The following is a 72089-nucleotide window of genomic DNA, read 5'->3' as shown; positions in this document are numbered from 1 at the left end:
CTAACAGACTGACCACGTGCATTGACCTGACAGACTGACCACGTGCACCATGTGCATTGACCTGACAAACTGACCACGTGCATTGACCTGACAGACTGACCACGTACATTGACCTGACAGGCTGACCATGTGCATTGACCTGACAGACTGGACACGTGCACCACGTGCATTGACCTGACAGACTGACCACGTGCATTGACCTGACAGACTGACTGACCACGTGCATTGACCTGACAGACTGACCACGTGCACCATGTGCATTGACCTGACAGACTGACCACGTACATTGACCTGACAGACTGGACACGTGCATCGACCTGAGAGACTGACCACGTTCACCATGTGCATTGACCCGACAGAGTGACCACGTGCATGGACCTGACAGACTGACCATCACGTGCACCACGTGCATTGACCCGACAGACTGACCACGTGCACCATGTTCATTGACCTGACAGACTAACCACGTGCATTGACCTGATAGACTGACCACGTGCACCACGTGCATTGACCTGACAGACTGACCACGTGCATTGACTTGACAGACTGACCACGTGCACCACGTGCATTGACCTGACAGACTGACCACGTGCATCACGTGCACTGACCTGACAGACTGACCACGTGCACCACGTGCATTGTCCTGACAGACTGACCACCACGTGCATTGACCTGACAGACTGACCACGTGTATTGACCTGACAGACTTACCACGTGCATTGACCTGACAGACTGACCACGTGCACTGACCTGACAGACTGACTACGTGCACCACGTGCATTGACCTGACAGACTGACCACGTGCATTGACCTGACAGACTGACCACGTTCACCACGTGCATTGACCTGACAGACTGACCACGTGCATTGACCTGACAGACTGACCACGTGCACCTCGTGCATTGACCTGACAGACTGACAGAAGAAATGTATAAACACAAGTGAGCTTTTATTCAAGATTGGCATAGCCTTTTAGTTTTAAATATGCTACACGGAATATACAGACAATACAGTACAAATGCATGCCTCAGTGGACTTTTTCGAAATGAAAAAGAACAATGAGGCCATGAAACTAAAGTATTAAACGACAATAAAGAGAAGCAATTATCTCCATTTAAAGGGTACGCAACTTTATTGTCTGTATGTTCTGTGTAGACCTATGATCTGAACACACTCATAATTCAAGAACAATCTGGCCAGTGTGTAGAAATAGGAGACAATTTGAAACCAGACTCAATAGCGAGTACTGATACAAGCACAGACTTGGGGACTGGTGGATGCATAGATCTGTTTGGTGGATTCTGTCTGGGGGATGCACAACACTGGTGGATTCTGTCTGGGGGATGCACAATTCTGTCTGGTGGATGCACAACACTGTCTGGTGGATGCACAACACTGTCTGGTGGATGCACAATACTGTCTGGTGGATGCACAACACTGGTGGATGCACAATACTGTCTGGTGGATGCACAACACTGTCTGGTGGATGCACAATACTGTCTGGTGGATGCACAACACTGTCTGGTGGATGCACAACACTGTCTGGTGGATGCACAACACTGTCTGGGGGATGCACAACACTGTCTGGTGGATGCACAACACTGTCTGGTGGATGCACAACACTGTCTGGTGGATGCACAATACTGTCTGGTGGATGCACAATACTGTCTGGGGGATGCACAATTCTGTCTGGTGGATGCACAACACTGGTGGATGCACAATACTGCCTGGTGGATTATGTCTGGTGGATGCACAATTCTGTCTGGTGGATGCACAATACTGCCTGGTGGATTCTGTCTGGGGGATGCACAATACTGCCTGGTGCATGCACAATACTCTCTGGTGGATGCACAATTCTGTCTGGTGGATGCACAATTCTTTTTCTTTCTTTTTTTTTTTTTTGGCTGCCCCGTCATCTGCACAGTGGCATTGCTCTCACGCCGCTCATTCCGAGTCCCCCAAACACAGCCACACCCGGTTTCGTCTGTCACACTCCCAACGTCGGCAGTCCGCAGGGAACTATCGATGTTAGGTCGCCAGGAGGCCACACACCAGAGGAGACCCTGCACCGCTGCTGAGTCACTCTTGTGGTTTTCAATGGTGCCTGTTCTGATTTAACGTACTTGGGACACCACCTACTAAGCCCCCTACTGACGACAATAATAGCTTAGTCGCGGAGCCACATTGAGTGAGCGTCCCCCACAGGGTTGAGACCTCCACCACGTCCCTCCAACAACAGCCCCCCATGAATCTGCCGACACTGAAGGCATTGACAGGACTCACCCCAAGCACAGAAGTGGAGGGGTATCAAAACTGAGGTCACAATGACATCAGGGCATGATAGACCACAGACTTTGGGACATTTTTGTTTATATTGGTAATGATGAAGAAGGAGGAGGAGGATGACGTTGATGATGACGATGTTGCTATGGAGGTCCATTTTGGTTTGGGACTTCGTGACAAGGCTGTACTCTACGCTTACTTTCATAATGATATCCCGACGTCAACCAGGCCCGAGAGATACAGACACTTGAAGTGTTGGTCAGGTAATTGGAGCAACACACCCAAAGACGCATCCGTGAAGTGGATGACACTCGACTGTGTGGTCCTAGTCTCCCCATTTAAGCCCACAGCACACTCAGCTCTGAGTAGGAGCTGACCGCGGGCCGTAAAAACCCACCTCCGCTGAGATTCGAACCCGCGTCCTCCCAGCCGTCAGTCCGCGACGCTAACCACTTCGCCACGGCGGCTGGTCGGATGGATGAACAATTCTGTCTGGCGGATGGCCTCTGGGTGCACAATACTCTCTGGTGGATGCACAATACTGCTAGGTGGATGCACAATGCACAATACTGTCTGGTGGATGCACAATACTGCTAGGTGGATGCACAATGCACAATACTGTCTGGTGGATGCACAATGCACAATACTGTCTGGTGGATGCACAATACTGTCTGGTGGATGTCTGGTGGATGCACAATACTGTCTGGTGGATGTACAATACTGTCTAGTGGATGTCTGGTGGATGCACAATACTGTCTGGTGGAATCACAATACTGTCTGGTGGATATACGACAGTGTCTGGTGGATGTCTGGTGGATTGACAATACTGTCTAGTGGATGTCTAGTGGATACACAATACCGTCTAGTGGATGTCTGGTGGATGCACAATACTGTAGTGGATGCACAATACTGTCTGGTGGATGCACACTACTGTGGTGGATGCACAATGTTGTCTGGTGGATGCACAATACTGTCTGGTGGATGCACAACACTTTGGTGGATGCACAATACTGTGGTGGATGCACAATACTGTGGTGGATGCACAATACTGTCTGGTGGATGCACAACACTTTGGTGGATGCACAATACTGTGGTGGATGCACAATACTGTCTGGTGGATGCACAATACTGTGGTGGATGCACAATACTGGTGGATGCACAATACTGTCTAGTGGATGCACAATACTGTCTGGGGGATGCACAATACTGTCTAGTGGATGCACAATACTGTCTGGTGTATGTCTGGTGGATGCACAATACTGTCTGGTGGATGCACAATACTGTCTGGTGGATGTCTGGTGGATGCACAATACTGTCTGGTGGATGTCTGGTGGATGCACAATACTGTCTGGTGTATGTCTGGTGGATGCAGAATACTGTCTGGTGGATGCACAATTCTGGTGGATGCACAATACTGTGGTGGATGCACAATTCTGGTGGATGTACAATACTGTGGTGGATGCACAATTCTGGTGGATGCACAATACTGTGGTGGATGCATAATACTGTGGTGGATGCACAATTCTGGTGGATGCACAATACTGTGGTGGATGCACAATTCTGGTGTTTGCACAATACTGTGGTGGATGCACAATTCTGGTGGATGCACAATACTGTGGTGGATGCACAATTCTGGTGGATGCACAATACTGAGCAATACAATTGAGCACTTCTTCTATAACGGTCCAGTCGCATATGATTTTGGGGAACACATTGAAAATGTAATCTATCGAAATACAGATATCAGACTGAAATTATCAGCCATAGATATACTGTTTGGCGTCCAAACTTGTCCACAGCTGAAGGGCTTGTATCAACAGATCAGTTTCATCATATTAATTAGGAAAATGTGTATAAGTATCTACAAAAATCCTCAACTAAATCTGTTTCACCATTACAGTTTATTTTTGAGAGGGAAATTAAAGTCAGAAGTTGGGGTGGCAGAGGGCTTGGTTAACTTAACACGTCATACAGTATGATTACGTTCACATAGGACGAAATAAGTCAATGCTGCAGTAGTATCGGACACAACTTAGTGCGCTTGCACACACACACGCACACACTTGCATGCTCGTAACGGTAATGCGCGTGTGAGCGTGTGTGTGAGGGGGGGAGGGGACAAAGGTGTCCTGGTGTGGGTTGGGCGTTTGTCTCGTGTATTAGTTTTCATTCTTCGTGTGTGTGTGTGTGTGTGTGTGTGTGTGTGTGGAGGGGGTGGGGGGGAGGGGTGCCTATGTGTGTGTGTGTGTGTGTAGTGCGTGTGTGTTTCCGGATGAGTATGCTGTGTGTAAATTCTGTTTTGTTTTTGTTTAAAATTTCTTTTATTTTTGACTCACTTGTGTAAACAAAGTGAGTCTATGTTTTAACCCGGTGTTCGGTTGTCTCTCTCTCTCTCTCTCTCTCTCTCTCTCTCTCTGTGTGTGTGTGTGTGTGTGTGTGTGTGTGTGTGTGTGTGTGTGTGTGGTAAACTTTAACATTGCCATTTTCTCTGCAAATACTTTGTCAGTTGACACCAAATTAGGCATAAAAATAGGAAAAATTCAGTTCTTTCCAGTCATCTTGTTTAAAACAATATTGCACCTCGGGGATGGGCACAAAAAATAAAAAAGAAGCCAAATTATATGCAAACTGCATTTACTGTTATATTTATATATTTTTTATTCTCTAAACTTGGCACTTTGATCTGATATTCTGACACAACAACAAGAGCAGTCATTATTATCATTTTTTGTTCAAACAGGAACTTCTTTTGCTAAGCATGGAAGTTATATTTATTTTGCAAACGTTTTGGTGCAGATGGTTAAAAAAGGGAAATTAATCGGTAATTAATGCTAGGGGACTTAATTTGCTTTTAAACTGATCTTTCTCATCTTAAACATTACATTTTAAAATCATACTCAATACATAAAAAGCTTGTGTGTTTTTTACTCTCAGTGTACAGGGCTTTCACTGTATTCATTCGCCCAAGTGGTCTTTTTCGGAAAATACTAAAATCAATACGACGAGTGGACTTTATAGATCTATTGGCTGAGCCCTGAAGGTCATGGGCAAAAATCAATTGCGTACACATATTTATACACATTTAAAGCGCTTGCTCATAAAATTATTCTTCGCGAACGCGAACGACGCCATTTTGTTTCAAGTTGTTGATGTGCCCCTTCAATCCTATATTCAATCGACAATACACGATAACATGTGATGGAAAGTTGGAGAAGGAGACCGTTAAATATCTATTCAGAGGAAGATCTGTGAACGCCTCATCACTTACTGGATTATGCCTCAAACTGCCATAAAAATATCCACAGAATCAGTCGGAATTCACAGTTAAAAATAATAAACCATGTTAGTTAATACTCTTGAATTGATGACACGTAAAAATTTCTAGTCTTCACTTTTCTCAAAATGAAGTCCTTTTCACTTCATAAGACGTTTAGAAGTACCTGTACTTGGTTCTACGTGTTATTTGTTTAACAAAATACTCAATTTTCATATCAACTTTAAAACTATAAAACTAGAATGAACATAAAAGAGAAATTGAATCGACCGTTCTGCTAAGATCTCCCCTCTAGGGTGCCTCAGTGCGTCCCTAGCAAGGGAGTGAACTCTGTAGCCGCACCTCCTCGCCACGTTAATGTGGGTGTTCCTGCGGGGACATGGGGCAGAATGGGCATGACCTAGTCATGGCGAACGCGGCACGGGTGCGGACGATCGGCGCAATAGCAAGACTAGCTCTCGGCAACTCACTCAAGAGAGGTCGCAGACTAGACTGGTCAGGGTAGATGGAGCTCATTAGCCTTGGCAGGCAGTCCATCTAGGAGAAGGGAAACTCTGATTTCAAACCAACGGGTGGGATACCCAGCAAACAATCCCCCCCTGTGCTCACAGGGCAGGTCTTTGGACCATGAGCCCCGGGTAGATGGAGCTCGTTAACCTTGACAGGCAGTCCATCTAGGGGAGGGATCCCCAATCTCTCACATCCCCCTGTGCTCACAGGGCAGGACTCTTTAGACCTGAGCTAAGGGAGAAGCCCCCTGACAGAAAACTTGATCCGGCCTGCCGAAGACGGAGTGTGTCAGCTACGGCGCAGGTTTCTGGTTAAAAATTCAGGACACACACGCATCAACGATCATGGTTATGCGTCAGACCACTTTGTCGTCATGGCGTCGTCCCTATCAGCGACAACCGGGGAGGGACGGAGCCGGGCCTCCTGCCTCAAAGGGGCCCACCAAAGCGACCGGTGCCTCTGTCAACCTGAAGGTCAGGGGAAGGCAGAGTAGAGCGACTGACCAGACAAATTCACCACCTGTCAACCTCACAGTAGCTCAGTGGAATGCAGAAGGGCTGAGAAACAAGAAACCAGAACTCCAGGAGTTTCTCCGAAATAACAACATTGATGTCATCTGCATTCAGGAGACCCATTTGAAAGATCCCCAAAGATTTTTTATTAGAGGCTACGAAGCCTTCCGCCAAGATCGAGAGGACAGACACAAGGGAGGAATCCTCACCCTCATCAAAATCTCCATCCCTGCAGTAGAAACAAGCAGATCGGGAAAAGAGGAGCTAGAGCATCACACAGTCAAGCTGCTACTGCCCAGCGGAGAACTACTGATCACCAACTGCTACAGCCCTCCAAGCTCAGCTCTAGCGCTACACAAAGTGAGACTTGAAGCTTCCAGACACCTTGTGGTTGGAGACTTCAACAGCCACTCGCCAAGCTGGGGCTATGAGGAAATGGACTCACGTGGTGAGGAAGTAGAGGACTGGATGATGGACAACAAGCTCATCCTCATCAACCATCCAGAGGACAAACCCACCTGCTACTCCAGAGCATGGAAGACCTGCTCAACACCAGATCTGGCCATCGCCACAGAAGAGGTTCAGCGACTCACCTCCAGAACAGTCAACACACAGCTAGGGGGAAGCGACCATCTGCCAGTCATCCTCAGCATTTCCAGCATAGGATGCACCCAGCACAGAATGGAACCCAGCTGGAACTTCAAACGAGCTAACTGGACTCTCTTCAAAGGAAAAACAGACAACCTCTGCCAAGACATCAGTACCTCCAACAACCTCAACAACAATGTCAACCTTTTCAGCGATGCACTGCTGCGAGCAGCAAAGCAGTCCATCCCAAGAGGGAAACGCAGAAACTACAAGCCCTACTGGAGTGACACTCTGAAACAGCTCCATGCAGACCTAGACTCCGCCAGAGAAACCATGGAGCAGAGCCCCACTCCTGACAACATCCGGGAATACAACACCATCAAAGAAACCTTCCAACAGCAGAAGAGAACAGAGATACAGAGGAGCTGGAATGAGAAGACCAGCAGTCTCAACATGGAGAAGGACACCGGCAAGTTGTGGAACCTGACCAAGCTTCTGAACGAAGACACGGGCACCAGACACAGCAGAACTGTCATTGAGGAAAATGGCAAGCACCACGCGGGCAAGCAGGCAGCCAACATCCTTGCAGATTTTTACAGAGAGGGCAGCACCACAACATTCCCTGAAGCCCGAGTGCAGGAAGTCCAGAGGGAGATCAAGGAGAAGCTGAAACAGCAGAACCCGAGTCAGTCCATGATGACAGCCTTCTCCATGGCCGAACTCAGTGCAGCCATCAGGAAACTGAAGAAAAAGAAAGCCCCTGGGAAAGACGGCATCCCGAATGACATGATCAAGAACCTGGGACCTGTAGCCAGACAGAAGCTTCTCTTGATCATCAACCAGTCCTGGGACACAGGGAAACTTCCAGACCAGTGGAGAGAAGCCATCATCGTCCCCATCAGAAAGAAGCAGAAGGATAAGACTAAGAAGTCCAGCTATCGACCAATCAGCCTCCTGAGTTGTCTGGGCAAGGTGATGGAAAGGATGGTGAACACTCGACTCCTGAAACACCTTGAAGAAAACCACCTGCTCAGCAATACCCAATCAGCCTACAGGAAAAACCGCAGCACCGAAGACCAGCTGGTGTACCTTGCACAGGAGATAGAGACTGCCTTTCAAGAAAAGAAGAAGGTGCTTGCAGTCTTCGTGGACCTAACCAAGGCCTTCGACAAGGTCTGGAAGGCAGGACTTCTCCTGAAGCTCCTCAACAAGAAAGTGGAAGGGAAGATGTACCGCTGGATCCAGGATTTCCTCCAACACCGCAGGGCAAGGGTAAAACTCGACGGAAAAACCAGCCATCGGGTCACTCTACAGCAAGGTGTGCCGCAAGGAGGAGTCATTTCCCCTACACTTTTCCTCATCTTCATCGACGACATCGCTGAGAAGATCTCCAAGCATGTCTCCAGAGCCCTCCACGCTGATGACTTTGCTGCCTGGAGTGCTGCGGAATACCTCACGTCCGCCAGCCACAGAATGCAGGAAGCACTCAACCACGTGGGAACATGGGTTCTGCCTGGGGAGTAGACATCAACACCACCAAGACAGTCTCAGCAATCTTCTCGCTGTCACCGATGTCAGAAACCTCCCACCTCAAACTGAACGGAAAGCAGTTGAAACAGGATGACACGCCAATGTACCTGGGTGTGAAGCTCGACAAGCGATTGACATGGAACCCCCATCTCAAGGACATCGAGAGACGAGCAACCAGAAAACTGGCCATCCTGAAAAAACTCGCCGGGACCTCTTGGGGTGCCAACAGCAGCATACTGCAGAGGGTGTACACTGGAACTGTCAGGCCAACCCTGGAGTATGGCAGCACTGCCTGGGCCACGGCATCAGCAACCAACACAAGCCGCCTGAGCAAAGTTCAGAACGCAGGGCTACGGCTGATCACTGGCGGGATAAAGACGACTCCAGTTCAGGCGATGGAGAAACACACAGGCCTCCACCCACTCGAAGATAGACGAGAGGAAAAAGTCTTCATCCACAGCGAGAAGCTCCTGCGCATGCCAACTCACCCAATGCACGAAAAACTGAAGCACCCAACAAAGAACAGACTGAAGCGGACCAGCTTCAACCACCTCTCCAAGGCCCTGCACCGCCAACATGAAGACCTGCTGCCCTCGTCCCCTGCCGAGATGGAAACACTCCCCGACTTCGAGGAACCGGCCGACCAACTGGAAGGAGTCTCAATCATCACAAAAGTCCCTGGCATCGACCAAAAGGACTGCCAAGCCCCTCCCCTGCTGAAAGCTCTGACATTGGAGATGATTGAGACTCGGTACAACCCCAGCGAATGGACGCACGTCTTCACAGATGGATCCTCGGAGGGAGCGGTGAAGAATGGAGGAGCAGGCATCTTCATCAGGCACACAGATGGAAGACTGACCCCTGGAGCCTTCCCCACAGGAAGAATCTCCTCGAACTACAGAGCGGAGACAGCAGCACTACTCCATGCTGCACAAGGCCTCAGGACGTCAGTCAACCCGCCACCAAAGATAGCCTTCTTCACTGACTGCAGATCTCTCCTGCAGGGACTCCAGTCAACCAGAAACGAACAGCAGCTGACAAACATCAAAGCAGCCCTTCATGACCTTTCAAAACGGTCGACTGTCACTGTTCAGTGGGTTCCTTCTCACTGTGGGGTCATGGGGAACGAAAAGGCCGATGCTCTCTCCAAGGCAGGCAGCAAAATGAAGCAGTTCAGCCACCCCGTGACCTACAGAGAGGCCAGAACCATCATCCACAACCGTTACCAGAACCAGTGGAAGAGAAGGCTGGGTGCAAACAGTGGTGTCGATCCAATCCACCAGCTCCAGAGACACCAGCAGACAGTCCTCTTCAGACTGAGAACCGGCCACTGCCGACTACTGAGTCACCTTCACCGTATGAAGATCGCCCACACTGATGAGTGTCCATGTGGCACTGGACCCCAGACCCCTGAACACATCCTCCAACACTGCCCAACCCATGAAGCTCTACGGCGTCAAACCTGGCCAGGGGGCACAGAGCTACAGGCGCAGCTTTGGGGAGACCGCCACGACCTGGAGAAGACCGTGGGTTACATCGTGGCGACGGGGGTGACCGTCTGACGCAGCCAAAACATCGAACGCAGAAGAAGAAGAAGAAGAAGAATCGACCGTGTCAACCGGGTGTAACTAACTGAAACTTGTACATCTATCTAGATCCAGAGAAAACGGCTAAATGTTGCAGTGTGATTGCGGCGATAGCCACGTCTCCTTTACCGCGGACTTAAAAAGAATTTTTAATTGCCCTTAAAGATTTTTTGAGCGCCCAAGATACACCAGAATAATATGATTTAAACAGCGTTCCCACTGCGAATACCGCAATCGATTTATCGCCCTAAAAGCATGTTTAAATATATTTTTGAACGTCAGTTAAGGAGACACGATAGTGTAATGGGTAAGACAGTTTCTTCTCACCCGAACACGCGGAGTTCGAATCTGCCGTTAGGACATTTTTTTCTTTTTTTAACCCGAAGCTTTATAATAACAAATACAGAACACATGTTAACGATTAATTTTTTTTTTTTTAAAGTGTATCACAAGTGAGTCTTGAAGGCTTTGCCTCTCTTGTTTCTTTTGTTTTTGTTTTTTGGTGTGTTTTTTCTCTCCGCCAATGAAGAGCACTAAGAGAGAAAGAGAGAGAGAGAGAACACGTGCTTCACGGACTTTCAACTGAGGCGAAAAAAATGAGCTACAAACAGTGGTCAATGTCAAGGCCATTTCCCCAATGCCCTGTCAAGTGCCAGACTGTCGCTCTCAGAGAATCAACAGCGTTCTTGCACACTGATGAGTTTCTTTTCTGTTGTTGTTTTTCAAACACGAACTTTGAACAAACAACTTGAAGGGAACAGTGACGAAATGCACAGCCAACAAAATAGGACACGCGTCGGAAACGCGTGACGCAATGACTGAACTGAGTAGGAAAAAAACGTATCATTGCCGACAGAAATATATGGACACCCCTCTCTCTCTCTCTCTCTCAAGTTTCTTTGGGTCGTTTCATCACAAGCTGTCCAGTCTCCCTCCTTTTTATCACCCAAATAATGTGCCCCCCTCCTCCCCCTGTGCTAGAAACAGTTTTGTTACGTCGAGTCATTCAGAAAGAGTTATGACGCTCCAGGCTGGGAAGTTGGTTAACAGAACGCATTCATTGTGCGGCGTTGTGTGAGAAAGGGTTAACTGCTGTTGACTCAAAACACCACTGAGCTTAAGGCTTTTAGCATTGAGCACACCTCTCAGAGCTGCAATGACCAGCAAATCGATCAGTCATTAATCCACGTTTGAGCTTCGTGGGATCGATACCAGGGGCAGTGCGCGTGGTTTGAGACAACAGTTAATATCCTGCGTCAAGTACAGAACGATGTAGCCCAGTCAGGACTGAATGAGGTTTTGCTGTGTGCATGAAGTGTCCACTGACATGACAAGTCACTTTATTTGCTGTGTCAAGGAGGGGGAGGTGAGGAGGTGGAACGGTTTGTCAAAATGACAACTCAAACCCTGTTTTCGATTTAGCAAAACGAACCTACATTAAATGCGACACGGACTTTACATTGCCGTGATAAAACAAGTGGAATAATAATTCAATAATGAATGTAGAAGCCTCGTTACAACAATTATAACAACAAGACACATAGGCATATCCCCTACCAAAGGATAAAGTTCATATCAATATGAATATATATTATATTATATACAGTGGCACTGTCTCCTCTATAAAAAGCCCCACATGTCCTGCGACGGAAACATCCAGGCGGACATTGGTCGCCTCAAAAAGCTCAGCCCGGGTAGATAGAGCTCGTTAGCCTAGGGAAGCAGTTCATCTAGAAGGAAACTCCGATTTCAAACCCGAGCAGATGAAGCTCGTTAGAACGGAAGGCTGTTCGTCTAGGAGAAGGACAACTCCAAGCTCAAACCTCCGCTGCCTTGCGGCTACATCTTCTTCAGGAAAAGGCTAAGGGAGTAAACCCTGACAGAAAATCCGGAGTCAGAGTCCCTGAGGCGGTCTTGAGTTCTGACCAACTCCTTTCCGGTAGCTCCTGCGTCGTCCCTGGTGCCAGGCGTATTGGCTTCTGGTTTCCCCCTGGAGTCAACTGGAGACGAGGAGGGTGGGGACTTGCAGCATGGGCAAACAGCTTGTGCTCCATATCAATCTGACCAGGTCTGCACCTGGAGAAGTCACTCTAGCTTCGCTAAGTCAGCGCCGACACAAAGAGCAGCAGTTACCGGTTATAAACTTGGGCTCGTTTGGCGTAGAGTCGGGCGCCAGGGGTTGCTCTCGTCTGTGAGAGGAATTCTCGGATTCCATCAGGTAGTTATCGCCCGCCTCAAGCTGGGCAGCCCCCAGCCAATAAGGTACTACCCACCACAACCTGCTTGCTTCATTGGGTGCTTGGAGCTTAGAGAAATCAACAGGCAGGTTGTAAATTCTAGCACCAGACAAAAGAAAAACCAAGTGGAAGATGCCAGCTCTTCAGACTGCAAGCTGGAATGTAAGGACAATGTGTCCAGGTTTCAACAGCGATCCGCAGTCTAGTCAGTGGACGACCTACGAAAGACTGCCGTAAGTGACAGAGAACTAAGCCGTCTTAAGCCGTTTACTTAGAATGAAAAGATTATCACCACTTCCCCCAACTGTTCCACTAACTGAACTTCCAAACCGTTTCCCTCAGTACTTTAAAGACAAAGTCAGGACGATAAGAAACAACTTTGACTCATCCTTCGCTAAGTTTCCTCCTTTCAGTGAACCCTGTTTCCATGGTCGACCTCTCATCCAGTTCACTCCTGTGACTCAAGATGTAGCCAAACGCACAGTTCTCTCTTCTCTACTTAAAACATGTTAACTTGATCCCTTCCCTTCAAATCTATTTGAATACTTAATACAAAAACTTCAGAAAGTTCAAAACGCAGCAGCAAGATTCATCTTTAGAACCAAAATGACTGACGATATCACTCATATTCTGCATTTGCTTCACTGGTTACCAATTTGTACAAAGTTGCAATTCTCACCTTCAGCTCTATTTTGTGTGCTACTCCTCAGTATTTGTGAGAATTGATTCAAACCTACACACCCCCACGACAACTCAGATCATCTTCCAATTCACAGCGGCTAATTGCTCCCCATGTTAAAACCCGATCCTTCGGTGATTCCTCCTTTTCTTATTCCCTTCAGTATGGACAAGTTTTGCCCTTCGGTGTGGACACCATGTTTTGCCCTTCAGTGAGGACACCATGTTTTGCCCTTCAGTGTGGACACCATGTTTTGCTCTTTAGTGAGGACACCATGTTTTACCCTTCAGTGAGGACACCATGTTTTGCTCTGCAGTGAGGACATCATGTTTTGCCCTCAGTGTGGACACCATGTTTTGCCCTGCAGTGAAGACACCATGTTTTGCCCTAAGTGTGGACACCATGTTTTGCCCTTCAGTGAGGACACCCTGTTTTGCCCTTCAGGGTGAACACAATGTGGACACCATGTTTTGCCCTTCAGTGTGGACATTATGTTTTGCCCTTCAGTGAGGACACCCTGTTTTGCCCTTCAGGGTGAACACAATGTGGACACCATGTTTTGCCCTTCAGTGTGGACATTATGTTTTGCCCTGCAGTGTAGACACCATGTTTTGCCTGCTTCAGTGAGGACAACATGTTTTGCCCTGCAGTGTGGACACCATGTTTTGCTGTTTAGTGAGGACACCATGTTTTACCCTTCAGTGTGGACATCATGTTTTGCCCTTCAGTGAGGACACCATGTTTTGCCCTTCAGTGAGGACACCATGTTTTGCCGTTTAGTGAGGACACCATGTTTTACCCTTCAGTGTGGACATCATGTTTTGCCCTTCAGTGTGGACACCATGTTTTGCTGTTTAGTGAGGACACCATGTTTTACCCTTCAGTGAGGCCACCATGTTTTGCCCTTCAGTGAGGACACCATGTTTTGCCCTTCAGTGAGGACACCATGTTTCGTCCTCAGTGAGGACATCATGTTTTGCCCTCAGTGAGGACACCATGTTTCGTCCTCAGTGAGGACACCATGTTTTGCCCTTCAGTGTGGACATCATGTTTTGCCCTCAGTGAGGACACCATGTTTTGTCCTCAGTGAGGACACCATGTTTTGTCCTCAGTGAGGACACCATGTTTTGCCATTCAGTGAGGACACCATGTTTTGCTCTGCATTGTGGTTACGAATGAACCAAACTGGGGAGGACTGGTTTTCTGTTGACCTCCACCTTTAACCTGGTCTGACCCTGCAAAGTTTTCTGTTGACCTCATTGTCAGGACCTCCAACTTTAACCTTGTCTGACATTGCAAGGTTTTCTGTTGACCTAATCTTTATGACCTCCACCTTTAACCTGGTTTGATCCTGCAAGGTTGTCGGCTGACCTCATTGTTATGACCTCCACCTTTAACCCGGTGATGGTATCACAACACTGCATCAATGGACCATTCCCTTGTCGTTGCCTTTGCTCTCCTGAAATCTTGCCAAACGATACCATTCGTTTGTATGTCTGTTTTCCATTTTGTGGCTGTAAACTTCCAATGAAATGCAGCAGATCAAATTCAGATCACGTTTGTGGAAGAATACTGGAAATGTTTATGACAAGACAAAACGTACAATGCACGCCCAATATTTCTAACCGCTCAAAACAATGCATTCACAGCATGTAGACTGACATGTCATTTGGTGCTGACTGGCTGGTCACAGACACTAACACAGTAACAATGGCCTGTTGGTGTCTGACAACACTGGTACTGACTGGCTGATCACAGACACTAACTCCGTAACAATGGCCTGTTGGTGGCTGACAACACTGGTACTGACTGGCTGGTCACAGACACTAACTCAGTAACAATGGCCTGTTGTTGCTGATGATCTTTTCACACAACGCATTAACCGTAGTCAACACCGACTACTTTATCTTTACAACCACCCATGTTTTTTCAGGCAGAATATTAGTGGTTTTTGGGAGGTAATGACGGAGAGGGTTGGGGAGGGGAGGTAATGATGGAGAGGGTTTTGGGGAGGGGAGGTAATGATGGAGAGGGGATGTAATGATGGAGAGGGGAGGTAAGGATGGAGAGGGTTGGGGAGGGGAGGTAATGATGGAGAGGGTTGGGGAGGCGGGGTAATGATGGAGAGGGCTGGGGAGGGGAGGTAATGATGGAGAGGGTTGGGGAGGGGGGTAATGATGAAGAGGGGAGGTAGTGATGGAAAGTGTTGAGGAGTGAGGTACTGATGGGGAGGGGAGGTAATGGTGGAGAGGGGAGGTAATTATGGAGAGGGGAGTTAATGATGGGGAGGGGAGGTAATGATGGGGCGGGTTGGGAGAGGGGAGGTAATGATGGAGAGGGGGGTAATGATAGAGAGGGTTGGGGGAGGGGAGGTAATTATGGAGAGGGGAGGTAATGATTGAGAGGGGAGGTAATAATGGAGAGGGTTGTGGGAGGTAAGGTGATGGAGAGAGAGGGGAGGGGAGAGAGAGAGAGAGAGAGAGAATAACCCTAGGAGGAGGGGAGGTAATGATGGAGGGGTGAGGTAATGATGGAGAGGGTTGGGGGAGGGGAGGTAATGATGGAGAGGGTTGTGGGAGGTAAGGTGATGGAGAGAGAGAGAAAGAGAGAGAGAGAGAGAATGTGTGTGTGTGTGTGTGTGTGTGTGTGTGTGTGTGTGTGTGTGTGTGTGTGTGTGCACTTGGTTAGCAAGCTTATGACGGAACACGCATGATCAGCTTGGCTGGAAGTGGGGAGGTAGGGAGAGGACGGAGCGATGGAGTACCCAGAGGAGTGCTCGAAGTAATACAACCTTACATGTTTTCTTTCATCTTTCCAAACACTTATCTTTGTATCTTTTTATGTACACCCCCCCTCCCTGATCTTCCTTATGACCCAGGTACGCTTGGTAATAAAGACATGTTTTATTTTATTCTATTCAGTGCTAGTCAGTTAGCATGGGCTGTGTTCAGCAGTTTGGAAGAACTGGGTGACAGACAAGCAGACAGACAGACAGACAGACAGATGCACAGACTATAATAAATAAACGACAACGAAACGAGGCGAACCAAGCAGAAAAACAAAGGCGTCCAATGGGATCGAAACACCTCAAACACAGTCTGCGTTTCGGTCAATATCCAACTACAAGAGGCCCCGGCTTCCAGGTGAATATGTAATGCCCTTTCCGCGATCCACCTGAATGCCAATGGGCCAGGGCGAGAAAAGCAATCAGTGAACCAAGAGACAAAAAGCTGAAAGGCTGTGTAAACAAAACCGGGCCACTGTTTTTTTTGCTGTCCTAACGACCGCGCCGTTTCACTTTCTTCACTTTCGATCCGCTGAACCGGGAAGTGCATTCAGCAGGCAGCCGCTCAGCCGGAACGTGCATTCAAGATGGGGTGGATGGAAAGTATCAACAGGGTGGATGGAAAGTGATGGAAAGTGTCTTCAACAGGGTGGATGGAAAGTATCAACAGAGTGGATGGAAAGTGATAGAAAGTATCAACAGGATGCATGGAAAGTATCAACAGGGTGGACGGAAAGTATCTTCAACAGGGTGGATGGAAAGGATCAACAAGGTGGATGGAACGTGATGGAAAGTATCAACATCAGGTTGGAAAGCATCAACATCAGGATGGAAAGTATCAACAGGCAGGATGGAAAGTAACAGGGTGGATGGAAAACAGCAACAGGATGGATGAAAAGTATCAACAGGGTGGATGGAAAAGATCAATAGGGTGGATGGAAAGTATCTTCAACAGGGTGGATGGAAAGTACCAACTGCCTGGATGGAAAAGTTCAATAGGGTGGATGGAAAGTGTCTTCAACAGGCTGGATGAAAAGTATCTTCAACAGGCTGGATCGAAAGTATCAACTGGGTGGATGGAAAGTATCAACTGGCTGGATGGAAAAGATCAATAGGGTGGATGGAAAGTATCTTCAACAGGCTGAATGGAAAGTATTTTCAACAGGCTGGATGGAAAGTATCAACAGGCAGGATGGAAAATACCAACTGGCTGGATGGAAAGTATCTTCAACAGGATGGATGGAAAGTGATGGAAAGTATCTTCAACAGGGTGGATGGAAAGTATCAACAAGCAAGATGGAAAATACCTACTGGCTGGAGGGAAAGGATCAATAGGGTTGATGGAAAGTATCAACAGGGTGGATGGAAAGTATCAACTGGCTGGATGGAAAGGATCAATAGAGTGGATGAAAAAAGTATCCTCAACAGGGTGGATGGAAAGTATCTACAGGGTGGATGGAAAGGATCAACAGGGTGGATGGAAAGGATCAACAGGCAGGATGGAAAGTACCAACTGGCTGGATGGGAAGGATCAATAGGGTGGATGGAAAGTATCAACAGGGTGGATGGAAAGTATCTTCAACAAGGTGGATGGAAAGTATCAACTGGCTGGATGGAAAGGGTCAATAGGGTGGATGGAAAATATCTTCAACAGGGTGGATGGAAAGAATCAACTGGCTGGATGGAAAGTAACAACAGGGTGGATGGAAAGTAACAACAGGGTGGATGGAAAGAGGGTGGATGGAAAGTAACAACAGGATGGATGGAAAGTATCTTCAACAGGGTGGATGGAAAGTATCAACAGGGTGGATGGAAAGTAACAACAGGGTGGATGGAAAGAGGGTGGATGGAAAGTAATAACAGGGCAGATGGAAAGTATCTTCAACAGGTTGGATGGAAAGTATCAACAGGTTGGATGGAAAGTAACAATATGGTGGATGGAAAGCATCTTCAACAGGGTGGATGGAAAGTATCTTCAACAGGGTGGATGGAAAGTAACAATACTGTGGATGGAAAGTAACAACAGGGTGGATGGAAAATATCTTCAACAGGCTGGATGGAAAGTATCAACAGGGTGGATTGAAAGTATCTTCAACAGGCTGGGTATCTTCAACGGTGTGGATGGAAAGTGTCAACAGGGTGGATGGAAAGTAAGAACAGGGTGGATGGAAAGTATCTTCAACAGGTTGGATGGAAAGTATCAACAGAGTGGATGGAGAGTATCTTGAACAGGGTGGATGGAAAGTAATAACAGGGTAGATGGAATGTATCAACAGGGTGAATGCCTTCAACAACAGGCTGGATGGAAAGTATTTTCAACAGGCTGGATGGAAAGTATAACCAGGCTGGATGGAAAGTGACTTCAACAGGCTGGATGGGAATAATCTTCAACAGGCTGGATGGAAAGTGTCTTCAACAGGCTGGATGGAAAGTGCCTCCAACACGAGGCTGGATGGAAAGTATCAAAAGAGTGGATGGAAAGTGCCTTCAACAACAGGCTGGATGGAAAGTGTCTTCAACAACAGGCTGGATGGAAAGTGCCTTCAACAACAGTCTGGATAGAAAGTGCCTTCAACAACAGGCTGGATGGAAAGTGTCTTCAACAACAGGCTGGATGGAAAGTGCCTTCAACAACAGTCTGGATAGAAAGTGCCTTCAACAACAGGCTGAGTGGAAAGTGCCTTCAACAACAGGCTGGATAGAAAGTATCAACAGGGTGGATGGAAAGTGTCTTCAAGAACAGGCTGGATGGAAAGTAACAACAGGCTGGATGGAAAGCACCTTCAACAACAGGCTGCATGGAAAGTGCCTTCAACAGGCTGGATGAAAAGTGCCTTCAACAACAGGCTGGATGGAAAGTGCCTTCAACAACAGTCTGGATGGAAAGTGCCTTCAACAACAGTCTGGGTGGAAAGTGCCTTCAACAACAGACTGGATAGAAAGTATGAACAGGGTGGATGGAAAGTGTCTTCAAGAACAGGCTGGATGGAAAGTAACACCAGGCTGGATGGAAAATGCCTTCAACAGGCTGGATGGAAATTACCTCAACAACCAGCTAGACGGAAAGTGCCATCAACAGGCTGGATGGAAAGTGCCTTCAACATGAGGCTGGATAGAAAGTGCCTTCAACAGGCTGGATGGAAAGTACCTTCAACAACAGGCTGGATGGAAAGTGCCTTCAACAATAGGCTGGATGTAAATTACCTCAACAACTGGCTGGATGGAAAGTGCCTTCAACAGGCTGGATGGAAAGTGCCTTCAACATGAGGCTGGATAGAAAGTACCTTCAACAACAGTCTGGAAGGAAAGTGCCTTCAACAACAGGCTGGATGGAAAGTGCCTTCAACAACAGGCTGGATGGAAAGTAACAACAGGGAGGATGGAATGTGCCTTCAACAACAGGCTGGATGGAAAGTGCCTTCAACAACAGGCTGGATGGAAAGTAACAACAGGGAGGATGGAAAGTGCCTTCAACAACAGGCTGGATGGAAAAGGCTTCAACATCAGGCTGGATGGATAGTGTCTTCAACAACAGGCTGGATGGAAAGTAACAACAGGCTGGATGGAAAGTGCCTTCAACAGGCTGGATGGAAAGTGCCTTCAACAGGCTGGATAGAAAGTGCCATCAACAACAGGCTGGATAGAAAGTGCCTTCAACAGGCTGGATGGAAAGTGCCTTCAACAACAGGCTGGATGGAAAGTGCCTTCAACAGGCTGGATGGAAAGTATCAACAGGCTGGATGGAAAGCGTCTTCAACAATAGGCTGGATGGAAAGTGCCTTCAACAGGCTGGATGGAAAATATCTTCAACAACAGGTTGGATGGAAAGCGCTTTCAGCACGAGGCTGGTAGCAAGCGCCTTCAACAACAGGCTGGATGGAAAGTGCCTTCAACAACAGGCTGGTTGGAAAGTATCAACAGGCTGGATGGAAAGTATCTTCAACAACAGGCTGGATGGAAAGCGCTTTCAACACGAGGCTGGTAGCAAGCGCCTTCAACAACAGGCTGGATGGAAAGCGCTTTCAACACGAGGCTGGATAGAAAGTGCCTTCAACAACAGGCTGGATGGAAGGTGCCTTCAACAACAGGCTGGATGCTGCAGTCCCAGAGGCTGTGTCCATGGGAATCTATTCATTTTGGAAACAGAACTTCAATGGAGATTGTACTAATTGCTCCAATGCTGATGAATATTAGATCTTCACGTCAGTTCTATTCTGTCTGCAAGCTTTGTTTTCTATTGTGATGACTGATCTTTGTCCTGTTTACCTTCTTGCCACGTCACCATGAAGGGGGTGACAGGAAAAGTCTTTTTCTGTATCCACCATTCTACTGCTGGTTCTTGTAGGCCATTTCTTCTGCATTAGTTGAGAACACACACACACACACACACACAGGATGTGGCTCTAAGTGTTCGATCAACAGTGATCAATAGCGCATGACAGGCAGCATGCCGGACCCTAGTGTCGTGTTTCAACACCCAGCAAACAGTACAGCTCAGGGTCGGGGAGCTCGACAGATGCCGCAATGCACTTGGTCTTATCGGAACAAAACAACTCTGTGTGTATATGTGTGTGTGTGTGTGTGTGTGTTGGAGGGAGAGAGAGAGAGAGAGAGAGAGAGAGAGAAGACAGACAGATACACATACATACAGAGAGAGAGAGAGAGAGAGAGAGACGCTGACACTTTGACGCTTTGATATTTTATTGTCATTACCTGCATAGGTCTATTGACAAGGGGGTGATAGCGTTAATTCTTATGTCACCACAAGTACCATACCACACTCTGCTTAATCCATCAAAACAAAACAAAACATGCAAACAAACAAAAACAAAAACAGTTTTTATCGAAATACAACACCCTTACAATAGGGAAGCAACAAACATTAAAAAAAAAAGAAGAAAAAAAAAAGAAACAAAAGCAAAAACACACAAGAGAGGCAAGGCCTTCAAGACTCACTTGTGATACACTTTAAAAAAATATAATCATTAAAATGTGTTCTATATTTGTTAGCATAAAGCTTCGAGTTAAAAAAAAAAAAAGAAAAAAAAAAAAAAAAAAAGTCCTCACGGCAGATTAGAACTCCCGTGTTCGGATGAAAAGAAACTGTCTTATCCAATACACTATCGTGGCTCCTTGACTGACGTTCAAAAAATTAACATTTAAAACATGTTTTAAAGGGCGATAAATCAATTGCGGTAATCGAAGTGAGAACGCTGTTTGAATCATATTATTCTGGTGTATCTTGGGCATTCAAAAAATCTTTAAGGGCAATTAAAAATATTTTTTTAAGTCCGCGGTAAAGGAGACGTGGCTATCGCCGCAATCACACTGCAACATTTAGCCGTTTTCTCTGGATCTAGATAGATGTACAAGTTTAGTTACACCCGCCGGGAATGTACGACACCGTCGATTCAATTTCTCTTTTATGTTCATTCGAGTTTGATAGTTTTAAAGTTGATATGAAAATTGAGTATTTTGTTAAACTAATAACATGTAGAGCCAAGTACATCTAATCGTTGTATGAAGTGAAAAGGGCTTCATTTTGAGAAAAGACAAGACTGGGAATTTTTACGTTTCATCAATGGTATTAACTCTCATGGTTTATTATTTTAAACTGTGAATTCCGACTGATTTTGTTGATATTTTATGGCAGTTTGGGGCGTAATCCAGTAAGTGATCAGGCGTTCACAAAACTTTCTCTGAATAAATATCTAACGGTCTCCTTCTCCAACTTTCCATCATATGTTATCATGTATTGTCGATTGAATATAGGATTGAACGGGCAGGTCAACAACTTGAAACAAAATGGCGACCTTCGCGTTCGCGAGGAATATGAGCAGGCGTTTTGAATATGTATAATTATGTGTACGCAATTGATTTTTGCCCAGGGCTCAGCCAATAGATCTATAAAGTCCACTCGAAGGATTGATTTTAGTATTTTCCGAAAGAGACCACTTGGGCAAATGAACATAGTGAAAGCTCTGTACACTGAGAGTAAAACACACAAGCTTATTGTGTTTTGAGTATAATTTCAGAATGCAATGTTTAAGATGAAAAAGATCAGTTTAAAGCAAATTAAACTCCTTAGCATTAATTACAAATTAATTTCCCTTTTTTACTATCTGCAGCAAAGACATGCACCAGAAATATAACTTCCATGCTTAGCAAAAGAAGTTCTTGTTTGAACAAAAAATGATAAAAATGACTGCTCTTGTTGTTGTGTCAGAATATCACATTGAAGTGCCAAGTTTAGAGAATAAAAAAATATAAATATAACAGTAAATTCAGTTTGCATACAATTTGGCTTATTTTTAATTTTTTTGTGTGTGCCCATCCCAGATGTGCAATATTGTTTTAAACAAGATGACTTGAAAGAATTGAATTTTTCCTATTTTTATGCCAAATTTGGTGTCAACTGAAAAAGTATTTGTAGAGAAAATGGCAATGTTAAAGTTTACCACGGACACACACACACAACCGAACACTGTGTTAAAACATAGACTCACTTTGTTTACGCAAGTGAGTCAAAAAAGACAAAAAACACCATTACTCGACTATCCATTCTATTAACGATATTGTTCAATGTCTACTTTATTATTTGGTTTACAGTCTGAACACAAGATAACAGACATTATACATTGTTATCTTCCTCATTTACTCTGGTATTATTCTGAATAGTGAGGTAGAGAGAGAGAGAGAGAGTATGGAGGTGATAAATATTCAGAGCGAGTGACGGGAAAGAGAGCAAGAAGAAAGTAGGACACATGGTTTGCATGGTTCACGACAAGCACTGAGTGAAGCACCGTGTCCTGGGGGGAGGGGGGGGGGGGCTGAGTGAGGGAGAGGGGGTGGGGGGGGTCACGACAAGCACTGAGTGAAGCACCGTGTCCTGTGGGGGGGGGGGGGGGGGGGGCTGAGTGAGGGAGGAGGGGGGGGGGGATTCACGACAAGCACTGAGTGAAGCACTGTGTCCTGTTGGGGGGGGGGGGGCTGAGTGAGGGAGGAGGGGTGGGATTCACGACAAGCACTGAGTGAAGCACTGTGTCCTGTGGGGGGTGGGGGTGGGGTTGGGGGGGGGCTGAGTGAGGGAGGAGGGGGGGGGGATTCACGACAAGCACTGAGTGAAGCACTGTGTCCTGTGGGGGGGCTGGGTGAAGGAGAGGTGAGGGAGAGGAGAGGGGAGGGGGGTTCACGACAAGCAGTGAGTGAAGCACTGTGTCCTACCCTCAGTGGACTGGGTGAGGGAGAGGGGGGTTGGGGGAGAGGGGAGGTTCACGACAAGCAGTGAGTGAAGCACTGTGTCCTACCCTCAGTGGACTGGGTGAGGGAGAGGGGGTGGGGGGGGGGTCACGACAAGCACTGAGTGAAGCACTGTGTCCTGTTGGGGGGTGGGGGGGGGCTGAGTGAGGGAGGAGGGGGGGGGTTCACGACAAGCACTGAGTGAAGCACTGTGTCCTGGGGGGCGGGGGGGGGGGGGGCTGGGTGAAGGAGAGGTGAGGGAGAGGAGAGGGGAGGGGGGTTCACGACAAGCAGTGAGTGAAGCACTGTGTCCTACCCTCAGTGTCGCGTGCTGCAACTGAAGAGACGGTGCTAGAGTGTCGGCTGTACAGCCACGTCTGTCGGAGGTAAATCTCTCTCTCTCTCTCTCTCTCTCTCTCTCTCTCCTACAGTCACTTGCAAAATATATTGCAGAAGCGAATAACATGCGACGAAAAAAAACTCAACAATAATAAAATAGTATCAGGTGTTGCTCATTGTGAAAAGTGAAATCTGTGTTGTCACTCTCATATGGAAAATATTTATGTTATACATTTATATATGTTTTTGTTTTTATTTCTCACTACATGCCATTACTTTGAATGGATGGTCGAACTGCACTTTGTTGCACAGATTGATTGATTTCGTTTTGGTTTTGGTTTTCATCAATATTATTACTATTGATGCATGTTGTTATTTGTATTATGAACCCCCATGTCATTAGGGCTGTAAAGCTATTGACATTAAAGTGTTCAGTGTTCAGTGTTCAGTGTTCTCTCTCTCTCTCTCTCTGTTTTATGCCAGAAAAATCATGATTGTGTATGAAACATGTCTCGTGTATGCCTTCATTCTGTATGCATATTCTGGATGTAAAAGTTAATTCATCGTTCGTTTATTTATTTATATTCTGTTCGTCTAAGATGATGATATTAAACTGAAAATAAATGATATTATTATTATCATTTGGATTATTATCATTTATATCACAATGATGATTGTTAGTATTAATTAGAAATCGACATTTCTGTATATTCGAATGAAAAGGGAGGCGGTTGAGGTGGGGAGGGGGGGGGGGCAGGTTGGTGGGGGTGGGGGCAAGGGGGAGGGGACTAAGAAAGGAAGAGAGAGAGACAGATACAGACAGACACACACACACACACAGAACAGAATGTGGAAAAGATAGAGTACAAAATCTAAAATGGAGAGGGTGAGTGTCAGTGATTGGAGAAAGAAAAAACATAATATTGGAAGGGTGTGTGTGAGAGGCGGGACGGGGAAAGCGGGATTAGGAAAAAAAAAAATCAATAATCAAATATTGTATGCACTACTTCTGTAGATTATTATTTGAAAAGAGGTTCATGTGAGGACCTACAATAAACAACCAACTGGACTATTTAACACATAGCTAGCTAACTTTAAAAAAGAACAGTTTGAAATATAGAACTTTTTCCAAAAAATGTTAACATTTGAAACTGGTAACACGTGTTCCGTAATTACTGGAGGCAAAAAAGGTTTCATTACTAAACAGCGGGCTAAAACGTGCTCTACCGTGAAACGTCCCTTGCAAATGCATTCTATATTTTCACAATATTTTGTGTATGGGGCATTTAGTAATAGCCTAAATGCCATGCTCTTAACAGCCCTGCAAGTTCTTTTAGCATTTAATAAGGCAAAAGTGTTAACTTCTAAAGACATAAAGGAATTTTGCATATTTCTTTCAACAATATTACACATTTCAGATGATGATAAACGATGAGGAAGTTCAATTGCATTTAAAGCGTTTTTAGCTCCAAGCTTTGCAAGATGATCTGCAGGTTCATTAGAGAAAAGCCCACAGTGTGAGGGAATCCAGCACATTTCAATATTAGTTCCTCTCATTTGAATACAGTGAATCAAAAATCTTATTTCAAAAATGATGTTATAATTAATGTTCGTACAACCTGATTTGATAGACTGCAGAACTGACTTTGAATCGACACAAAATAAAACATTAATCAAGTTTAGAGGCAGATCAATTAGATATGTTAATGCCATAAGGACGGCAATTAATTCAGCTGTAAAAATTTTGAAGCCCTTTCCAATATGATATGACTTTTCAATTTTCAAAGCAGGAGTTGCATATCCAGAACCAGCAAACTGATTTTCTAGAACAGAACCGTCTGTAATTATTTTTAAGTGGTGGGGGTATGTTTCAGACAAGTGTGATTTGACTCAAGAAGCTAGCATAGTGGGATTTTCATCCTTCTTAATGTCACAATATTGAATATCAAAAGCTGCTCCCATTAATTCCCATAATGGAACTGGTGAAGTGCTCATAATCGGAGCAAAATTTTGTGGATCAACATTTGAATGATTAATAGTATCTGACACGTATGTAGAAATAGTTTCTAGATTTCTGTTCTGTTTCGCTCGTTTCGAAAAAAAAGTATGTCAGACCGTATATTAATCCCAGTTTTGACAGAATTTTCTGTAGCATTTGCTCTAATTACATATTTTGCCGATGCTAGCTTTCTTAATTCATTAAGAGGTAGTATTCCTGCAGCTCTATACGACTGTAATGTGTTCGTATGAAACGGAACACCTAGGGCCAGCTTTATGGCTTTGCTATCTAGGCTTTGCATTTTTTTTTTTAAGGAAAGCATTCGGAGCAGAGAAAAATACCTCCTGTCCATGCATCAGTCTAGATCTTACCAGTGCAGTAGCGAGATGAATGTGTTTTTGAATCTTGACCCCAAGGCTGTTTACTGACGATTTTAAGAAAATGTTTTCTAGATGTTTCTTCCAATTTAGCTTTGGAGTAAAATAAACACTAAGGAATTTGACCTCAGATTTATAGAAGAGTTCTCTTCTATCAAGATGAAAAGTTGGTAACTTTTTTGGGGCAGCACCATTATTAAAAAGTATCATGTGTGTCTTTTCAGTGGAAAACTGTAATCCATTATCTTTCATATAAATGTTTAATTTATCAAGTTCTGATTGATATAAATTGTTAATGTGGTTGATATAACGCAGACCCGTTTTCTTTCGCAAAGTTACGTTCATCCAAACTGCTATATCATCAGCATATTGAGCGAGATTTATAGGTTTAGACAAATATTTTGGCAAATCATATAACATTATGTTGAACAGAAGTGGGGAAATTATAGAAGCTTGCGGAATACCCACAATGATTGCCCAACTTTAGTGATGATGCTTCTTTCTGTCAAAAGAGATTTTATATACCTGTATACATTGCCACTTAACCCAATGTTCTGTAGCTTAAACAGTAGTCTGGCATGCCAAATGCGGTCATAAGCTATTTGTACATCAAAGAACGTGGCCAAAACACTTTCTCTTTGAAAACTTGTTTTATGTTTGTTGTTAGTTTTACTAGGTGATCTAAAGTAGATCTGCCCTTTCTGAATCCGGCCTGTGCAATCGGAATAATTCTATTTTTACCACAATAATATGTTAGCCTCATCAATATAATTTTCTCCAAGATTTTTCCGAGTTAATTCACAATCGTGAAATATGTGTAGTTTTTAAAAACAAGTTTTGCATAAAACGATGATTTTTTGAACGCGCTCAACATAAATTAGGAAAGATCAACTGATTCCAGTCGCTTTGAAAGTGTACTGCCGAAGAGTGCCTGTTGTGAGAAAAACCAATGATAAAAATGTAACCCACTGATGTTCATTGAGAAGACAGCTACGCATGAAAGATAGCGTTTCTTCTGCAGATAATAATAATAATAATGTACATTTATATGGCGCCCTTTCTCTCTAAGAGCTCAGGGGGCTTTACGTGAAAGAAAAATATCACAAGTTACATAAAACATTCATGCGTATCAGATTTACTACCTGAGCATGCATGCTGAGGTTTGAGTCAAGAATGACTCCAAGGTTCCTTGCTGATTTAGAGAACTGAACTGTGGCATCACCAACCACAATAGAGGCAGAAAAAGAAGTAGATGTGGACATTCTTACAGAGGAAATAATCATTGCTTCAGTTTTGTCATCATTCAAATTTAGTTTGTTGAATGTCATCCAGGATTTAAATTCGAGAATACAATCCTGCATTGACAGAATCAGACTGTGTACTTGGTTTGGTTCTGCAGAATTTTGTAGCTGAGTATCATCAGCAAAAGAGTGGTGAAGAACAGAATGACCAGAAATGACATAGTGATTTCTTCACAGAGATGTTTTCTTTTACAATGGATGTTCATGACTGAGTGTTTAAGAACAGTCATTGTCATCACAATGTCTGTAGTAACTTGTACACGCCGATGCTGCTGCGGCTGTTCAGCTGTGTGGCATCAAGATTTCTGACCTCCTTCATAACACAGAATGAAACGATCAGCAATGAACAATACACTTTTTGTCAGCATCATGTCATTTGGTTCTTTGTTCCTTTCAAGTAAACCTGACACCCAATCAATGTATATCATACAGCACTGACACACAGTCAACGTATATCATGTAGCACTGACACACAGTCAACGTATATCATACAGCACTGACACACAGTCAACGTATATCATACAGCACTGACACACAGTCAACGTATATCATGTAGCACTGACACACAGTCAACGTATATCATGTAGCACTGACACACAGTCAACGTATATCATGTAGCACTGACACACAGTCAACGTATATCATGTAGCACTGACACACAGTCAACGTATGATATCATACAGCACTGACACACAGTCAACGTATGTTTCACCCAGTTCCAGCAGTGATAAATACAACGTCTATCATTTGTTCTGGCATGGAAATTTCTTTTTCCAGTTCTGTCCGCAATCTTGGTTTTTACCTCGATTTATCCCTCACGGTGGAAACTCATGTGAACCACCTGTGTAAAGTTCTTTACTTTCAGCTTCGTGAGATGAGTAAAAATCCGCCCCTTCCTGTCTGTTGATGCCGCCAACAAACTTGCTGTTGCCTTCATTTTATCCCGCCTAGATTATTGTAATTCTCTCTTAGTTGGCCTTCCCAGTGATAAACTCTACAAGCTCTAGAAAATACAGAATAGTGCAACTCGACTCGTCCTTTAGCTCACTTAGTACGGCCAGTCCTCTCTTCTCCTCTACACAGACCCCTCGGATGTCCAGTGGGTGTCTGAATGACCCAACCTTTAGCTTCCGTCATCAGAATTGTGATATTCTTTGTCAACATTCACATCTTCAGTATAAGAGCCTTCCGCTTGCAATATTTTGATGGTGGTAATTGGGGTGAAACGCTGTTAACGTCGTCTCTTTCGCCGTTCGTATGGAGAGAGTTAAAAGTCGAGGAGAGAGAGCGCTACTGCTCTCTTGCGGACACTTCATTGGTTGCCTGTTCAAACCAGAATTGAATATAAAGTTGTCTGTCTATGCTTTCAGTGCCTGAATTGTGATACCACACCCTCATATCTTTCTGAGCTTGTAACCCGTACTTGCCAAACAGAACATTGAGATCTCTTGATTCCTTCCAGCTAACTGTTCCCCGATACTTCCTTAACTCCTGTGGAAAGAGGTCATTTTCCGTCTTTGGCCCAACAACTTGGAACTCTCTGCCTATTGCTCTCAGACAAACAACTCATCTATCTACCTTTAAAGCAAATCTTAAAACTTATCTCTTTAAAAAATACATGTCATAACTCAAATAGTGCTGTTGTCCCAGGCCCATGGCAATGTGAGTGTGTGTGATGGGAGAGTAGAGAGAATGGGGGTGGGCAGATGGATGGTGGTGGTGTGGTTCGAAAGGGAGAATGACCCGATTTTTACCCCTTTTACCTTTTCTATCCAAAATTCTATTTCACAATTTTTACCAAATCTGTGGCATGCAGATTACAATTATGTTCCTTTATACCTGTATGTTTTTCAGTGAAAATTGCTGTCATCTCAGCCGTTTAATCATGCATGTGTCTGTGCGTGTGTGTTAGTCTGAGTGTTGGAGTGTAACATTCGTAGTATTGATAGTATGTTACTTTGATAGTTTTATGCATTGTGTTTTTTATAATATTAATGATTCTGTTTTATGTTCCTACTACTTTTTATATGCTTTCTTGTTTCACTTTAGGTACTGGATTGTAAAGCGCTTAGAGCTTGCTTATGCTTGTATTATAGCGCTATATGAAAATAAAATATTATTATTATTATTACCACTTCCATTGCCTCAGCACAGCTGGCCACGTCAGCAGGAAGAAGGGAGAGCTGAAAGGACAAGGAGACCCGCCACACCTCATCTGTTGAACAACGACGACCACACGCCATGGAGACACAACTACTGGCGCTGATGACCTTCACCCTCATTGGCCTGTCCACGTGCACTGTGTACACTGCACGGCGTCACCAGCGCCTGGCCGTCAGTCCCATACACACCGTCACCTTCAACAGACACAGCTACCGAAGCACTGCACGATGTGCAGTTCACTGCAAAATAACGTCAGCTTGTGTCAGCGTCAACGCCCAGTGGAACAGTGCGACGTCAGTGCTGACGTGTGAACTGCTGGGTGTGTATCTGCACGAGGCAGCGGGCAGTCTGACGTCATCAGCGGGCTGGACCTTCCTGCAGGAAGGTAAGCGGCAACATGGCCAGCTGTCAGAAATACCGCTCTTTCCTTGGCAAAGGTGAAAAAAAATAACCATGGGGCTATTTGCTGACAGGGATATGGTGCTGAGTAGAGGTTAGCAACAGTGAAAAAAAAAAAAAAGCATGGGGCTATTTGCTGACAGGGATATGGTGCTGAGTGGAGGTTAGCAACAGTAAAAAAAAATAACCATGGGGCTATTTGCTGACAGGGATATCATGGTGTTGAGTGGTGGCTAGTAACAGTGAAAAAAATAACCGTGGGGCCATTTGCTGACAGGGATATCGTGATGCTGAGTGAAGTTAGCAACAGTGAAAAAAATAACCATGGGGCTATTTGCTGGCAGGAATATCATGGTGCTGAGTGCTGGTTAGCAACAGTGAAAAAGTGGATGTTGTGAGGTGGTGGTGGCTATGTATCATGGTGTTGAGGGATGGATGTGGTGTGGTGGTGGGGGTTATATATCATGGTGTTGAGTGGTGGATGTGGTGTGGGGGTGGGGGTTATATATCATGGTGTTGAGTGGTGGATGTGGTGTGGGGGGTGGGGGGCTATATATCATGGTGTGAGGGGTGTATGTGGTGTGGGGGTTATATATCATGGTGTTGAGTGGTGGATGTGGTGTGGGGGTGGGGGCTATATATCATGGTGTTGAGGGGTGTATGTGGTGTGGGGGTGGGGGTTATATATCATGGTGTTGAGGGGTGGATGTGGTGTGGGGGTGGGGGCTATATATCATGGTGTTGAGGGGTGGATGTGGTGTGGGGTGGTGGTTATATATCATAGTGTTGAGGGGTGTATGTGGTGTGGGGGTGATGATGGAGTCTCCCGTCGGGCCGACGGATGAGTAAGCAGGCAGGCTTATCTGTCGGTGTGTGTCCTCACATGGGAGAAGAGGCCGATTCTGGATGTGCTTCTCCTTAATGGCCAGCGTTCTCTTGTTTTCAAACGTCTTTATGCCACTAGAGCACAGCATCCTCCAGCGAGAGTGGTCAAGGGCATCAGTTTCCCAGGAAGCGATGTCTATGTCACAGGCTTTGAAGTTTGTCTCCAAGGTGTCCTTGAAGCGCTTGCAGGGTCTTCCAAGTTCGCGGTGGCCTTCATTCAGCTGGTCATACAAGAGCATTTTCGATATCCTGCTGTCTGTCATGGGGACAACGTGTCCTGTCCAGCGTAGCTGGCACTGGATCAGCAGGCTTTCGATGCTGGGCAGGCCGCTCCTCTCTAGGACCTGGAGGTTGGAGATCCTGTCTTACCACTTTATGCCGAGGATCTTTCGTAGGCATCTCTGGTGAAACTGCTCAAGTTGCTGAATGTGACGGCGATACGTCGTCCATGTTTCACAGCAGTACAGCAAGGTGGTCAGCACAACAGCTCTGTAGGTTTTGATTTTGGTGCGAAGCCTGATGCCTTTGTTGTTCCACAGCCTGTTGTTGAGTCTGCCAAAGGCGGAGCTGGTCTTGGCGATGTGCAGCGTCACTTCTGCATCAAGGGCTCCGTTGCTGCATAGGGTGCTGCACAGGTAGCAAAACTTGTCGACTGACTTGATCTCTGTGTCATCGATCTTGATTGCAGGTGGGGGGAGGCACTGGCGTTCTGTGAGCTAGCTGGTTGGTACATGGACTCGGTCTTGCTGAGGCTGATAGTGAGTCTAAAGCGCCTGCAGGAGGTTGAGAACCTGTCCATAATGAACTGCATGTCCTCATGAGTGTGTGCAGCAAGTGCGCAGTCATCAGCGAAGAAGAACTCTCTCAACAGTGCCTCAACACCCTGGACCTGGCACAGAGTCGCCGCAATTTGAAGAGTTTGCCATCTGTGCGAAACTGAATGTAGATGCCCCGGTCACAGTCTTGGAAGGCTAGGCATCAATCAGCATGGCAGAGAAGAGAATGGAGAACAGTGTGGGTGCCAGGACGCAGCCCTGCTTCACTCCATTTACCACAGGGAGCGGATCCGACATGTCAGTATCTTCCTGTACTCATGCCTGCATACCATCGTGGAATGACGCAATCAGCTGGATTAGGCTCTCTGGGCAGCCGAACTTTAGGAGGATCTTCCACAGACCACGGCGGTTCGCCGTGTCGAAGGCCTTAGTCAGGTCTACAAAGACCATGTGGAGTTCTTTGTTCTGCTCACGGCACTTCTCTTGCATCTGGCGTACGGCAAACACCATGTCACATGTTCCACTGCCTGAGCGGAAGCCACACTGTGCTTCAGGGATGACTGTGTTGGAGACATGGTCAACCAGTCTGTTCAGTATGATGCGGGCGAAGATCTTGCCGGCGATGCAGAGGAGAGAGATTCCACGGTGGTTATCGCAGGATGTTTCGTCTCCCTTCCGTTTGTAAATGTGGACAATTGAAGCATCCTTGAAATTCTGGGGGATCTCCTCTCTCTCCCAGATAGACTGGAACAGAGCGGTCAGCTTGTCTGTCAGCACCTCGCCTCCATACTTGTAGATGTCAGCCTGGATTCCATCCGCTCCTGGTGCTTTTCCTGACGTTGTCAGCTTCAGGGCCTTCCGGATCTCGGCCTTGGTGGGAGGGGCAGCTAGCGAGTCACTGACTGGTAGCTGTGGGAGGGCTACAATTACCTCGTCAGATACGGACGAGTCCCTGTTGAGGAGGGTGTTGAAGTGCTCTGCCCAGTGGGCAAGGATGCCTTTCTTGTCTGTCAGGAGGGTGATATGGTCCAAGGCTCGGACAGGGGTTGATCCTGTGACTCTTGGCCCATACACAGCTCGGAGACCATCATGGAAGGTCTTCATGTCGTGAGCATCAGCAGCGGACGAAAGCTCTTCGGACTTTCTCTCCCACCAGGTGTTCTTCATCTCACGCAGCCTCTTCTGTACGAGTTGCCTGGTTTGCAAGAACTGGTCCTTCTTCCTCTGGCAGTCTTTATTAGAATGTAACATATAAAGGAGTATAATTATGTCATTATTATGAATGTCACAATGTAATAGGTTATGATAGAATGTAACACATATAAAGGGGTATATGTCATTGTTATCAATGTCACAACTCAATACGTTATGATAGAATGTAACATATAACGGGGTAAAATTATGTCATTGTTATCAATGTCACAATGTAATACGTTATGATAGAATGTAACATGTAACGGGACATATGTCATTGTTATCAATGAATATGGGGAATTCATTGCTAATGATAATTCGCGACCAATCTAGACGTATCTATTAAATCTGTTTAACTCAAATCAGTACAGAAGAAAAACAGACATATTGTCAAACGGAAGCTTTACTGATGCTTAAGACATTCCAGAAGGTATGCATTGAAACTATTTCAAGCGTAGACTGAAGAGCAAAAGTACATCGTACATATTTTCAACTGATTATTGTAAGCCAGCAAACTGTGCAGCAATAAATGAGAAAATCCGATAACAATACATTACAACTCATGTACATTTTCTGTGTGAGCAAGTTCTTTGTACGGCCACAAGGCGAGGTCATTTAGATACAAGTACTTGTGCGGGGCCGCTTTTTTGAAGATATTTTCTTAACGAAACATGGACATTTCGTAAATTTGGGACAAAAAAAAAGGGTCACTTGACACCCGGTGGTTCAATCAATCAATTAATCACTCAAAAACACATTATCTAATCCACATGGAAATTAACATGAGCAATTACAGGCTCGTTCTATACACCAACAAAAAATGAACATGCGCAACATAAACTAGTCAAATAACAATTCCCAATAGATGAAAAATAGAATACCCCTCCCCCCCCCTCCTCTCTCTCTCTCACACACACATACACGTTAAGACAATAGGATATTGCACAAAAATATTTACAAATAAAATCATCCAACAAATAAATGGTATGTATAAGTAAAACAAGAGAGGCAATGCCTTTAAGACTCACTTGTGATACACTTAAAAAAGAAAAAAAAGTTAAAATGTGTTAGGCATTTGTTATCATAAAGCTTCGGGTGAAAAAAGGCCTGAGAGCAGATTCGAACCCAGCATGTTCGGGTGGAAAGGAATTGTCTTAGTCAGAGCACTATTGCCGATCTACCAATGATGTTCCTAAATTAGCATTTAAGTATCCTTTTCTAAGCGTGATAAATCGATTGCGGCATTGAAAGTGATAACGCTGTTTAAATCATGTTATTTTGGTGAATCTGTGGCAGACCCCGTGACCACAGACTCCGACTGGGCTCTGGTGTTCCGTGTGACGTCAGGAATTGGCAAGAACGTCTGGGACACGTGGCATGATGATGGTCGTCATGACGACGCCAATGAGATGCTGGGCTGTGTTCTGCCGTCCAGTTCCCTTCCCTGCCAGAGTCACTTCCGGGGCTATCTCCTGGACCGCTGGACCAACGTCAACCAGGTGAGTTCTCTCTCTGTCAGTGTCTTTGTGAGTTCATTCCTTGTCAGTGTGTTCATGGTGGTGTTGTTATCATCACTGGACTGACATCACTTAGGTGAGTTCACTCCTAATGTCAGTGTGTTCATGGTGGTGTTGTTATCATCACTGGACTGACACACAAGAGGAAGAGAGAGGGTGTCGTACCATGTTGTTCAGAACACGTGGAAAACCCAAGCGACCAACACAAAACCCAAGCGACCAACGGACAAACCAAGCAACACAAAACCACAAGCAACACAAAAACCCAACCAACACAAGCACCCAACCAACCAACACAAACCCAACCAACACAAACACCCAACCAACCAACACAAACACCCAACCAACCAACACAAAACCCAACCAACACAAGCACCCAACCAACCAACACAAAACCCAACCAGTACAAACACCCAACCAACCAACACAAACACCCAACCAACCAACACAAAACCCAACCAACACAAGCACCCAACCAACCAACACAAAACCCAACCAACACAAACACCCAACCAACCAACACAAACACCCAACCAACCAACACAAAACCCAACCAACACAAACACCCAACCAAACCAACACAAATACCCAACCAACACAAACACCCAACCAACCAACACAAACACCCAACCAACCAACACAAAACCCAACCAACACAAACACCCAACCAACCAACACAAAACCCAACCAACATAAACACCCAACCAAACCAGCACAAATACCCAACCAACACAAACACCTAACCAACCAACACAAACACCCACACCAATCCTCCCTCCCCCAGCACCCCTTCCATCCTCCCCCAGCGACAGGTGTTGTCTTACAGGTACGCCTCAGGCTGTACAAGGGCGGGTCGGTGGTGGTGGAGATGACGTTCAACGGACAGGGCAGCACGCGCATGACGTGGCTGGATAAAGCACGTCTCCTGACCTCCTCCTGGACAGACATGATGTCTTCTGGAGCCAACTACTTCAGCATTGATGGGTACGTCATCGTGTGTGTGTGTGTGTGTGTGTGTGTGTGTGTGTGTGTGTGTGTGTGTGTGTGTGTGTGTGTGAAAGTGTCTGTGTGTGTGCATGTGCATGTGAGTGAGTGTGAATGTGCATGTGCATGTGCATGTGTGTGTGTGTGTGTGTGTGTGTGTGTGTGTGTGTGTGTGTGTGACACACTAACGGACACACCCCGTGGTGGCTGTGGTACGACAGGATACCCCAGGTGTACCGGCGGTTCTACCTGAGCGTGTCTCACGGCGGGTGTAATGTTGACATCGGGTGGCTCACAGTGGCTGATCACCACACCCAGACCTCTGTGCCCGGCATATGCCCCTGGGAACAGCGGGTGGCCGGTCTGCCCGTGCTCTACTTCTCACCAAACGATGCCGCCTGCAACTGGGACACCGTCTATGACACGGGTGAGTGAGGGGGGTGAAGGGGGTCAGCTGTCGAGGTTCACGTGAAAACTACTCCCTTTACTCCCAGTACTTCTTTCAACTCGCCGCCTCCTCTAGTTCCCTGGATGTTTTAGAGGACGTGTTGTCCGCTGTGTCACACTGTAGGTAAGCTACCTGAACACCTGTTAACGCTATGTCACACTGTAGGCTACATGAATACCTGTTCCCGCTGTGTCACACTGTAGGTTACCTGAACACCTGTTCCCGCTGTGTCACACTGTAGGCTACCTGAACACCTGTTCCCGCTGTGTCACACTGTAGGTAAGCTACCTGAACACCTGTTCCTGATGTGTCACATTGTAGGCTACCTCAATACCTGTTCCCTCTGTGTCACACTGTAGGTGACCTGAACACCTGTTCCCGCTGTGTCACACTGTAGGTAGGCTACACAAATACCTGTTCCCGCTGTGTCACACTGTAGGTAGGCTACCTGAACACCTGTTCCCGCTGTGTCACACTGTAGGTAGGCTACATGAATACCTGTTCCGGCTGTGTCACACTGCAGGTAGGATACCTGAACACCTGTTCCGGCTGTGTCACACTGCAGGTAGGATACCTGAACACCTGTTCCCGCTGTGTCACACTGTAGGTAGGTTACTTGAACACCTGTTCCCGCTGTGTCACACTGTAGGTAGGCTACATGAACACCTGTTCCCACTGTGTCACACTGTAGGTAGGCTACATGAACACCTGTTCCCGCTGTGTCACACTGTAGGTAGGTTATCTGAACACCTGTTCCCGCTGTGTCACACTGTAGGTAGGTTATCTGAACACATGTTCCCGCTGTGTCACACTGTAGGTAGGCTGCCTGAACACCTGTTCCCGCTGTGTCACACAGAAGGTAGGCTACATGAACACCTGTTCCCGCTGTGTCACACTGTAGACTACCTGAACACCTGTTCCCGTTGTGTCACACTGTAGGTAGGCTACATGAACACCTGTTCCTGCTGTGTCACACTGTAGGTAGGCTACCTGAACACCTGTTCCCGCTGTGTCACACAGAAGGTAGGCTACATGAACACCTGTTCCCGCTGTGTCACACTGTAGACTACCTGAACACCTGTTCCCGTTGTGTCACACTGTAGGTAGGCTACCTGAACACCTGTTCCCGCTGTGTCACACAGAAGGTAGGCTACATGAACACCTGTTCCCTTCAGGATACCACCAGTTGTCAAGGACCGGGTCTGGGGTCCAGGGTGTACACTGAGCATTACACTGGTGGACAAAGCAAAGGAAAAAGATCCTGCTTGTGTTTGAAAGATGGTTCCACGTTGGATACAAGAAGAAAGACAGGTTGGTCTTGTTGCAACAGGTTTTACAGATATCAACTTCAACAAACTGAGCTTGTAAATTTAGAAATGGAAATAATGAGAGAAAGAGAGAGAGAGAGAGAGTCGTTAAACTTGACGTGTGTGCAGTCTTCTGACCACAGCTCAACACTGAAATTTGCTCGTGAAATATTTTGATCAACCTTCAGATACAAACCGTAAAAACCACACAAACATACACACACTCACAGACACACACACTTCAGTCGCTTATACCTGGCAATGCTTCCCCACTAAAGATGTCCGCAAGCATAAAAAAGTACAGCCTGGATAGTTTGTGGGACAACCACTGAAATGCTGTTCAGTAAAGTTATTATGATAGGATCGCAATGACCACAGATGGAGGGGGACAACTCCAAGCGAACTCTCCAGAGGAGCTGTAGGCATGGATTAACTCCCTCCATACGAACGGCGAAAGAGACGTCGTTAACAGCGTTTCACCCCAATTACCACCATCCAAATATTGCTAGCGGAAGGCTCTTATACTGAAGAGGTGAATGTTGACAAAGAATACCACAATTCTGACGACGGAAGCTAAAGGTTGGGTCATTCAGACACCCACTGGACATCCGAGGGGTCTGTGTAGAGGAGAAGAGAGGACTGGCCGTACGGAGTGAGTTAAACAGACTGAACGGGGGACAAAAATCTAGGCACACATCAAAATACACCTCCGGTGTATGCAAACTGCTTTAAAATTTATTTTGCCTGTTTGGAGTTCCTTATAAGCTCCTCTGTCAAGTGGTATGAGGTATACGAAAATCGGAGCATGTTAAGTATATCTTTTAGCAATTAACATGTAGGGGTATTGCAAAATGGCCTACTTCCGAAACCATTGCCTTTTTGGCAATATCCGTTTTTCTTCCCCTCAACTCCACTGTGTGACTGGCGGAGCGACCGTCCACGCCTTGTGAACGCTGCTCATTCCGTCTGGAGGGGAAAACTTGTGGATATTGCCGCTATTTTCATACCACCGCAATTTTTTTCAGCTGAGTAGTATAAGAGATGGGGGTTCTATATACAACTTTTTTGGGCGTATTAGCTTGTGTTAAGGCCCTCAAGCATAAAAACAATTTAGTCAAAACCTGTGTATGTTGGAGTAATATGACCCTCAAGCATAAAAAAAAAAATATATCAAGTTATATGTGTATGGAGAGCCAAATCACAAGATAAAAAAAAAAAAATGGTTGGATATGTGTATGGGGGAGCGAAACGGTCATGGGGGTTCTATATACAACCGACCCCAGCCCAAAACCGCGCAATACCGCCCTCAAGCATAAAAACGAAAAACCGGCTTAAATATGTGTATGGAGAGCCAAATGGTCCTTAAAGAGAGGAGGTTGGATCAACCGTTCACATAGTTTGCTTTTTTTTTTTGGATGGTTTACCATCTTGAATATCAAATAGATTTTTCTTTAACAACTGAGTTTTGTGTTTCGATTTTATGTCTGTTTTCATTGCATTGAATTTTTCAACTTCAGCCAGAATGAGACTAAATTCTTCATCGCTTATTTTATCATCTTCTAATGCTTTTGAAATAAGATCATTTATAGTGTTCAGTTTTGACTCGGCCAACACGCGAATCTCGTTGTGCTTCATAGCTTGTGACATTAATTTTTTATGAATAAATTTACAAGTTAAACCAACCACACCAAGGAGACCAGCTCCCACTTCTATTCCAATAGCTACGGGAGCAGCGGCGACACTCAACAGTAATCCAACACCCGATGCCCCAAGGGCGATACTAACTAGAGCGGAAAAAAAGTTAGGGTGAATTGATTTTCGGCGAGTTCCACTGCACAAAGTCTGGACCACAGCCAATTTTTTTTTTTTCCCACCAATATTGGAACATAGCCAATTTCTTCCACGAGCGTCGACCAATTTTTTTTCTGGCACGATGCCAACAAATTTCCATTTGAACAAAAGGATTTCTATTGTATATAGACGAAAATGGTTTGGGCGAAAACATATATGGAAGAAATGTACAGTGCAACCTACAAGAACATGGGCATTCGATGTGCAATACATCCTAGGAAAGTGCGAAGCATTTGTATAGCATTGTATAGCATTTGTATAGCATTTGTATAGCATTTGTATAGCATTGCACAGCACTTTCCTAGGATGTATTGCAATTGCATAGCATTTTCCTAGTTTTTCCAGGAATCCTGGTATTTCCTAGTCTTTTGGACAAATGTGGGTAGGAAAATATAGGAATATGCCACGGAAGAAAGATTTGTCGCACGAAGAAATAGAAGAAATAGAATCTCTGCATGGCAGAATGTCTGCAGAGGATGCCAAAAAGAAATTTGGTATTGGTACAAATAGATTGTACAAAATATGGCGAGAGGCAAAGAACAAAAATGTTTTGCCTGTAGTACCGGAAAATACAAACAAGGATACAGACAGTGTTCTGCCTGTAGTGCAGGACAATGCAGAAAAGAAAAGCATAGACGATTTGTACAAAATGTTGCAAAATATAGATACTCGCATAGAACAAAACGATATTCTACTACAAGAAAGCAAAGATATGTCCATAGAAATACTATCTTTGTTGGATGTAGAGGACAACATTGTAGAACAAATACGAGAAGACGTAGCAGAAGAGTCCAAATCTTTGTTGGAACAGATACAAAATAGCGTTTGTGTATACAACACTGCATGCTATATTCTACCAATTGCACTTGCAGTTGGTTCTATATTGTACAAAACATGGAAAGCTACAAAGAAAAATGGTGTTTGGAACATACCCGAAGAAGATCGACAATTTGTCCATCTCCCAAAGAAGACATCTGGAGATATTGCCAAAGAAACAATCCCAACAAAGTCTAGAAACCCTTTTGAAATGGAATAGGATAGCATAGAGTCTATTTGTGTGCAATTCGTGGATGTAGTATGTTTTGTATATTTTTCTATTTGTATATATTGTATATATTGTATATATAGAAAATGCCTATCCTATTCGATCCACCACACTTTCCACACTTCGACTTCGAAGAATTTGCAAAAGAAGAACAGCGCTACAACAATAGTGCACAAAAAATGTGTTTCTCCACAGAAAACGATGGAGAAATAGAACAATATGCTGCAGAGCATGTAGATCCAGCACCACACATTCTTGGAAAATACAACAAGAAACGATATGCAGTTGCATATTGTGGGAAATACTATGTTTGTCTGCCAGGTGGAAGAATATGCTAGTCTGTACAATCTTCGCAGGTTGTTGCCACAATAGATACTATTCTATCTTTTTTGCGTTGTGGAGTTGTTTTTTCTACTCCAATATAGCACAGTAGTGGACTTTTTGTTTTGTATAGTGTTCCACCAATGCGTTCTATTTCTTTCTCTAGGAAATGTCCATATACTGGATGTTCTTCGTCTGTAGTAGGTTCTCCGTCGTCTCCTTTGGGGACTAGAAATAGTACAGTTCGGTTGTTTCCTCTGTACATTGTAGTTGCATATTTTTTGCAAATGTAGGTACCAGGTGGCATGTCTAGTGTTCGTATTTGTTGCTTCGAATTTGGTGCAACTGTTTCCTGTAGTTCTCGTTTTGTATCTATTTCTAGTTTGTCGTATTCTTTCTCTAGTGCTATTTCTTGTAGAGATGGAAGTTCTACAAGGTCGGGTGCTACTACAACGTCTATAGGATTCCAACGTATAGTCTCTTTGTCTTTGTAGAACTCTTTGGCTGGTTGTATACGAATATCTAGTCCATTTCTACTTTTTTCTAGTTTGCTGTTGTATTGGATAGGTCTACAAAATCCTATTTCCCATGCCTCTCTTGGAAACCAACACAGCTCTCTTTCGAATTTGTCTTTTTTCTTTTCCACATACTTTTCTGCAGCAGACAACAACTTTTGTAGTCCATTGGTCGACCATACAGCAACAACGTCTTCTGTATCTTTTGCTCCAAGTACTATTCTATAGTATTCTCTATTTGTCTTGTCTTTTTGCAACCTATAGCCGAGTATGGACCATATTCTATCTTTGTCTGCTATATTTGCCACTTTTTTGGTTTCTTGTTTGGAAAGGATTGTTTCTACAACTTCTCGAACACTATTCGAAATAGCAAGGAGTCTCTCGTTTTCTAGTATATACTCTTGTATTTGTTCCAGCTCTTGTTTTCTATGTTCTATATTCTGTTGGTATTCTATTTGCTTTTGTTCTAGATAGTTCCATGCATCTTTTTTCCAATTTTCTACTGCCATACACTCTTCTATGTCTTGTAGTCTTTTTTCTCGATTTCGGGTGGATAGAGTGGAGAACTCTCTGCTGTGTGGAACTTCCACAACACTGTATGCAGATTTCTCTTTTCCAATAGTACTACATTTGTGTGTACGCCATTCCCATTCTACTATATTTGTTGGTGGAAGAAGAATATATGGACTTGGTGCATCTTTGTGTATTTGTACTGGTCTCCTACATGCTGCTAGTATTGTTTTCGCATTTTTTGTGTAGCAACGTAGTTTGGTGTATTGTATACCATCGTTGTCTGCAGCTAGAATATCGATGTGGAAGATAGGACAATTGCGAAATCCAAAATCGCATATAGCCCATTCTACAGCGATATTCCATTTTTTGTCGTCTTCCACTGTTGCAGCTGTTGGAGATACACGAATGCCAGATATTCTCTTTGTTCTAGTATGTGCATACCAACATACATATATTGTGGAATTTGGTCTATCGCCAAGAACAAAACAACGATCTAGAACGCTTGCAATATTCTGCCATTGTTGGGTTGCTGGTTGTTCTACAAACAGTTGTCTATCTTGTGGCGAAACTATCTCCAATACGTTTTCCACTAGTTCGTCTCCTTTTTCTGGAGTACGATTGCTACAAGCATACAAAGATACTTCTATTCTAGTGCAGCCTCTCTTTTGTACATCTGGATGCAAGAATGTTTTTCGAAGATGCTCGTTTGGACAGTCTACATAGTCTGCTAGATGTCCACCAAATTGTTCTCGTACTTCTCCTGCCTCGAAATTGGATACTATTTTGTTGTATAGTTTTGTTCGCATTGTATAGCCATTGTGTTTGGATATCCATGTACATACATGTTTGCCAACACTATCTGTATTGTCTAGTATTGTTGGTGCATCGCAAGCAATAGCACTTGCAAAGTCGCCTTGTCCTCTATAGTCTAGTTCTTCTACAAGATAGTCTACTAGTGTTTGTCTATCGAGTGTACCAGAAAAATCTCTTGTATAGTCTATAGAATATATACCATACCCATGTCCTAGCAGCTGTTCTTCTAGCATTGGCAATATTTTGTGTAGGTCTTGTATTGCAATTTCGGACACATCAATTTTTGCAACAAATATACCATATGGCTTTTCGTTTGCATATATAGTCTCCCAACGTTTTTTTGCTTTTGCATTCGTGTCTTTTTCTATTCTTTGTACTGTACTGCGTATTGTGCTAGATTTGGAGTCTGCCTGCATAGATATTGTCTGCGATATGGCAGTTTGTATACTTTGTTTTTCCACAAGTCCACATATTGCAGTCGAAATTCTAGATACAATTCTTTTTGCGGATCCGTCGTTGCCACACAGCAATTTTCCACCGACATACATACACTCTTTTTGTCGCAAATAGCCATATACATACAAATCGTCTACAAAAGTTGGAAGACCTTCTAGAGGTTGTAGAGTTGTTCTACCTTTGTTGTTTGCTAGATAGTCCACATTGGAAATATCTGGCACGAGATTGTTCTCGTAGGTATTTTCTAGCAATAGATGGATTGCTACATTTTTGGCACATCGAATGCCCATGTTCTTGTAGGTTGCACTGTACATTTCTTCCATATATGTTTTCGCCCAAACCATTTTCGTCTATATACAATAGAAATCCTTTTGTTCAAATGGAAATTTGTTGGCATCGTGCCAGAAAAAAAAAAAAAATTAGCTGTGGTCCAGACTTTGTGCAGTGGAACTCGCCGAAAATCAATTCACCCTAACTTTTTTTCCGCTCTAGTTAAAAGACTGCGCTACTCTCCTCATCCTGTTACCATCATTTAAAAAAAAAAAAATGATTACTATAGAATAATGGAGTTTCGCCTACGAGAGATATCGAATATAAAAAACAACCTCGAAAAAGAGCGTGATGAAAGAACTTTATTTTATAAAAAATATAAACGCGGTGTAAATATCGCTACAGCCGCGGATACAACGCTGACAACTCTTAGTATCGCCCTTGGGGCATCGGGTGTTGGATTACTGTTGAGTGTCGCCGCTGCTCCCGTAGCTATTGGAATAGAAGTGGGAGCTGGTCTCCTTGGTGTGGTTGGTTTAACTTGTAAATTTATTCATAAAAAATTAATGTCACAAGCTATGAAGCACAACGAGATTCGCGTGTTGGCCGAGTCAAAACTGAACACTATAAATGATCTTATTTCAAAAGCATTAGAAGATGATAAAATAAGCGATGAAGAATTTAGTCTCATTCTGGCTGAAGTTGAAAAATTCAATGCAATGAAAACAGACATAAAATCGAAACACAAAACTCAGTTGTTAAAGAAAAATCTATTTGATATTCAAGATGGTAAACCATCCAAAAAAAAAAAGCAAACTATGTGAACGGTTGATCCAACCTCCTCTCTTTAAGGACCATTTGGCTCTCCATACACATATTTAAGCCGGTTTTTCGTTTTTATGCTTGAGGGCGGTATTGCGCGGTTTTGGGCTGGGGTCGGTTGTATATAGAACCCCCATGACCGTTTCGCTCCCCCATACACATATCCAACCATTTTTTTTTTTTTATCTTGTGATTTGGCTCTCCATACACATATAACTTGTTTTAACTATATATTTTTTTTTTATGCTTGAGGGTCATATTACTCCAACATACACAGGTTTTGACTAAATTGTTTTTATGCTTGAGGGTCTTAACACAAGCTAATACGCCCAAAAAAGTTGTATATAGAACCCCCATCTCTTATACTACTAGCTGTGTGCAATGTGCGGTAAACATTGATGTGCGTGAAAAAATGTCCTTCAATAAATTGAGCTAAAAATGCATTTTAGGACAATAAGCTTGGTCATGTTTCGGTGAACTGTCTTTTGCAACCGAAATAAAAATGAACTTGAAAGCAGTTTGCTCACACATTAATCAGACAATGCCCAGACAAGGTCCGTCCTTCCTTCAGCTGTGGGAGGGGGGCGGGGTAGGGGGAGGGGGAGGAGATGAAGGGGCCGCGTTCGTTTTCCATTATGTGTGTGTGTGTGTGTGTGTGTGTTGGAGGAGGCCGGTTTGTGTGCTCCCCACTGTATGATTCTTTCTTCCCCTGCCCCCCCTCCCCCACCCCCGTCCCTCCCCGCACTCCTCCGCCCCCTCTCTTTCACATTCACCTGCTTACCTGTTTGTCCACTGGCGCGTCTGCTTGCCTGCCTACCTGCCTGCCTGCCTGTCTGTCTGCCTGTCTGTCTGTCTGCCTGTCTGCCTGCCTGCCTGCCTGTCTGTCTGTCTGCCTGTGTGCCTGCCCGCCAACACATCTGTCCGTATGATTTCCATATATAACTTAAATGTCTATGTATTTCATCCATGTATCTATTAATGAATTTAAATCTAATGGGAAATTTTAGTGATCTTTATGCACGAACAAATCTCTATATTAAAAATACTAATAATACAAATAATAATAGTAACATCATTTATTTCAGTTTAATATCATCTTAGATGAACAGACTATAAATGAATAAACGAACGATCTCTCTCTCTCTCTCTCTCTCTCTCTCTCTCTCTGTGTGTGTGTGTGTGTGTGCTGATTTGCATGATCTGTTTTCAGCGGACTTCATGATGATCCACGTGACCTTCACATCCTAAGCAACCGTTTTTATGACAAGGCGAGTGATTCTTCCTTTGCTGCACCACACCGTCCTCATTCCAAACTCCGGTGTGGTGGACGACCCTCATCCTCTCACATTCACACGGAATGCATGGGAATAGCATTCTTCAGCCGAAGTAAAGGTCATTTGATCGGATATCAGAATGATCCAAGTTGACGTTTTGTGAAACTTGAAGCAGCAGCAGCAGCAACAACAACAACAACAGCAGCAGCAGCAGCAGCAGCAACAACAACAGCAACAACAACAACAGCAGCAGCAACAACAACAACTACAACAACAACAGCAACAACAACAACAGCCATAACCATCAGCGCCACCTGTTCCCTACTGCTGCTCAACTCCTGCAATGTTTTGTTGTGAAGCCATAAATAGCAAATCAACGCATTTAGAATAGAATATGTCTTTATTACCAAGTGTACCGGGGTCACAAGGAATATTGGGGGTGGGGTGGGGGGAGGGGGTGGGGGGGGGGTGTGGGGGGTAGTACATTACAACGTACGAACACAAATCGAAAATCATACACAAACACAGATACAGTAGAAATTAGGATACATACAAGTGCATATCAATATAAAAACTAGTGCATACTCACACATGCACGCACTGCGCGCGCGCACACACACACACACACACACACACACACACACACACACACACACGTTTGAACAGAAGCCGCATATTACATGTGGATGGGGCTGATGGCTAGATCTTCACGTAGATGGTTGTTGATTGCATAGTTCTGTTTATCATAATGGATTTGTTCGAGAGACAGGGCATTGAATGCTTTCCGGAAAAAGCTATTGGCGAAGCGATTGGTTTTCGTCCTTATACTTCTGTACCGTCGACCAGAGGGGAGCATCTCGAAAATGACAAAAGCTGGATGTGATTCATCCTGGCTGATTGATTTTGCTTTTTTTGCAAACTGTAACTTTTCCAATCGTTTTCTTTTTAAGTGATGTCAACAGTAGCAACTCCTGCAATGTTTTGTTGTGAAGCCATAAACAGCAAATCAACGCATTTACCAGCAAACTGCAACTTTTCCCTTTTTTTTTTTTTTTTTTTTAAAGTAAGTGATGTCAGCAGCAACAACTGCTGCTGCTAGTACAATACGACACCACCACCAAATACTATCACCCATTACTACTTCTACTACAACTGCTTAAACTACAACATGTCATGTACGATCTGTCTCGTTGATTTCCCAAGAAAGTGAACGCTTTTTACCAGTTACCCATGAGCATTGCACACAATACAGAGCTGACCAACACAGAGCGAGGTCTGCACGAGACGTATTCAACAAGCTGACACGAGAGGCGAGGCCTTCAAGACTCGCGCGTCAAAACCATTTGATGACCACAGGAATTATAGAAAACAAAAGCAAGACCTCGTCTCTTCTGCACCTTTAAGCTGTTCCTGTTGTTAAGTATGTCATGTTGTGACCCTGAGTCATTTCAGTAGGTATCATGTCATTACCACCAGTCACCTTTCCAATGTTATAGTATGTCATGTCACCCTGAGTCATTTCAGTAGGTATGTCACCACCGCCAGTCACTTTTCCAATGTATAGTATGTCATGTGACCCTGAGTCATTTCAGTAGGTATCATGTCATCACCGCCTATCACTTTTCCAATGTTATAGTATGTCATGTTGTGACCCTGAGTCATTTCAGTAGGTATCATGTCATCACCGCCAGTCACTTTTCCAATGTTATAGTATGTCATGTTGTGACCCTGAGTCATTTCAGTAGGTATCATGTCATCACCGCCAGTCACTTTTCCAATGTTATAATATGTCATGTGACCCTGAGTCATTTCAGTAGGTATCATGTCATTACCGCCAGTCACTTTTCCAATGTTATAATATGTCATGTGACACTGAGTCATTTCAGTAGGTATCATGTCATTACCGCCCGTCACTTTTCTAATGTTATAGTATGTTATGTGACCCTGAGTCATTTCAGTAGGTATCATGTCATTACCGCCCGTCACTTTTCCAATGTTATAGTATGTCATGTTGTGACCCTGAGTCATTTCAGTAGGTATCATGTCATCACCGCCTATCACTTTTCCAATGTTATAGTATGTCATGTGACCCTGAGTCATTTCAGTAGGTATCATGTCATTACCGCCAGTCACTTTTCCAATGTATAGTATGTCATGTGACCCTGAGTCATTTCAGTAGGTATCATGTCATTACCGCCAGTCACTTTTCCAATGTTATAGTATGTCATGTGACCCTGAGTCATTTCAGTAGGTATCATGTCATTACCGCCCGTCACTTTTCCAATGTTATAGTATGTTATGTGACCCTGAGTCATTTCAGTAGGTATCATGTCATTACCGCCCGTCACTTTTCCAATGTTATAGTATGTTATGTGACCCTGAGTCATTTCAGTAGGTATCATGTCATCACCGCCAGTCACTTTTCCAATGTTATAGTATGTCATGTTGTGACCCTGAGTCATTTCAGTAGGTATCATGTCATCACCGCCAGTCACTTTTCCAATGTTATAGTATGTCATGTGACCCTGAGTCATTTCAGTTGGTATCATGTCATCACCGCCTATCACTTTTCCAATGTTATAGTATGTCATGTTGTGACCCTGAGTTATTTCAGTTGGTATCATGTCATCACCGCCAGTCACTTTTTCAATGTTATAGTATGTCATGTTGTGACCCTGAGTCATTTCAGTAGGTATCATGTCATTACCGCCAGTCACTTTTCCAATGTTATAGTATGTTATGTCACCCTGAGTCATTTCAGTAGGTATCATGTCATTACCACCAGTCACTTTTCCAATGTTATAGTATGTCATGTTGTGACCCTGAGTCATTTCAGTAGGTATCATGTCATTACCACCAGTCACTTTTCCAATGTTATAATATGTCATGTGACCCTGAATCATTTCAGTAGGTATCATAATATCATTACTTTATTATTAGTATTATTATCATTATAAGCATTTACGCCTTATCTTGAAAATAAGCCCTAGGCGGCCACAAATAGAACACAAATGTAAATATCAAAAAGGAAAAATTGAACACAAGATACCAAACAACATTAAAAATTATTCACCCCCACCCCCCTCCTACACACACACACCCACAATACACACGCGCACGCACACACACGTCATAACACACAATCGTAAATAGTACACAATCAAAAATACTACCAACCAATTCTGAAACTATCAAAACACTCGGTCACTAATAGTCATTTTAGATCATACTGGAAACGGATGAGCTGTTGAGAATTAATCAGGAGGGGAAAAGTTGGGTCTTCAGACTGGATTTAAAAGACTGCAGCGAAGATGAGTGACGGAGAGGCTGAGGAAGTTGATTCCAAAGAAAGGGTGCTTGGAATGAAAAAAAACTGCGTTGGCCGTACGTTTTGGTTCGAGCATGGGGGATACTAAGCTTTCAGGTGTCAGAAGAAGAGCGGAGTTGGCGTGAGGGTATGTTGAAAGATACTGTGGACCAGAAGCCTCAGTGGACTTGAATCAAAGAGAGACGACTTTGTAAATAATTCTTTCCTGTATTGGGAGCCAGTGTAAAGCCTGAAGGAGAGGAGAGACATGATCAAATTTGCAGGAACGAAAGACAAGACGAGAAGCATAGTTCTGGACTTTCTGAAGCCTAGCAATGAGGTAGCTGGGTGAACCAACAAGTAGGGAATTACAATTATCCAGGCGGGACAGCACAAAGACACAGAGGAGAGTTTTGGTTACATCTTCGGTCAGGAGATGACGGATGGATGCAATTCTGCGAATTTCAAAGTAACACAGTTTGCATATAATTTATTTGCAACCTGCTGCTGATAGGAAAGAGACTGGTCGAGTATGACACCAAGATTGCGGATGGAAGAGGAAAGAGGAATGTCGGTGCCACTGAGGGAGACAGAGGAAGGAATAGAGACTGAGTGGCAAAGTATTTGTCGGGTGATAATCATGATTTCAGTTTTATCCTCATTTAATTTAAGCTTGTTTTCAGTCATCCATGTCTTCAGATCGGAGATGCAGGCCTGAATAGAGTCAATGAGAGAGGGAAGGAGAAACGGAGGACCAGACAGATACAGCTGGTTGTCATCGGAAAAGCTATGGTGGGACAATGAATGATGATTCACAATGGTCGAAATCGGTTGTGTATAGAGAACAAACACAATGGGCCCAAACACGGAGCTTTGTGGCACACCAAACTGTACGTCGGATGGGGAGGATTAAAGAGCGCAAACAGACACAACATTGGACCGGTCAGACAGATAAGAGCAGAACCATGAGAAAGCAAGATCGCAGATTCCAAAAGTGCGATTCAGACGGTTGAGGAGAATCTGATCAGCAGTATCAAAGGCGTCTGAAAGATCAAGTCACTTTTCCAATTGTTATAGTATGTCATGTTGTGACCCTGAGTCATTTCAGTAGGTATCATAATGTCATTACTGCCAGTCACTATACCAAGTTTGATGTAAATTGAATGTAAATAATGATCACTATCGCGTTTTTTATTTTGCAAAATGACCTTGACCTTTGCCCTCACACCCTGATAATAACGATGTCTTGATGGAGATGACTGGATATGTCTTATACATACCTGCCGTCTCACCGAGTTTGGTTCCAAAACTCCTTGCGATTGCCGAGAACATTCCTAAACACACACACACACACATATATATATATACACACGCACGCACACACACACACACACACACACACACACACACACACACGACAGGGTGATTGTAAAATATAACCACTTTATTGAAACTCGTGATTCAAAAACTGTTCAGCGTGCAAAATATCCTTCGTGGTCGTACGGACTAACAGTACAGTTTACATCAGACTGTTTTAGACACACGTCTACTGAAAAAAAAAATGATCATTTTATGCTCACAAACTGAAAAGGATTGTGAAGGATGCAAATGTTGATTTTTGTTGGATACCATCCCACACTGGATTCCTTTATAACGACCAAACAGACAGAGCAGCAGAAAGGGGAGCAAAGAATCATACAGATAGTATAAAATTATATTGCCCATTGTCATACAAGAAAATAAGTAATATACTAGAATGCGGCTTTTATAGGTGCTTTCATCCAACTCTAAAACCTCGTCAGTTGACTCTCTCAGACTTTGGTCCGATTCGCAGACCAGTTCTGAATTTAACTCTCAGACTATTATCAAATTCATTACGGACCAAATATTGTTCTAATGTCAAGTGCATATGCTTTAGTAACCTGACAATTAAGCATATAATTTTTGACTGTAGCTTGATGAAGCCTTATGTACACGAAAGTGTGTCTCCACAAGTGACTGAGAACGTTGATGTTTTTGACTTTTTGCATTCCTTATCAGCTGTTTCGCTTGTTAGTTTATTAACGACTTCTTTTACAAAGTCCTTTAAGTAATTTCCTGTAATTGTATTTAGATTTTTTTTTCAAATTTCCCCCTCATTTACCCAGTTTCCCCCAACTCTCCATTCATTCACATTCCCCACCCCTTCTAACTGATAATACTCAAATGTATACATTAATACTTTAACAAAATGTCTTCAATCACCGGTATGTGTGACAGGACATTAAACAAAAGTCCTCCTCCACATACATCATCACAGCCATACCTGTGCAATACAAAATCACAGTTAAAGGATGGGCATAAAATAGCATTCCAAAAACAGACATAAGATTTACCTATATACTAAGAATGTGCAATTCAACAGTATTTTGATTTCAGGTGTAACATTCAGAATAGATACACTCTGGCATACATTTTTGTCACATATCTGATAGTTAATTATTGCTGTTTTACAGCTGAATTGAGGCTGGAACAAAGCTGTATTTGGTTCTGTTTGTTTTAAAATTAAAAACACAGAAATGTTTGCCTGAAGGCAAGAGTCGATAATAATTTGCCAGCGTATGGCTGCTGTCGTTTGAAATGCATGTGGCCTTCTGTCGTACTCTGACACTGTACAGTTCACTCAAGCTGTCCTGTCTCACACCGACGACCTTACTGCACACAGTCACAGTCTTGTTCAGCATATTTTTATTCTTCACAGCGAGAGCACCATACCGACGTGTAAAAGAGGAAGTAAAGACAGATTCAATAAAACATCTGTAAAAGCGTTGAAGTGCTTTCGAATTAACTCTGATGTTTCTGAGTTTCAATAGTTGCGAGACTGACAATTTTTGTGAATAAAATTTGTATTAAGTGTAAATTCAGCTCATGATCAAGAAAAGTTTCAAGGTACTTGTATTCATGCACTCTTCCAGCCTTTATAATTATCATTGATGAACAGGTAAGGAACTGGAGAGGCGTTCTTTTCTTAATTCAATTACCACTTCTTTAAGTTTTCTGAATATTAAGATATTTAAATGGTTCTCTTTACACCCGGAGTGAAGAGTTAAGAGAATAGTGGGCAAAATAGTTGGATCTTTTTGCACGTTCTGGATTGTGCATTAATATGAAAGCGAATTTCTGTATTCTGTTTCAGACAATAAAGTGACTGATTGATTGACTGATTCTGTTGAATATTTGATAAGCTCCTCTCTCTCTCCTCTCTCTCTCTCCCTCTCTCTCTCTGTGTGTGTGTGTGTGTGTGTGTGTGTGTGTGTGTGTGTGTGTGTGTGTGTGTGTGTGTGAGTGAGTGTTACAAGGACAAAGGGGAAGGGGTGGATGGGCAGTATCAGCAACGAGATGCTGTTTTGCGCGGAGCACCGAACCACCCAGGCATAATGTTCTAAGTAAATCGCATGCGTAGGAATAAAAAAAAATACAAAAAAGATATTCGTCGCTCCTGTATCCTGTTTATCCCCTTCCGGTTTCATTCATATTTTCACACGCAAAAATGCGCGCGCGCACGCACGCACACACACAAGTGGACTCGCAAAACAAAAATAACCACAGGCTGGTGTTTATGTCGTCATCATCAATAAATACGTCAATTACACTGGGTGGTAATTTTCCCCGTCTTCAAAATATGAATCACACTATGATGACAGTGAACACTTTCGACTTCAAACGACTAACGAAGTAAGATAACTAGTACAATGGACAACAGCGTACTGACAAATTTACACACAGATGAATAACTACACAGTGAATAGTATACATTATATTATCTATAATACGAGACGCATTTTTTTTTGTTCCGAATTTTATGTTTACAAGTGTATTCTACAGTGCTGATAAGAACGGGACACCAGGAAGAATGCTCGTGCAAAATGTGCCACAACATTTGCTAACTGCACTGCTTTGCCTTCTACAAGTATCGCAATCCGTTTAACATGTCTCTCAACACCACAGGCTGTTCTCTTTTCTCTCTCCCTCTCTTTCTTTCTGCCTCTCCAGGTCACTTCTGTCCCTCTCTTTCTTTCTGCCTCTCCAGGTCACTTCTGTCCTTTTCTTTCGCTGTCACAGATGGTGAGGCCTGTTTATCAGTTCAGAGTCAGAAGTGGCGCCATCTGGGGGGTTGTGTGTCGATGAATCCAGGTCCCTTGAGGAGTTTGTTCCCCTGCCCCGTGGCCAGTTTAGTGTCCAGGAGGTGAGACACCCAGTCCGTCATGGGGTAAAACGTGTTGGCCATCCTTCTGCCTGTACAACACACCTCTCACTGTTTTACATACACCCCTCACTGCTTTACATACACCCCTCACTGCTTTACACACACATCTCGCTGCTTCACACACACACCCCTCACTGCTTTACACACCCCTCACTGCTTCACACACACCCCTCACTGCTTTACACACACCCCTCACTGCTTTACACACACATCTCGCTGCTTCACACACCCCCCCACTGCTTTACACACACCCTCACTGCTTTACACATACATCTCGCTGCTTCACACACCCCTCACTGCTTTACACACACCCCTCACTGCTTTACACACACATCTCGCTGCTTCACACACCCCTCACTGCTTTACACACACCCTCACTGCTTTACACACCCCTCACTGCTTTACACACCCCTCACTGCTTTACACTGCTTTATACACACACCTCACTGCTTTACAGACACCTCACTGCTTTACACTGCTTTACACACACACCTCACTGCTTTACACATACCCCTCACTGCTTTACACACACCCCTCAGTGCTTCACACACACCTCACTGCTTTAGACACCCCTCACTGCTTTACACCCCCCACACTGCTTCACACACACCCCTCACTGCTTTACACACACCTCACTGCTTTACACTGCTTTACACACACCCCTCACTGCTTTACACACCCCTCACTGCTTTACACTGCTTTACACACACCCCTCACCGCTTTACACACACCTCTCACTGCTTTAAACACACCCCTCACTGCTTCACACACCCACACACACACCTTACTTCTTTACACTGCCTTACACACACCCCTCGCTGCTTTACACACACACACCTCACTGCTTTACACTGCTTTACACACACCCCTCACTGCTTTACACGCATATACCTCACTGCTTTACACACACCCCTCACTGCTTTACACACACACACGTCACTGCTTTACGCACACACACGCTTCACTGCTCTGCACATACTTCAGACAGAGAAATGCAGGAAGACAGAGACAGAGAAATGCAGGAAGACAGAGAAATGCGGGAAGACAAAGACAGAGAAATGCAGGAAGACAGAGAAATGCAGGAAGACAGAGACAGAGAAATGCAAGAAGACAGAGACAGAGAAATGCAGGAAGACAGAGAAATGCAGGAAGACAGAGACAGAGAAATGCAGGAAAACAGAGAAATGCGGGAAGACAGACAAATGAGAAATACAGGAAGACAGAGAAAGAGAAATGCAGGAAGACAGAGACAGAGAAATACAGGAAGACAGAGAAATGCAGGAAGACAGAGAAGTGCAGGAAGACAGAGACAAAGAAATTCAGGAAGACAGAGAATGCAGGAAGGCAGAGACAAAGAAATGCAGGAAGACAGAGAATGCAGGAAGGCAGAGACAAAGAAATGCAGGAAGACAGAGAAATGCAGGAAGACAGAGAATGCAGGAAGGCAGAGACAAAGAAATGCAGGAAGACAGAGAATGCAGGAAGGCAGAGACAAAGAAATGCAGGAAGACAGAGAAATGCAGGAAGACAGAGAATGCAGGAAGGCAGAGACAAAGAAATGCAGGAAGACAGAGACAGAGAAATGCAGGAAGACAGAGACACGCAGGAAGACAGAGACAGAGAAATGCAGGAAGACAGACAAATGAGAAATACAGGAAGACAGAGAAATGCAGGAAGACAGACAAATGAGAAATACAGGAAGACAGAGAAATGCAGGAAGACAGACAAATGAGAAATACAGGAAGACAGAGACAGAGAAATGCAGGAAGACAGAGAAATGCAGGAAGACAGAGACAGAGAAATGCAGGAAGACAGAGAAATGCAGGAAGACAGAGACAGAGAAATGCAGGAAGACAGAGAAATGCAGGAAGACAGAGAAATGCAGGAAGACAGAGAAATGCAGGAAGACAGAGACAGAGAAATGCAAGAAGACAGAGACAGACGGACAGCAAGACAGACAGGAAGGACAGTTTCAGTTTCTCAAGGAGACGTCACTGTGTTCAGACATATCCATATACGCTACACATGTGCTAGGCAGATGCCTGACCAGCAGCATAACCCAACATGCCTGTCAGACGTTGAGCGCATCTCCCCAAACATTGATGTACAAAGCTACAAGGAAATCATTTCCACTGATTGTCAATGATGACCACTTATCTCCCCTAACATTGATGTACAAAGCCACAAGGAAATCATTTCCACTGTCACTGATGACCACTTATCTCCCCAAACATTGATGTGCAAAGCCACAAGGAAATCATTTTCACTGTCACTGATGACCACTTATCTCCCCTAACATTGATGTACAAAGCCACAAGGAAATCATTTCCACTGTCACTGATGACCACTTATCTCCCCTAACGTTGATGTACAAAGCCACAAGGAAATCATTTCCACTGTCACTGATGACCACTTATCTCCCCAAACATTGATGTACAAAGCCACAAGGAAATCATTTTCACTGACTGTCACTGATGACCACTTATCTCCCCTAACATCGATGTACAAAGCCACAAGGAAATCATTTCCACTGTCACCGATGACCACTTATCTCCCCAAATATTGATGTACAAGCCACAAGGAAATCATTTCCACTGCCACTGATGACCACTTATCTCCCCTAACATTGATGTACAAAGCCACAAGGAAATCATTTCCACTGCCACTGATGACCACTTATCTCCCCTAACATTGATGTACAAAGCCAGAAGGAAATCATTTCCACTGACTGTCACTGATGAAACCGGAAAGCACCTGTCTCACCTCTGACCAGTCCCTCTTTGAACCTGTCCACTGCCTGCTGCACCTTGCTCTTCAGCGACTTCATAGCGTCTCGAATGGCTGCCTCGGCCTCCTGGTCGTCTGCACACACACACACACACACACACATTAAACAATGTTGACTTCACACGCAGACACACACACACACACACACAGAAACACACGCAAATCAACCTATGTTGACTTCATACACACACATACACACACACACACACACACACAGACACGCACACACATTCAACTATGTTGACTTCACACACACACACACTCACACACACACATTCAACTAGGTTGACTTCACACACACACACACACACACACACACAGAGACACGCACACACATTCAACTATGTTGACTTCACACACACACATTCACACATGCACACGACTGTCAATAGGGAGATAGTGTGCACACTTTCGTCCGGAACGATCCTTGCTTGCAGAGCGGCAAAAAAAGGTCATATGACGTCATGGACTTTTCTGGGTGTGGACTGCCTTTCTTTGGACTTTTCGACAGTTAGATCACATCATTTTATTTGCACAGACTGAAGCAAACAACTAAAACTATGTCGTCAAAAAGGTTTTTAGAACTCAAGACATATACAGCATTTTAAAAGAATGCAACACGGTAAGTTTATTCCTTAAATTTAAAATTTATACACACACACACACACACACACACACACACACACACACATATATATATATATATATATATATATATATATATATATATATATATATATATTAGATTCCTCCGATCGAGATCTGGCGTAAACAAATGACAGAAAGCAGATTACGTAATCGGCTTGGCACCTTTGCCTTGAAACGGAATATATAGAATAGACCTTGTCGATGGTTGTCCAGGACAACAATTTTCCCTTCCCTCAATTTCACAAAGACATGAAACAGTATCCATGCTGTGGATAAAATGATGTTTCAAACTGATATTCGGTGTGTCAAGCCCTCCGAGTCCGAAGTCGAAACCAGATGAGGCTCTGTGTTGAATTTTAGAAAGGTCAGTTCGAATACTTGAATATGGCAGAGATTTGGCAAGAAACATGCTCAAAGTTAAAATAGAAGGTAAATGCAAATAACTGGTGTAATTATAAACCAAAAAACAACTTGTGAACTTGCAAAATTACTCGCCGAAATAGTTCAAAATCCTTTTGTCGGAACAGGCAATGGAGACGCGCATGCGCACGCGGTTCTCACTAAAAAACAAAAACAAAAAAACAACAACAAAAAACAAACAAACTGGGGAGTCCCGAGGAAATGTTCCCGCGAAGTGTGTGCACAGCCTCCCAAATATCAGTTGACGGTCCCTTTAAAAGCTTCAAAATGGCAAACACACAAACAAACAAAGAAACAAACACACACACACACACACACACACACACATCTCTGGCGGCAGCGTGTTGCAGAGCCTGACGAAAGGTGTACACACACACATACACACACACAGAGACACACACACACACACATGCACAGACACACCTCTGGCGACAGCGTGTTGCAGAGCCTGACGAAAGGTGTACACACACACACACACACACACACACACCTCTGGCGGCAGCGTGTTGCAGAGCCTGACGAAAGGTGTACACACACACACACACACCTCTGGCGGCAGCGTGTTGCAGAGCCTGACGAAAGGTGTACACACACACACACACACACACACACACACACGCACCTCTGGCGGCAGCGTGTTGCAGAGCCTGACGAAAGGTGGTGAGAGCTTTGTCCCTGTGCTGGTCTTTGACGTGACACACAGCCAACAGCACCGTACACTGCAGCTGTATCAGAGAGTTACCGCTCTTGGCGGCGTGCTGCACGGCCAGGGTGGCGGCGTCACGTGCCCGCGTGTAGTGCTGCACGTGGAAGAAACAGTTGGCGATCTCGTAGAACACTCGGGCCGACGTGTCGTCATCACGGGCCAGATCTAACCGCTTGACGTAGCTGGGACAAGAAGGAGACATTAAGCAGGGTGTACAGCCCGCTTCGTGGTGGACTTTTCGTTTTTAGCAGAGAGAGAAGCAGGTCGTATGACGTCATGGGCAGCCCACCACCGTAACTGGCTTCTCTGAGTTTGCTCAGCCTTTGTTTGGACAACTTTTCGGCAGAGTTTATAAATGGATCATTGAATACGTAATGGCAGATGTATGACAAGAAACTTGCTCAAAGGAAACATAGAAGACTAAAGCAAATAATGGGTGTAATTACAAAACCACAAATATCTTGTAAACTTGCAAAAATTGTCACCGAAAATGTTCAAAATCCTTTTGTCAGAACAGCGATTTCCACAACGAAATTTTAGCCTTTTGGTGACCTAGAAAAAAGGAAATGGAGATGTGCATGTGCTCGTGGTTCTCGCTAAAATTAACCAGGGAACCTCCAAGAAAATCAGACGAAAGTGGGTCTGTACACCCTCCCAGTTCACTGCAATCTGCTTGACAATTATTGCCTTCATGACACGGTTTTGCTGACATGGTCAGTTACGTACCGAGACATTCACTGCATGTCAGCTGACAATTGTTGCCTTCATGACACAGTTTTCCTGACATGGTCAATTACATCATGATAAAGATTTTCTTCAAACAATATTTTTAGAAACAGAAAAGAGTGGGAAGTTTGAGAGAGGGAGCGGGAGTCGGAGGAGGGGTGGGAGGGGGGGTGGGCTGAAAAGTCAGAGCATGATTAGACTGTCAAATGTTGTTCATTCAGCAGCGTGACTAGACTATCATTCAGCAGCATGAACAGACAGTCAACTATTGTTCATTCAGCAGCATGACCAGACTGTCAACTATTGTTCATTCAGCAGCATGACTAGACTGTCAACTATTGTTCATTCAGCAGCATGACTAGACTGTCAGCTATTGTTCATTCAGCAGCATGACTAGACTGTCAAATGTTGTTCATTCAGCAGCATGACTAGACTGTCAAATGTTGTTCATTCAGCAGCATGACTAGACTGTCAAATGTTCATTCAACAGAATGACTAGACTGTCAACTATTGTTCATTCAGCAGCATGACCAGAATGTCAGCTATTGTTCATTCAGCAGCATGACTAGACTGTCAAATGTTCATTCAGCAGCATGACTAGACTGTCAACTATTGTTCATTCAGCAGCATGACTAGACTGTCAGCTATTGTTCATTCAGCAGCATGACTAGACTGTCAAATGTTGTTCATTCAGCAGCATGACTAGACTGTCAAATGTTCATTCAACAGAATGACTAGACTGTCAACTGTTCATTCAACAGAATGACTAGACTGTCAACTATTGTTCATTCAGCAGCATGACCAGAATGTCAGCTATTGTTCATTCAGCAGCATGACTAGACTGTCAACTATTGTTCATTTAGCAACATGACTAGACTGTCAACTATTGTTCATTCAACAGCATGACTAGACCGTCCAAAGTATTTCATTAAAAGGCGTGACCTGACTGTCCAAAACAATTCATTCAGTAGAAACACTGGACTGTCCAAAACAGTTCATTCAGTAGTATAACTAGATTGTCCAACATTGTTCATTCAGTAGTAAAACTATACTGTCCAACATTGTTCATTCAGTCGTAAAACTAGACTGTCCAACATTGTTCATTCAGTAGTAAAACTAGACTGTCCAAAACAGTTCATTCAGTAGTAAAACTAGACTGTCCAAAACAGTTCATTCAGTAGTAAAACTACATTGTTTTGGTCGTATAACTAGACTGTCCAACATTGTTCATTCAGTGGTAAAACTAGACTGTCGATGTCCAACATTGTTCATTCAGTAGTAAAACTAGACTGTCCAAAATACTTCATTCAGTAGTATGACTAGACTGTCCAAAACAGTTCATTCAATGGTAAAACTAGACTGTCCAACATTGTTCATTCAGTCATAAAACTAGACTGTCCAAAATTGTTCATTCAGTCGTAAAACTATACTGTCCAACATTGTTCATTCAGTCATAAAACAATACTGTCCAACATTGTTCATTCAGTCGTAAAACTAGACTGTCCAACATTGTTCATTCAGTAGTATGACTAGACTGTCCAAAACAGTTCATTCAGTAGTAAAACTAGACTGTCCAACATTGTTCATTCAGAAGTAAAACTAGACTGTCCAACGTTGTTCATTCGGTCGTTAAACTATACTGTCCAACATTGTTCATTCGGAAGTAAAACTAGACTTTCCAACGTTGTTCATTCAGTCGTAAACAATACTGTCCAACATTGTTCATTCAGTCATAAAACTAGACTGTCCAAAATTGTTCATTCAGTCGTAAAACTATACTGTGCAACATTGTTCATTCAGACATAAAACAATACTGTCCAACATTGTTCATTCAGTAGTAAAACTAGACTGTCCAACATTGTTCATTCAGTAGTAAAACTAGACTGTCCAACATTGTTCATTCAGAAGTAAAACTAGACTTTCCAACGTTGTTCTTTCAGTCGTAAACAATACTGTCCAACATTGTTCAGTCAGTCGTAAAACTAGACTGTCCAACATTGTTCATTCAGTAGAAAAACTAGACTGTCCAACGTTGTTCATTCAGTCGTAAAACTATTCATTTCATTGAAAGACATGTTGCTCCTCCCTGAGCACAAGGCTGAGAAAGGCAGAGATACTCACGCCTGCAGGGCCTCGTTGTAGTGTTTCTGAAGCACGTGAACACGACCCACGTTCTCCAGTGCCCGGGACTGAGCCTCGCTGTCCTGTCTGAACAGGGTGGACAACACGATGGCTTGGTGGACGGCTGGGTGGATACGTGATGGGTGGTTGGTGGCTGAGTATGGATGGATAGGTGGCTGGTTGGCTGGCTAAGTTCTCTTTGACTATTTTACTTTTAACACCGTGGAAGTGTGCGTGCGTGCGTGCGTGCGTGCGTGTGTGTGTGCGCGCGCGCACTGTTGTTTGTTTTTGATCGCATCATTTTAATGAAGAAGTGTCTGTTTTGTAATGCACAGTAACACGCATGAACACAAAACCACCTTCGTTCGCACACCTACACAGACATTTTAGATTTCCTTTATGCAACTGACACTTAAGTTTTCAACCTGCTGTACGGCTTACAAGGATTCCCCGATGTCCAGATCTTTGTGGTGATGACGTAAGGACTTCTCGTGCTCCCCCAGCATCATGGCGGCTGTTCCCGAGAAGCTGTGGACTTTGGCCACGAGGGGCAGGTAAGGCTTTTTCTCTAACTCCTCTTCTGTGTAGGAGTTCAGGACGGCCCGTGCCTTGACCAGCACGCCTTCCGCGTCCTCCGCTTTCAGAGCTGTCACAACAGGAGCAGTGTGTGTGTGGGTGGTGTGTGCTTGGCGTCAGAGCTGTCACAACAGGAGCAGTGTGTGGGTGGTGTGTGCTTGGCGTCAGAGCTGTCACAACAGGAGCAGTGTCTGTGTAGGTGGTGTGTGCTTGGCGTCAGAGCTGTCACAACAGGAGCAGTGTGTGGGTGGTATGTGCTTGGCGTCAGAGCTGTCACAACAGCAGCAGTGTCTGTGTGGGGTGGTGTGTGCTTGGCGTCAGAGCTGTCACAACAGGAGCAGTGTGTGGGGTGGTGTGTGCTTGGCGTCAGAGCTGTCACAACAGGAGCAGTGTGTGGGGTGGTGTGTGCTTGGCGTCAGAGCTGTCACAACAGCAGCAGTGTCTGTGTGGGGTGGTGTGTGCTTGGCGTCAGAGCTGTCACAACAGGAGCAGTGTGTGGGGTGGTGTGTGCTTGGCGTCAGAGCTGTCACAACAGGAGCAGTGTGTGGGGTGGTGTGTGCTTGGCGTCAGAGCTGTCACAACAGCAGCAGTGTCTGTGTGGGGTGGGGTGTGCTTGGCGTCAGAGCTGTCACAACAGGAGCAGTGTGTGGGGTGGTGTGTGCTTGGCGTCAGAGCTGTCACAACAGGAGCAGTGTGTGGGTGGTGTGTGCTTGGCGTCAGAGCTGTCACAACAGGAGCAGTGTCTATGTGTGGGTGGTGTGTGCTTGGCGTCAGAGCTGTCACAACAGGAGCAGTGTGTGTGTGTGGAGGGTGTGCTTGGCTCAGAGCTGCTTTTTTTGTTGTTTTCGAATCCCCGACCCCCTCATCCCCACCCCCCCTCTCTCTCCCTCCTTTTCACTCACGTGCACATTTATTTTGAATAATAAGAATATAATTTGAAAATCAGTACTTTATTAGATATATATTAAAAAAAAGAAGAAGAGAAGAGGAAAGTGTACAATCACCAGTATGTGTTACGGGACATCAAACTAAGGATCCTCAACTCTCTCCTTTTCACTCACGTGCACATTTATTTTGAATAATAAGAATAAAATTTGAAAATCAGTACTTTATTAAAAAAAAAAGAAGAAAAAAGAAAAAAAAAAGTGTACACTGACCAGTGTTTGTTACGGGACATCAAACTAAGTTCCTCCTCCTTCACACACACACACACGCGCGCGCGCACACACACGTGTGTATGTATGTATGTATGTGTGTGTGTGTGTGTGTGTGTATATATATATATATATATATATATATATATATATATATATATGGTAATGTTCAACTTTAGAATACTAAACTCAGGGGGGCTGTTTAGACGAAAAACAAAGGGTGTCTTAGGCTCACCTTGATGCGCTAAGTTGAATGGAACCCTCAGCTAAGCTGTACGACCACTACTTTCCCATGAAACTGCGACAATTTTATACACAGTAAGCTCAGCCGATCACAGCCAGAGCAACCACCTGCAAGCCATTTTGACTGCTGATCACGCGGGTGGTCGCGTCATCAATCTCTGTGTGTTTTCATTGCAGTCAAAATGGCGTGCAGGTGGGGAAGGAGTACTCAGCTTACTGTGTATTTGTCGCAGTTTCATGGGAAAGAAGTGGTCCTAGAGCTTAGCTGAGGGTTCCATTCAACTCAGCGCATCGAGGTGAGCCTAAAACACTCTTTGTTTTTCGTCTAAACAGCCCCCCTGAGTTTAGTATTCTAAAGTTGAACATATATATATATATATATAATGAAAAACAAACAACAAGCCTTTTGCACAAGAACGAAATTTTCGGTCTCAGACCTTCCTCAGCGACGTAATTAGTGTAACCACGTCAAAGTAGTACGTGACGCAAAATATTATTGCGTCATACTTGACGTGATTTTCAGTCCGAGTTCTTTTTATGCTTTCTCTTTTACTACCATACATATGTCCTCCCACCCCCAGCCTCACTACTCGCATCCTCCACCCTCCGCCCTCCACCTCCCCTTCTCTCTTTCTCTTCCCCCCTTCTCTCTCTCTTCCTTATTTTGCTCTCCCTCTCTTCTTCCCTTCATCTTCTACTCCCCATCTTTCGCACCCCTGCCACACCCCACCCCCTCCTGCCCCCCGCACCCATTCTGACCCCTCCTCTCTCCTCTCCCCCCTCCTCTCCCCCTGAGGACCCCTTCGACTCCTCCACCCTCCTACCCTGCCCCCAAATCCCCACCCTCCACACCCCTACCTCCCCCATTTGTACACATGCATGCATGTATGCACATACACACGTATACCCACACATACGCATACACACACATGCGTACATACACATATACACATGTACCCACACACACTGAGTCTGCAGGAACTGCCTGCTTATAAAGGCATGGCCAGTGAGCGCAAGAAAAGGGTCCTTAGTGTGGTGTCAAAGTAGGAAGTTGGGAAGCTAATGCTGGGTGTTGAGACCGTAGGGGCTCAAGGTCCGGAGCTTTGCCATCCTAAAGACTTCCCGTTTGCGTCGTCTGCCAGTGTCCTCGGAGTATTCTTTTTTCTGTGGGCATGCATCTTAGGTCTTTTAGTGAGTGGTTGGAGAAGTTGAAGTGTTGTGTGACATGTGTTCCTTTGTTTGTGTTGATGTCTGAGCGATGGAGGTAGAAGCGGAATTTGAGTGTTTTTGGTTTCGTCTACATATTGAGTGAACTTGCATTTGTTGCAAAAGAGAATGTAGATGATGTTGCGGCTCGTGCGTGAAAGTGTGTGTCTGATGTGAAATGATTCTCCGGTTTGGTGGCTGTGGAATGTGGTGTCTTCTGCAAGGTGATACTGGCAGACAACACAGTGCGGGCTCTGGCACTTGAATGAACCAGCCTCATCATCTCTTGGTGTAGGAAGACCGCCTTTTTCAAGCGCTCACTGGTGTTGTGCGTGTCTCTGTGCAGTTCCTTAAGCCATCCTCGCAATGGGGGTTGTGATGAGTGACTACAAATGGCACTCTCTCAGTTTTGGCTTTTGGATTGTACTGCAGGCATTCAGAATGGGTCAATCTACCTGCATTTTTTCTGGCTTTTTATGGTGGATGCTTTGTGTCCTCTGCTTTTAAGCTGCTGTTCTAGTTCATCACACCGCCTTTCATATGCTTCTTGAGATGAGCACAGGCGACGTAGTCGGAGGAACAGGCTGTATGACATGTTTTCGTTGGTGTGTCTCGGATGGCAGGACTGGCGATGCAGATACGCATGAGAATCAGTTGGTTTGGTGTATAAATCCGTGTGGAGGAATCCGTTTTGAAGGGAAATGAGAATATCCAGGAAAGAAGTTTGTCTGTCAGAGGAAGAGACAGTGAATTTGATGGTAGGGTGAAGGCTATTGATGTAATTGATGAAGGTGTCCAGGTCTTCTTGGCTATGTCGTCACAGGATGAAATGTCGTCAACGTATCTTTTCCAAAGATCACCGGAAATGTGAACAGGACTGTTGGCCAGCAGTTACCCCTCTAACCACCCCATGAATAGGTTAGCTGCACTTGGTGCCATGGAGGTGCCCATAGCAGTTCCTACAAACCTGTTTATAGGTGGTGTTTTCAAAGCAGAAGTAGTTGTTCTTCAGGATGTGATCAGAGATCCTGATGATGTCTTCTGTAGGCGGGATGTCCAAGTTCCTTTCCTTGTCAAGGAAGAACCTCATGGCTGTTTGGAGGTCGTCATGGACCATATTCATGATTCCAGTCTGCAATGATCTTCAACATGTGCGTAGAATCCTTGATGTATCTTGACAGCCCATGTACATGATCTTGTGTGTGTGTATACATACATACATATATATATATATATATGTGTGTGTGTGTGTGTGTGTGTGTGTGTGTGCGGAGAGAGAGAGAGAGAGACGTATATATCTACACACACACACACACACACACACACACACACACACATATATATATATATATATATATATATATATATATAGAGAGAGAGAGAGAGAGAGAGAGAGAGAGAGAGAGAGCGAGAGAGAGGGACAGACAGACAGACAGACAGACAGGGAGAGACAGAGAGAACCGCGCAACAACCAACCCTCTTCAATTCCTTTCAGCTCCACAGCAAGATGGCGCACCACAGGGTCCACTCGAGGCTTTATTTCTTCTTCCTTCTTTTCTTCCTCCTCCTCCACCTTTTCCTCTCCTCTTTCTGTCAGCCCCTGTTGGTTCGTGTCGTCCGCTGTGCCCTCTTCCTTCACTGCTGTGTCCTCTTCCTTCACACCTTCCTTCATCACTGTATCATCCTTGTCCTGAGTGCCTGTGTCAGGTGGCTGTGTGTCTGCACAGCACATGGTCAGGTCAGTGAGCAATGTCAACCAGCGTGGTTTGCACGTATGGATCGAGGGGACGGTGTTGCTAAATGCAGCAGTCAGGAAAAGGGAGCTGAGGGCAGCAGAACTTTTAAAGAAGTCTTGCTTTAGTGCAAGGAATGTGTGTGGAAAACAAGTGTAAGAATGCAACAGTCTGACCATGTGTGTGTGTGTGTGTGTGTGTGTGTGTGTGTGTGTGTGTGTGTGTGTAAAAGAGGGAGAGAGAAATAGAGAGAGAGAGAGAGAGAGAGAGAGAGAGAGAAATCGAAACTTTTTTCTATTAAGGGAAAAAGATTAGGCACTTTTCGGCCTGTTTTCATCCTACCCTCGTAAAGAAAACGTATAAACAAATCTAGGAAATACAGAAGACTGAAAAACAACTAGGAAAAAACATACATACACATCGCATGGCAACAACAAGAACTGACAAATAAATGGCATGGAAAATACACAATTCTCCACAAAATAACACAGTATGCATATGCGTGAAGGAGAGAGGGAAGGAAGAGGGTAAGGAAGGAAGAGATACGAAGAAGGAGAGAGAGGAAAAACTGTTAGAGAGAGAGAGAGAGAGAGAGAGAGAGAGAGAGAGAGAGAGATGACGGGGGGAAGGAGGGAGGGAGGAAAGGAGACAGACACATAGACAAGGATATTGAAAATATATCATTTGTTTTTCAGTCTCGGTACTTTCAAGGATTCGTAGAACTTAGCCTGACATTAGATGTTTATAATACAGTCTTTTGAAGACACTGAGACTGGATTTTGTATTAAGTGTAGATGTTGCTTGAAGTTTGTTTATTTGGTTGTTTTCTTCTTTTCATATGCCTGTGTTTTCATTTTTCCCCAGTGAGCGTCTCAAAGTGCTTGAATTCGTTCCCGAACTGCACGTGTGGTTGAGCGTGTTCACATTATGTGGAGTGGCAGTGGGTCTTTCCCCTCATGTTTTGGGGAGACACAGAGGAGCTGTCGGGTAGGTGGCACCCAGATGGATGCCCCGTCTAGTGGAGCCAGAGTTTGGGCCCCCAAGTTACTAAAACACTATGTTTGAGGTCTCTGTGGCCCGAGTTTGGGTTGTTGTTTTTGTATGTAACCACGAGGGGAAGGACGTGTATTCCATGTAAAAATTCAGTTTTATGTTCTCAGGATTAAATTTGTTTCTACAAGTGATGTTTTCGAAAGGGAGGGGGGCTTAGAAAGGAATCCAAGACTTGACTTTTATTCGTTATCACTTGTTTTTGTGCTTTCTTTCATTCGTTTCATGTTCAGTATTTTGGATTGTCCCCCCCCCCCCCTCCCCCCCATTGTACTTAGCGAAATATGTCGTAAAAATAGTATAAGAAAAAGGAGAGATGGCGTTGTAATTATCAGTGAATGGAAACGGTTTTTCGTAAGTTGCAATTTAGGTCAGCACATTGGGAAGGTTACCCCCAGATTGTTATTTGTTGCTTATAATGGTATTCATATAAATTGTTTGTTAGTATGTGTTGTAATTATAAGACCTGAATATAATCCTGGCCTGTTAGGCCTCTATTCAGTTCTCCCTCCTCCAGCCTGCTGGCTGTTCCCAGTCCTGGTCTGAGGAGGTGCTCCACCGGTGGAAAGAGGACGCAGGGCTGCCTTTGACTGTGAATTCCCCAAGTGTCCCCTTTGTTCCCATTTTCCTCATTCCTTTCTCCCTCCCCAAGAGATCTAATGTATTGTTTGATAAACCATAAATTCTGAGTTTAAGAAGTGCATGGATCAATCACATCAAAGTCTTTTGCGAAGTCTACAAATAGATCTCCAGTAAAGTTATTATTTATATTAGTCAGCCACTTGTCAACAAAGGATGTTAGCGCAGTGTGGCATGAATGATTAGGTCAGAGGAAGAGAGAGAGAGGGAGACAGTCAGAGAGACAGGCAGAAGTAGTACCTGCGAAGCAGCTACATATACTACACACCAAATCTCAGGACCTTTCATTGTTTCCTTACCACTGCTATCTGTCAGTTCAGTGCCGGACTGTTTCTGTTTTGCCACAGCGGCCAGTTTGTGGTTCACGTGGTGCAGCCCACTTCTGATGGAACTCTCTGCCTTCATGTCTCCTGGAAACACCACACACCGCTTTGTTATGTGTTTGAAATGACGTGTGTGTGTGTGTGTGTGTGTGTGTGTGTGTGTGTGTGTGTGTGTGTGAGCGAGCTTCAGTTTATCATCTATTCACCAGAAGTGTTATTATAAGTGTGTGTGTGTGTGTGTGTGTGTGTGTGTGTGTGTGTGTGTGTGTGTGCCTGTCCGAGGGTTTGTGTGTCCTGCATGTGAGTGAATGCTAAGGGAAGAATCGATAGAGGGAGAGGCGCGGGAAGGGGCGGGATGTGGGGAGGAATGTGGTGGGAGGTGGGGGGTGGGGGGGAGGGTGATATCGTGAAAGTTATCTGAACAGATCAGGGGATACTGACCTCGGAGTCTGGCCTGTTGGATGTGGGGAGGGGTGTGGTGGGAGGGGGGGCGTCATAGCTATCAGAACAGACCGGGGAATACTGACCTCGGAATCTGGCCTGTTGGATGTGGGGAGGGGTGTGGTGGGGGGGGGGGGGGGACGTCATAGCTATCAGAACAGACAAGGGAATACTGACCTCGGAGTTTGGCCTGTTCCAGGGCCACTGTGAAGTGCTCGTGCGCCCCATCGTATTGCTGCAGGTGAACTGACAAACACAGGGCGCTGTTAGTAGGGTACAAGTCGCAGCAACAACAATGATAATACTACTACAACAGCAGTAGTAGTAGCAGCAGCAGCAGAGATTGCAGTAGCTGCAGAAGTAGTAGCAGCGAGAGCAGTAGAAGTAATAACAGTTGCACGTGCAGTTGCATTATCAACATAAGCAACAAAAAGCAGTAATGGTAACAGAAATCGTGTTAGCAGCGGAATAGCACTGGCGTATGGACCGTGAGTTCGTGTTGGAGTTCCATGCTGGAGTTGAGGAACGTGAAAAGATCCACAGAAGCAAACAAAAGCACCTGTCAAAATACTGTTGATAAATGAATTTTGATGAGTGAACGCAATTTATGTAATTCATGTGCACAAACAAATCTGACCGGGATATTATCAAGACCCCGCTCAAGAGGCTTTTATATCAAACTGATGATATCACAAATACAGTATTGGTAACGCCGGTATGAAAATTGTAGTGTTACAAATCAGCCAACACGTCCAAATGCACAAAGGTGACGATGTTAACTATTACCTTGTTCACCATCCCCATGTAAATCGTGACAATTTTGACAGTATCTTTCCTCCGACATTTCGCTGACATTTTGATGATGCTAAATACATTTCAGAAGGATTAATGTTCAGTTTATCAGATAGTGTAAAGGTTTGAACAGACAACACATGCTGCACAACGAATCCCAGTTGATGTTGTCAGACAGCCCAGTGACCCACTTCCAGCCGTGCCTCACGTGCTGTGGGCCATGAAGACCGAGTGCTGTGAAGAGTTCTCGGTCTTTCTTCCGTCTGAATATGTTGTGTGTGTCAATGACTGCTGTCAAAAGCACTTTGATTTCCTCTGCACAAGATTCGCCGCTCTGTAAACAATTATTATTATCATCATCATCATCGTCATCATCATCATCGTCGTCATGATCAACATACTGACCTTCAGACAGAGCCAGCAGGACAGCGGCCTGCAGCATGTACAGAGAACTGTGTGTCTGTGTGGCCAGGTCCAGGGCCGTTGCCGCAGCGTCTCTGGCGAACCGGAAGTGGCGGAGTTTGAGGAAACAATTGGAGATTTCCTGGTACAGCCAAGCTCTTTCCAAAGGGGAGCTCACGTGCCTCGTCTTGTCAGCAAAACTGAAACACAGAGTGCATCACTCTGTCCGTCCCTCCATTCGCCCTTCGGCACTATGATCCAAACCCTGTTTTAGCCAGGAGACAGTTGTTGATATCATGCCGACATACCTCTCTCTTTCCAAAGAGGAGCAAATATAGTTGTATTTCGTTTCAGGAAATGAGTACCTCTACCTTCTCTCTCTCTTCTCTTCCTTGTTCTTCAGATGAAACACTGCTCCGATACAACATGAGGTGATTCAAAATACAACACCACCATCCTAATCCAGTCAAATACTCCAGTCCAATCCAGTCAAGTACTCCAGTCCAATCCAGTCAAATCCAACCAGCTCAACACCCACCATCCTAATACAGTCAAATACTCCAGTCCAATCCAGTCTATTTCAATCAAAACCAACCCAATACCAGAAACACCTCATGCCATTTGTCGTGCAATTACTATTATCATTACTATCATTATCATCACTATTTACATTAGAAAATTTATGACAGGGAACAACAATAAACAATGTCCAAACTCACCATTTCAGAGCAGCAGAAAAGTCTTTGAGCAATACACGTGTTCTTCCCAGATTTCCAAGTGCTCTTGACGTGATGTTCTGGTCCTTCCTGTGTTGTGATCATCAAAGTGTTTCAATCATTTGGAAAAAAAAGAAGAAAAAAAAGAAGCAACTATATTAAAACAGAAATAACAAATGAACATCTGTGCAACACACACACATTCACACTACGTCTGCTTAAAGCGGCATTCAAAGCAATGACTCACACACATGCGCATTACCACAACTACATAAGCACACCCACGACACGCACCATCGACACATGTCTGTATCTGCACTCACACTCACGCGCACATACATTTTCTGGCCAATGTGAAGATCCTCCTGATGCTGCTGCAAGGCAAGGTCCAGATCACCCATTTCCACATAGGCGTTGCCAAGGTGACAGTGCAGCATAGCAACCAGATGTTGCTTGCTGGCCATGACTTCCGGTGAGTACTTGTCAAGGTCAGCCAGAACGCTCAGCACCTTCTCTCGCACCATCAAGTATCCTCCCCTGTCAAACTCTGCAGAATCAAATCAAAGTGCAAGTTGACAGATACCAGCACTATGTATGGATGACTGAATGGCTGATGACAGATGTGTGGTTCGTCCGTGGGATCGACGAGGACCATGTAGTCATCCTGGAGGTGGGTGGGTTGGGCTCTGTGGGTGCGCAGATGATTGGTCAGGCCAATCCGCGCCCGGAAGGGACTGATGACTTGCGCGATGACTTTGTTTATAGTGAGGAGGAGTTGCGCACCGTCGACCTCACTCTCTTGTCCGAGACCGTCTGTATCCAGTGGCAAGACGAGGTCAAGACGACTGGAGATGAAAACAGATGCAGTGGATGACCAGGATGTCCTATGTGCCTCATCCTGCCCTCAGCACTCCACAGTGCTCTGCTGCAACCGCCTTCCTCTCCGTTGAACCATGATGGTTTCTTCCGCAGTGTCCGCCGGATCCAGTCTTCACATGCTTGGGTAGACAAGCCCTAACTCACCGAGGGTTTGAGACCCGTCGGCTACCCTCACCTAGTTTAGCCAGCCTGTCAATGCCGTTGCCCGGGGGTTGGGCGCTGCCGCATGCTAGCAGCTTCTAGGACCCATCGGTGAGAGGTGGGTGCCGGTGGGGACCAACAGAGGACGAACCACTCCCGGAAGAGCGTGACCCCCCCACCCCCACTCTAGAGGTACTACCCCTCCCGTGCACCCCCTAACCAGATACCTTCACTATATATGGATGACTGTATGGCTGACGACAGATGCCTGCACTATTTATGGATGATTAAACAGCTGATGACAGATACCTGCACTATATATGGGTGACCGAATGGCTGATAACAGATACCTGCACTATACCTGAATAACTGAACAGCTGATGACAGATACCTGCACTATACCTGGATGACTGCACAGCTGATGACAGATACCTGCACTATACCTGGATGACTGAACAGCTGATGACAGATACTTGCACTATATATGGATAACTGAATGGCTGATGACAGATACCTGCACTATACATGGATGACTGAACCGCTCTTGACAGATACCTGCACTATATATGGATGACTGAACAGCTGACGACAGATACCTGCACTATATATGGATGACTGAACAGCTGATGACAGATACCTGCACTATATATGGATGACTGAACAGCTGATGACAGATACCTGCACTATATATGGATGACTGAACAGCTGATGACAGATACCTGCACTATATATGGATGACTGAACGGCTGATGACAGATACCTGCACTATATATGGATGACTGAATAGCTAATGACAGATACCTGCACTATACCTGGATGACTGAACAGCTGATGACAGATACCTGCACTATATATGGATGACTGAACGGCTGATGACAGATACCTTCACTATATATGGATGACTGAACGGCTGATGACAGATACCTGCACTATATATGGATGACTGAACGGCTGATGACAGATACCTGCACTATATATGGATGACTGAACAGCTGATGACAGATACCTGCACTATATATGGATGACTGAATGGCTGATGACAGATACCTACACTATACCTGGATGACTGAACAGCTGATGACAGATACCTGCACTATATATGGATGACTGAATGGCTGATGACAGATACCTGCACGAACGTCACCAAGGACTCTGAGGAGGTAACGTCCGACAGAATCTGGTTCCTCTCCCGCCTCTGACGTGGGGGTGGAGGGGGAGGGGGCGGGTGTGGCGAATTGCGCCCAGAACAAGATGTGGTCAGCCACAAAGGCCAACCCCTCTCCAGCCTGCTGCGTCATGTCGTCGTGGAAATGGCCACTGGCTTCTGAAGGGACACACAAGGCTGGAGTAGTTTATGGAGGGGAAGATTACAGAGTCTTCTTGTTAACGTTGTTATTGTTGTTATGAATATGTCTGACAGGCAAAAATAAAAACAAAAACAAAACACAAATCGCAAAACAGGTCACAAAAAAAGGGGGGGAAAAGAAGACAGAAAAAAATGATAAAAGAAAAGAGAAAAAAGTGAACCGGTGAATGGGAAAGGGACCAGGGTTTTTCAATATCATTGTGTGAGATATATATAAATGATAAGATAATGATGAATTGAAAGTTATGGTAATTATGCTGACAATGATGACGATGGGGATGATGATGACGGTGGTGATGGTGATGGTGATGACGAGGTTGACCAGGAAATTTAATAAGGAAAAAGACAAATGAATAAATAAACGTGATATTATATAAAGTGAATTGTGTGTTCAAAAAACCACCCCCACACAAACATACACAGTCAGAAACAACAAGAAACAGTCAAATGCCTGTACAGCACACAACAATAACACTCCCCCCCCCCTTCCCACTCACACGATGCAACTGACTGATTCTAAAGGGAAAAAAAGTGCTTGGTTTGGGCTAACACATTGCAAGTAATAGGTTTTTAAAGGACAGTTACAAGTCCAACTACAGAAAAACAGCAACAACAACAACTCTCTCTCTCTCTCTCTCTCTCTCTCTCTATATATATATATATATATATATATAT

General features: G+C 44.6%; 2 protein-coding genes across 2 annotated transcripts; one reads left to right on the top strand and one right to left on the bottom strand.

The window, feature by feature from the left end:
• Nucleotides 1-29480: 29480 nt before the first annotated feature.
• Nucleotides 29481-44818, top strand: LOC143284987 (uncharacterized). Its single transcript, XM_076592149.1, has 5 exons — nucleotides 29481-29787; nucleotides 33953-34155; nucleotides 35000-35157; nucleotides 35379-35584; nucleotides 44729-44818. Exons 1-5 carry the CDS (start codon nucleotides 29481-29483, stop codon nucleotides 44764-44766), a joined length of 912 nt encoding a protein of 303 aa, XP_076448264.1. The 3' UTR covers nucleotides 44767-44818.
• A 6842-nt stretch (nucleotides 44819-51660) lies between these two features.
• On the bottom strand, nucleotides 51661-57108 carry LOC143284986 (outer dynein arm-docking complex subunit 4-like). The gene is made up of 3 exons (XM_076592148.1): nucleotides 56823-57108; nucleotides 55109-55207; nucleotides 51661-52374 (listed from the first exon to the last, which is right to left on the bottom strand). Exons 1-3 carry the CDS (start codon nucleotides 57106-57108, stop codon nucleotides 52229-52231), a joined length of 531 nt encoding a protein of 176 aa, XP_076448263.1. The 3' UTR covers nucleotides 51661-52228.
• Nucleotides 57109-72089: the final 14981 nt, after the last annotated feature.

This window comes from Babylonia areolata, chromosome 8, assembly GCF_041734735.1.
Source record: "Babylonia areolata isolate BAREFJ2019XMU chromosome 8, ASM4173473v1, whole genome shotgun sequence".
Lineage (NCBI taxonomy): Eukaryota > Metazoa > Mollusca > Gastropoda > Neogastropoda > Buccinidae > Babylonia > Babylonia areolata.
This window is presented reverse-complemented; position numbering and strand designations above follow the sequence as displayed.

What these genes read in the sequence shown, in the direction of transcription:
- LOC143284987 (XM_076592149.1), top strand. Translation starts at nt 29,481, where the DNA reads ATGGAGACACAACTACTGGCGCTGATGACCTTCACCCTCATTGGCCTG. An exon ending in GCTGGACCAACGTCAACCAG is followed by an intron (nt 34,156 to 34,999) that starts GTGAGTTCTCTC and finishes GTTGTCTTACAG; the next exon opens with GTACGCCTCAGGCTGTACAA. An exon ending in GGACACCGTCTATGACACGG is followed by an intron (nt 35,585 to 44,728) that starts GTGAGTGAGGGG and finishes ATCTGTTTTCAG; the next exon opens with CGGACTTCATGATGATCCAC.
- LOC143284986 (XM_076592148.1), bottom strand. Translation starts at nt 57,108, where the DNA reads ATGTCTCCTTCTTGTCCCAGCTACGTCAAGCGGTTAGATCTGGCCCGT. An exon ending in GCAACACGCTGCCGCCAGAG is followed by an intron (nt 55,208 to 56,822) that starts GTGCGTGTGTGT and finishes GTGTGTGTGCAG; the next exon opens with ACGACCAGGAGGCCGAGGCA. An exon ending in CAAAGAGGGACTGGTCAGAG is followed by an intron (nt 52,375 to 55,108) that starts GTGAGACAGGTG and finishes TGTGTTGTACAG; the next exon opens with GCAGAAGGATGGCCAACACG.